Consider the following 70,929-nt stretch of genomic DNA (forward strand, 5'->3'; position numbering starts at 1 on the left):
CAGGTTACTTAACGCCTCTGAGTCTTAGTTTCTTCATCTGTAAAATCAGGGCAGTGGTAGCACCTACCTCTGAGGGCCCTCTGAGGATGAAATGAGCCATCTACAACTCCTGGCACACGGTAGGTTCTCAGCAAACACTCCTCCAGCTGAATGGGAACCTGGAGGCCGCATCCTGGGCTAACCTGAGGTTCTTGCCTCTCAAGTTGTAATCCCTTTCCACAGTTGGGGCTACAACTTTTGTAGGTAGTTAGCCCAAGCCCAGAGGCTCAGGAGTCCCAGGAGGGCTTCTCCCCAGGAATTGGGTTCAGATCTTGCCACAAATACTAGCTACGACCCTCCTGGCTAACACTCCGCCCCAGCCTCAGGCAGTGGTGGTCAGTGATAGAGCCTTCATCCCGGCTGCCTGCAGAGACAGAGGGAGGGCTTCCTTCCGGAACACTCTTAAGAGAAAGGAGCAAACTGGAGAAACTGAGGTTCAGAGAGGAAAGGGGCCTGTAGGGGCAATGTGCAATGCAGCAGGGGCTGCAGGTGAGAAGGTGGAGAGCACTGCAGGGAGGACCTGAGGCTACGTGGCCAGGCCTGCTCCCAGCTCTGCTCACCGGAAGCAAGAATATGTTATAAGGGAACTGGGAAGGACAAAAAGAAAGCAAACAGAGACAGAGGAGAGACTGGAGCTCTAAGAGCTGGTTGTTTGGTCTGGCCCAGCTGCCTCCTGGGCCACTCCCAGTAGCTCTGCAGACAGACTCCAGCAACGTTACCATGTGTGCACACTCACACACACTCACACACACACAGATACAGACAGAACAACACACAGACACACAGCCACACACAGCTGCACAAACACACAGCTACAGACACACAAATTCAGACACAGCTAACACAGAAATACACCCAGCACATATTCATACACAGACACACAGAGGCACTCACATATACACATGACTACGTAGCTACACACATACAGACACACGGATACGCTGTGTATGGATACACACAGACACACGGCTGCACACATATACACGCACGACACATGCGTATACATACGGACACACACATGGCATGGCACCTCCAAGTGGGAGGGCAGGTGCAGGGATGGAGGGATGGAGCTGGCTCTTCTAGCTCACTGCCCCCTCTCCTTAAACTCACCCACCCCAACAGCTTGTACTCACTCACCTCCTCTTTGTAGTAAGTTACTCCTATCTAGCACTGGGCACTCAACGTCAGACCCAAGGTCTCTGCATGTATTAACTTGTTTGATGCTCACAATAACCCATGAGATGGGTGCTGTCGTCAGCCCTGGTTTGCGGGTGGGAGTGGGAAAACAGGCTCAGAGAGGTGGGTAATTTGCCTAAGGTCACACAGCTGGTTCAATGGCCACTCCAAGACAGGCCCCCTGGACACAGCACCCATTGACTGGACACTGGCCCACACTTCCGGGGAGCAGGGCTCTATTTCTGTGTGGGCACCGCTGGGACCCACACTTTCACTCCACCCTCCACGCCATTCAAAACACAAATAAGACTTTGCCCCTTTCTCGGCCGCAGGGAAAGGATGTGGCTGCCACGGTCAGAGTGTGGGAGGAGCAGCTGGAAGGTTTGGGGTGTGCGGAGGGAGAGGACAGGCAGGGACAGGGCGGCAAAGTCATCTGCAGGCTTGGGCTCAGTGCCCTCTGCCCCTTTCAGCATCTCCGGCCATCCTGTCACCACCTGCTGCCCCCAAAGCTCTGCCCCTGGACCTTGCCTGCCCACTGTCTCACACCCTCCCATTTCTTCATCTAGCTGCCTCAACAAATATGTCCTGAGCTTCCTTGATAGCAGCTTTGGAGAGCTGTTGACAAAACAGCTTCCTTTTGACAAAACATTACTTCTGTCATCTTGTCCGTGTGTGTGGTTGTTATTTTCTTTTGTCTTGGCTCACTACTCACTGAGAATCCTCCCCAGCAGAGGGCCAGGCTGATGAAAGTTCTATGGGGGCCCTTCACTGGGCTCAAATGCTTGGGGCACGTCCATGATGTGGGAGATGTGGCGAAACGTCACAGCTGTGTGGTCGTGTCCAGTGAGCCACAAGGACCACACGACCCATCAGGGGAATGCTGCTAGAGGCAAAGTAAAAGAGGGTCTACACTATAAAGGTAGAACACCCAGAACAAGGGAGCTGTCTGGCCTTGTCCTGGGAAGCTGTGGTCAGCTCACTTCTGAGGGTCTGACACAAAGAACCATGAGGAGATGAGGGTGAACAGGATGGAGAGGAGCCAGAAAATTCTTTGCTGTGTGTGGAAGAGTTGAAGGGATTGAGGTTTAGCTTGGGGGGCGGGTAGGGTTGGGGATTGAAAAGAGGATGAGCTTGTTCTGTATGTACTCAAAGGACGGGATTCAGACCAGTGGGGCAGACTGGGGAGATTTCACTTCTGTAGAAAAGGGATGCTAAAGATGGAACAAATGGGCTGCCTCAGAAGAAAGGCCTTTGACTCCAGACATGTAGGAGCCAAGGTCGGGCCCTGAGTGAGAGGGGATTTAAGAGCATACAGGGAAAGGGCTTTCTTGACCTTCCAGTCCCAACATCTCATCCCTCTGACTCCACCTCTTCTCACAAGTGGTGCTGAAGATGAGGTCCCCTCCCCCAGTGCGGTTCTCTTCATATTTCAGCTCCCACCCTCACCACACTACTCACCAGGCCCAGAACACAGAATCTTGGGCAGGGTAGAGCCGCAGACTTACCAGAGCCGGAAGAACTCTTGGAGATCATTCTGTGCAGCCCCTCACTTTATAGAGGAGTAAGCCAAGGCAAGTGAGGGGAGAGGGCTCGCCTGGAGTCAGTGACTCAGAAGAGGTAGCACATCCTCCCCAGTGTGAAGCCCAGTCTTCAGCCCTGGGGCTTTCACCTCCCCTGCCTGCCAGGCCACCCATAGATAACCGCTCTGATTGCCCTCTTCAGGGGCTCCCCCACCCCACGGTGTCTCTCTCTCAAGGTCTGCTCAGCATAACTTTCCTGAAGTCCTAATTGGGTGCTGATAGGTCCCAGGAGGCCCAGAGTGGGGATGGCAGTCTCCTCTGCCTGGGTCACTTTTGGAGCACTCCTCCCGATCTCAGATGAGCTCACTTCCTTATTCACCTGCAGGCAACTGGTTGTCTTCTCTGTCCTGCTCGCAACATTTCCAGGCCCAGGAGAGTGTCTGTCCCTGGCTTCACTCCCAGCTCCAGGGCAGCACAGGCTCACACTGTGTGCTCAAACACTGATTTTCGAAAGAGTGAATGGTGTGTCAGGGGTGGGGGGTGAAACTGAGGCAGTGCCAGCCCTGGTGGAAGCAGAACAGTAATCAGCGGTCCCTGCGCCATCCGCCCACGTGTGTGCCAGGCATGGTGCCCTACGCTTCTCCTGTGTCATCTTCTTTAGTCCCCAGAGCAATGCCCAGGAGGGGACATTATGGATGACCCCTTTTATAGGTGGAGAAACAGAGGGCAGAGAGGTAAAGCAGCTCCTTGGAGCCCTGGAAACCCTGCCCCCCCCCCCATCTGCATGTTGGCTATTTAGTCCCTGTCTGGTGTCCTCAACCCAACACCAACCGCTTGAAGGCGAGATCTGCTCTCCCCACGGTGTCCAGCACCATACTGGCCCCCAGTGGCACCTATAAGTGGTTCTTACACTCAGAGGGGTGGGATGTAAACTTTGGAAAGGGATGGAGGACATCTGGGGACAAAGGGGCGAGTGGGAGCACCAAGCAAGGAACAGAGAGCAACAAAATGCTGTGTCAAGGCTGGGAGTGTCTTCAAAGATCATTCCATCCAGTGCCTCCCTTACCCACATTCAACTTTAAGATTTCCTCTAGAGCAGCCTGCCAAGGAGTTTCCCAAGTGCTTGTTTACCACCAGTGACAGGGAACTCAGCACTTACAGAGGCCCAAGACATTCCAAAGAAATCACTTAATATAGTGCCATATAGCCCCCAGCGTTACTCTGTGCTTTCTCTGTGCTGAACTTATTTAAATCCATCCATCATCATGGGAGGTAGGTACTGTTATTACAGTTTGACAGATGAGGAAACTGAGGCATGGAGAGTTATGTGACTTGCTCAAGGCCTCACAGCTGCTAAGTGGCAGAATACAGCATGCAGCTGGACACCCAGTAGTGAAGCTCATGAGAGTGTGCCTCCTAACCTTGGTGCTGGCTCCACCCACTGAAATACATGGGAGCACATAATGGAATTTAAAATTTTCTAGCAGCCACATTTAAAAAAGTAAAAAGAAACAAGTGGAAAGCAAGAGAGATGTGAGATTTATGTTAATAGTACATCTGTCTAAATTCAAAATAGCATCATTTTAACATATATTTAAAAAGTTACTATACATTCTTCTTTGGTTACTAAGTCTTCAAACTCTGATTCTTTAATTCCAGGACATCTCAGTTAGAAGTTGCCATTGGCTCACTAGCACGCATGCTAAGCGGTGAGGGTCAAGGTGCCTCTCAAGGTGCTCTCACTGTCGATCTCAGTGTATAGGAAGCATCCAGTGAATGTCAGTTACTGGTATGACTATTTTTACCCCTGGATGGTGGTGGTAGTCCTGGGAGAAGCTGGGCTGGGCCCCACACCCTTGACACAAACTCTGAAGTCTCTACTACTCGTTTGAGTCCTCCTCCTGGCGTCATCTTGATGTGTCCAGGCTGAGCCTGGTCGTTGGTCTGAGGGGTTAGAAGGCCCCGCCCAGCTCTCTAGGAGGAACGGCCTGGCAGAGGCCTCTCCATCTTCCTGGCTGGCCAGCTGAGCACCACATGGGGTGAGGCCTGCTCAGGGTTTCAGCCTTCAGCTCATCTGTCCTGGGGTGTAGGGGTGGCCAGCCACACATGTGGAGGGGAGAGGGCAGGGGCCCCTCCTCTTGGCCCTTGAAAGCAGTAGCTCCTGCCGGCTGAAGGCACATCAGGCCTTTAAGCAGAACAAACAAACAAATCCCCACCACTCCTTTAACACAAATTAGTTTTTTTTTTAAAAAAGTACAGATTGATTTTTATTTTTATTTTTTTTAAATAATAAATTTTATTTTTATATTCCCCCATACAATTGCAACCCCCCCATTCTGACCCCAATCCCTCCCCTCCCGCCCCCATCAACTCCCATGAGTAAGTGGTGCAGGGATGAAGGGTCTGCTCCACTCCCTCCCCTCTGTGATCCCGGGATAGCTGCTTGCAAAGAGGGAGGCGACAGGACCCAGGGCTCTCACACCCGCTGCTCTGTAGGATGACCTGGGAAATTTCAAAATATGCTGGAACCCCGTCCTACTGCCAGAGACTGTGATGGAATTGGCATGAGCGTGGCTGGGGCTCTGGAGCTGGCATGAGATACTTGGCTGATTGTAATAGTCAGGGGGCACACGCCCCCCTGTAAAGTGGTTGCCACTTTACAGACACAAGAGCAGAGCCCCACAGGTAAAACAACTGGCCTAAGTCCACGCAGCCAGAAAACGGAGCCGGCGAGCTCCATCAGCTTGCTCTCAACCAGGGGCACGCTCACAAGTGTTAAACAGTGATGGGATGGGGTAGGGGTTGCTTTGGCAGCATCTGCTCATTTTCATTTTCCATGGTGTAGAACCCCATCGTGGCCAACTTCAAGCTGCCTCAGAGAGGCCACTGGGTGCAGCGCTGGAAAGAGATTTGCATGCAAATCTAATCCACAAAAACTAATTGTTAGCATGGTGGGCTCCTGCAGAGTGGCAGGTAGAAGCAGCTACTAGCAACTTTTGAAATATTGAATCAAAGAAACTTTCTCAAAAAATTTGAGAGCTCCGATGTAGCCAAGAGATAAAAAGCAGTATGTTATCAGTAAAAGAGGATTTTATAATCTTAAAGCATATTATCACGCTCCTGTTCAGACCCCACTAGCCTCTGGGCAGGGCTGGGGCACTTGTGAGCGTGAACAATAGGTGGCGCCAAGAGCGGCCTCCATTCAGCCAGGGCCCTGGGGTGCTGGCCACCTCTGACCACTGTGGCCCCAGGTGGCTCAGGGCAAGTCCCTGCTCTCTGGTCTCCATTTTCTTGTATGTCCAGGAGGAAACTGGGCTGCATGCAACCCCGGCTTATGGTTTTCCACACTGGTCTTGGCCCCGCCACACACCTCCAGGGCCCCAGCCAGCCTAAGTTCTTTATTAATAGCCATGATTTCAGTTTCCTCAGGCCCTCCAAAGCTGGTTCCCTGGCCCACATATTTATAAACCCAGCGTGGCAGAAATAGATGTGACGCTCAGGGGACTTGGCTGATTCTGTGGGCCGGCTGGCTTTGACAACTCCATTTGGAATGGGCTCCAGTCCCCGGTGTTCTCATGCTGGGAATCAGGGGCAATCCAGAGCTGGAAGGGCACTTGGAAAGCCAAATTTTAGCCCTGAAAATGTGGGGTTGGGGGTAGCCAAGACCCAGGATTGGAGGGAGATGGCAAAGGTGACAGAGGGAGTGGTAGAGCCAGGGCCAGAATGAAGGTTCCATTGCATTGTCCAGCATCCCTCTCCCTGGACCCTCAGTGAACACCCAGTGATCACCCCAGGTCCCAGCTTGGTTGTTTTTCAGCTCTAAGACCATGAGCAGAGACTCATCCTTCCAGAACCTTGGTTTCCTCATCTGTTAAATGGGGAGACCAGGTGCCTGCCTCATAAGGGTATTGTGGGGAATAGACAAATGATAATTGATGTACCTGTACAGCGTCCAGTGCACAGGCATTGGTGACCAATAAGTGGTAACTCTTCAGTCACCTCTTAACAAAAAAATAATGATTATTATGACCACAGACACATCCTGTTAAGCACTGATAAGTCTTATCTTACTGAATCTTCACAATAAATATATAACATCACTACCATTAGCCTCAAGCCCATTGTATGACGTGGGTTTTACATTGAGGAGATGCCCTATCAATTTAATGAATTTGGAAAAGAACATTCTTGAAGAAGTAATGCTAATATATGGCATCATACTTTTATATGCCCGATGATAAAAAATACTCTTAAATGGTAGGCATGTTCAAAGCAAAACATGAAGGTTCTAGAACGATGAATAATCAAGCAATTGGAATACTAGCCCGAGAAATAGACCTCCCTGGGGTTTGCAAGCCTCATATCCTGTTTGCCACCTACTGTTGATTTTATAACTGCATATGAGAATTTGACATAATAGTGCACTGGAAAGACCTATACCGTGCACAAAAGAGTGGCATCTGTCAAGGTTTCCACATTAATACATATTCCTGACACATAGCGCTACTCTCCTGCCCCCTTTAGTTCTTGATTATTTTTCCATCTCACTCTCACCACCCAACATACTTTCTTATTTGTTTATTGTCCATCCACCCTGGCCAACATCTGAGCTGCTGTGGGCAGGATTTCTTTCTCTTTTGTTCATTGTATACTGTCAGCACTTAAAATAGAGGACAGCACACCGCAGGCCTCAGGGATATGTGTCAAATGGATGAATTGAATAGGTGAATAACTGACTCTCCATTCTACCCAGCAGGCAACTGAAATTCAGCAGGATGGAGTGGGTCAGTTGCCCAGTCATCACAGGGCTGAGCTGAGGCCAGGCTGACCCTCCTCTTTCTTAAGACCACCTGGCATACCCAGCTTGAGGACTTCTTCCCAGGCTCTTACCAAGGGATGGTATCTGGATGCTTCCAGGGCTCCCCCTAGCTTCCTATGATGGCCATCAGGCTCCTTCTGCCCCGGAAGTGGGTGAGTGGAGGGGAGGAGAGGTCAGAGCTGCTTGCTGGATGCTGAGATGAGAGGGCACGAGGCCAGGGTTGGTCATTCTGTATTGTTGGTCTGGGGAGAGGGGTTGAAAACACAGGGTCATGCTTGCATATCCCCCTGACATGGACTCTACCCCTGAAAAGTATAGGGACAGGGCAGGTCCAGGTGGGACTTAACTTCAAACTTGGCTGCCAGCCTTCTTCTCCACCTCTGCCCAAGGTCTTCTGCACTGGGGAAACTGAGGTCCAGTGAAAGGAAGCCACTCTTCCTGGAACACATAGCAAGGTGATGGTGAATGCCAGACTTCACGCTTCCCGGTCCAGAAAATTAGAGGGACTGAAGACTCCCCTTCAGACACTATGGGGAAGAAAGCCCCCACTCCACCTTGACTCCCATTCCCATCTTGGGAGAGAAAAGCAAGGTGGAAACACATTCCCAGCTCAGTTTCTTGAGGACCCCACCCCACTCCTGAAGCCAAGGTACTGCCAAGCAGGGTGGGGCAGAATGGGGTGGGGCAGAGCACACTGAGCCATCCAGGCCAGGTCTGAGCTACCTCTTCCCCCAGGGTGACTTCATTTTTACCCCTAGGTCATGCATTTACTTAATTCCTCTGTCACATTCATTATTCTACTAGATAAATACTTCCCGAGTGACTGCTATGTGTGAGGCCAAGTCCCAAGCACTGGGATCATCTTCTCCCTCTCCCTTCTCCCTTCCATCTTCCCATCCTCCCACCGTCCCTCCTATTGATTCATTAACTCATCCATCCATTCAGTAGCTGCTTACACTATTGAGATAGTACAGCATCATGGATAGGAGTGTTATCTGGAGCTAGACTGTCAGGATATGACCGTGACTCAGACACTCACTAGCTGTCTGAACTTGGCAGGTCACGCAAGCTCCATTTCCTTATCTGTAAAATGGGGTTAATAATAGCACCTTCCTTACAGGGTGGTGATGAGGCTCAAATGAGTTAGTGCGCACGGAGTGTCTGGAATAGCACCTGACACAGTAAACACTCCATAAACATCAGTGATTATCATTGTTATTGTTACTATGTGCCTGGCACTGAGCCAGGTGTGAGGAAACGGCTCTAAAACGCTCCACCCGTAGGATTCCTGCACGCCAGCCTTGTTTCAGCCTCTCACCTTTGGTTCTGGCCTTGCACCCCAGTGCTGGGCCTTCTGGTCACCCCATCCCACTCCGACAAGTCTGTCCCCGACATCGTCTCTCCAAGTGCCAGGCAAGTGAAACCCGTCACAATCGGGCCACCTTCCCTCCTTGCTTGCCTCTCCTCCTCTGCTCCTCCGACCCCTCAAACTGGGTCTCAGCCTATCCGGGCCCATACGGTTCTCAGGATCTATCCCCAAATCACCCTGCCTTCTTGCCTTCCCTGGGCCCTAATGAACAGAGTACGCTGTGTCCATCAGAATGTGAAGCTCTTCCTGTCAAAGTCCTTCAAAGCCAATGGAAGTGTCGTTGTCCCCAGAAGCCCTCCTTCCTACCCTCACTCACGATTCGGGCACCTGCGTTTCCCTTTGTTTGTTACTTTTCTTTGTTCTGTGAGCAATGAGGAGCCATGGAGGGTTCTTGAACAGGGAAGAAACATGGTCAGAGCTGCCCTTCAGGAAATGGACCAGACCTAGTGTAGGATGGAGCCAGGGAGAGACTGCAGGTCAGGAGGCCAGGCATATCTGGGACAGAGAGATATCTGGGACAGAAGGATCTCAGAGGATTGAGGGTTTAATCTACCTGGACCGCTTCCCTTCTCTCCACCTATAGCATCAAATCCTTGATTTTCCCCAGCAGGACTCAGTGACTAAGTGGGAGCCAACACTAGAATCTCAAGCCCTGACCCCTGCCATGTACCTACTTCAGCACTGGTTCTCAGCCTGCCCCCCTTCACATTTCTCTGCAGCCACATAACAGGCTAAGGACACTGCGGATCAGTGGGAATCAGGGAGAGGCCAGGCCATGCTTTATACTCACCTGGCTGCTCACACTGAGTGCTCAGGCCCGAACGCCAGGAGGGCAGGCAAGGCCAGAGTCATTGGGGTGAGCAGCACCCAGCAGGTGTCCCCCTTCGCTGCCCAGGGAAGGCAGGAGCCTGTATTTTGAATGACAACAGACCTGTGCATTTGGCCCTATTTTGAGCCATTTTACAGGTGGTGAACCCAAAATTTAGAAAGATGGGGAGATCTGCCCCAGGTCAGGCTACCACTGAAGGTAGAGTTAGAATTTGAACCCAGATCTGATTGCAAAGCAAGTGCACTTTCCCCATCACACAGGGAACAGCAGAAGGGACATGCAGCTCCCAAGGCTACATTACTCCAGGCGCCCCAACGTAGATGCCAACAACAAAGGAGTCCTCGGGATGTCCCGGGAGGTTCTCAGATGCACGGGCAGGAACTGTACACTGCCCTGGGCCCTGCTTAGACTCATGGGGGAGAGGGGAGGCTGACCGTCGGGGGATCCAGGCCTGCACCTGACTTGCAGCACGACCTGGGCGAACCCTCCCCTCTCTGGACTCAGAGCTCCTGTCTTTGGGATGAGGACTGTGGGTTTGCTGGACTCCGTAAGTCGAGCTTTCCCAGTTACATGTCCTACCGCCTGTGGCCACATGAGGGGTGTGAATTTGGGGGAGCCCCTCCCATCTCTGCTGAGACTGGAATAGGCCCACAGTGGAGGTGTGCCCACACACAAGTGTGCACTGTTCCTGAGCTCAGCCGACTTGGGGGTTCTGAGGGTCAGAGTCTGTAGCCACAGAGAGCGGAAGGTTACGGCCCAGGACCTAGGAGTTCCATTCACAACCTGCACGCCTCTGGATGTGGAATTTGCCTCTCTGTGCCTCAGTTTCCTCATTTGTAGACAGACCACACACCTGTCCCACAGAAGTGTTAGGTAAAGGGCCTGGTAATGCTCTGTAAGTGGGGGCTCTTATTATGGTCATGGTCCTGGCCCCCTCCTCCTCCCTGAGCTCCTAGCAGGGTGAGTCTTCCCAGCCAAGGGCCCCAGACTGGGTTGGGAGTCCTCCCTCCTCAGAAGGAGACGTGCTTTAAAGTGCTCCTGCCAAGCCCTCCTCCCTCTTGCCTTGGCAGTGTGAAGACAAGGCGCCGCCGGCCAAAAATATTTGTGTGGGTGGCGGAAAGTTAACTTTTCCGCCTCTCTCTTCTTTCCTGGAAACCGTGGCCACCGTCAAATACAGCAAAACAGAAGCCAGGAGAGAGGGAGGAGAGGCCCCTGCCGGGCTTCAGAGGGAGCCCTGCCCCCACACCCCCTCTTTCTGCCTCCTGCCATCTGGCCGTATGGGGGTGCATCGGATGGGACAGAGGGGGAAGGGGGCCCTCCAAGGGCTTTGAATCATGCATCCTGCAACACCAGGGCTGGCCAGACCCTCCTGCACTGTCTGACTCAACCCCACCCTTGCTCTTTGGGGTGTAAAAGTCTGCGGGCTCGGGCTCTGCACACATCTAGGTCTCTTGAATTCTGCTGGCCTTTGTGAGATTTTGAGATTCTTTGAAACTCTAATGGTAGAAATCTGGCAACAGCTGGTGAGTGAGAAAGAATTTGGACAGGAATAGGGCCCTGGAGCCATCTCTCAAGTGCCTTTGAGACTCCGATCCTGGCTACAGAGTCAGGACCGCCTGCCCGGCCTGTCTCCTACCAGGAGTGTGAGTTAGGCCCTAAGTCACTATGCCTAACTGAGCCTCGAGGTCCTTAACCTCTGAAATGCGTACCCTCCTTGTAGTGCTATGAGGATTTATTGCAATAACTCTAAGTGTGGAACACTGCCCGGGTGTGGGTGTTCTGTATCTGAGCGCCTGCTCTTCCCCAGGCAAAGGCTGCCTCCTCGGACTGATGTCCGTGCTTGTGGTACCAGCTGCTGTTATCTTCCAGATTTTGTCACGTTTGCCTTTCGCAGGTTGCTGCTGATTTCCCTCAGACCCGACGATGCGCTTACCTTTCCCTTTGCCAGCCAGTCTCTCCTGGCCCAGCTGCAACCAAAAGCCAAGGCCTTGACGAGCCTGGGGTGGGGGTGTCTGGGCCCTGCCAGAGGGGTCTGGTGTGCAGCCTTGAGGTCAGTGCAGGGTGCAGAGTCCACAGGCTTCTGTGGTTCTCAGATTCACGGCTGCCAGGTTTGTCAGTGTGTGTTCTTCTTTCTGCATTTTGCAATTGGGTAACAAGATTTAGAGAGTTCCACTTGCCCAAGTTCACACAACAGTAGTGGAATCAGAACTGTTCACCAAAATCTAGGAATTCCAAGCTTTCTTCCCATGGTCATCAGCCATCGCTTCGTCTTAGATTCTCCCTGCCCACCCTGAGGGTTCTTGTCCCCCACCCTATGCTTGCACCAACAATTCTCACACTTATGTCTCCAGCCTGGAACTCTCCAGGTCCTGCATGGAGCGGACCATGCTCCTTTCCCCCGGAAACCCCCAACCTAACTCCTCTCCTTGATCCCCGGAACACCTGCTCTTTTCCATTTATTACTGATCTCTATTAACAAAATCACGCTGTCACCAGAGTAACGAACCTGGGCTGCATCCTAGACTCCTCCCTCTTCCTCCACACCCACCCTCCATCTGCCTCCCAGCCCGGCCAACTCTTCCGCCCAAATTTCTCTCGCATCTATCCCCTCCTCCATCTCTCACAGGAAGCCTCAATCCCCTCACTCCTAGAGGAACATGCTCGTTAACATATATAAATAATCCTACTATTATTGCTATTGTTCTGATTCTCACTCACAGCTCCCCCACCAGATTTTAAGGCTTCGTGAGCCAAAGTACTGTATCTTTAGCCATGCCATTATCCCACTGTATCTCTAGCACCTTTAACAGTGTCTGAAACATAATAGGAGCTCAAGAAATTCTTGTGGACTGAAAGAATAGCCTGCATGCATTAAGTTTCATCCCAGAAACTGTGCTTAGTCACCTGCATGCACTTTCTCACTTAATCCCCAAGGTCACACTACCTGGGGGTACACTGGCCCCCCATTGAGGTTTCACTTCCTGCTGTTTCAAGTGCACTCTGAAAATATTACATCCAAAAGATATTTTAAGAGCTAGAGACCACATGGATATAACTTTTATTACAATAGATTCTTATAATTGTTCTATTTTCTTAGTCATTGTTGTTGTTAGTTTCTTACTGTGGCTGATTAATAACTTAAACCTTATCCTAGGTGGGTATGTACGCATAGGAAAAAACAATGCTATCCACCATTATAGGCATCCTCTGGGGCTCTTGGAATGCATCCCATGGGCAAAGAGGGAGGGGACTGCTATATTACAGCCCCATTTTACAGATGGGGAAGGCCAGGCTCAGAGAGGGCACGTGAACGCAAAGCCTGTCCCTAAAGCGCACAGTCTCCCTTGGCGCACAGCCTTCTCAGGGGGCCCCTGGCCCTGGTCTTGTGCCCGATACCCACTATTCCTGTGATTCTTGTGGCATATGTACCTTTGATGGCATGTGAAAGAATTCCTTTTAGGCGGTGCCCAGATAAGTATTTTTAAATAGCTAGATATTTATTTAATGTGTATTGGGGGGGAGGAAATGACTTAGCACAACATACTTGTGGTTTTCCTGCAAATTATTGCTTAATGTAAGTCTAAAGAAATAGAAGTAAGTTACTTAAAGTTGATTTAAGGGAACAAATTAAGCAAATAAAGTGTCAGGTGGCATAAGGATAAGACACAAATTTGGGGTGTTAAATGGCTGAAGCCTGGGACTTTCCTGGGGACATGTGGAACCTGTGCCCCAAATCCCTCTGTTCTCAGGGCCACCCTAACACCTTAGGGTATACAGGTCTCAGTAATCCAGCCTGGAGCATCCAATGAGCTGTCTCTTTTTCCCTGTGCAGATATAATCTTCACAGACCAGACACAAGCTGCAAAAGAGGGCTTGGAGGCCCACTACCCTGCCCAGCCCGGGAAGGCTCTGAAGCTGGAGCTCACCTCAGCCCTGTGACTCAGCCAAGGAAGGAGCGGAGACTAGAGTTCCCACGGTGGCCCAGGCCCCAGCATCTCTGCATCTTTGAGCAGAGGTGACACCATGTTGGGCCCCCACCTCCCACCTCCACCCCTCGGATCTAGTGAAGGCAGGCCTGCTCCCTGCGCCTTCGGGATCCCTGATGGGAGCTACAGGTGTCTGGCCCTGGAGGCTGAGGATAGTGGTGGTGAGGAGGGCCTGCTGAGTGAGGCAGGGCTCATGGACCGGGAGGAAGACAGGTTGGCCAGCAGGAGAGAGGATAACTTTGCCTGCCAAGCTACCCAAGGGGCACCACAGCTGCCCAGAGCCCTGGATGTCCAGCCACCCAGTTGCCCCAGAGAGACACAAGGGGCTCCCCAGCGTGAAGACAGGGCCATCCAGGACTGGGACCTGGTGAAGATCCGGCAAGTGATGGTAGCCAGCCCCAGATCTGGCCCCGGGTCCAAGGTTGCCCAGAAACCAGGTAAGTCATGTCCCTTTCCCCTGGACTGCCAGACTTACAGGAGACCCACAAGTCTTTAACTTGGGGCTCTTGGTCATGTTTTCCCACAGCATGTTATCGAGCCCAGTGCCATGGGCTCGCCCAGATTAGCAGCTGGAGAGGCTGATATGTATGTATGGGTCCAGCTATGCCCCATCTAAGCCCACGCTATTCCCTGCCAAAGAGGGCATGTGAGAAGGGCAGTGGGAGAGAGGCATTTTATCATGCTATGTTTTTTAAAAAGTCCATCTCTTACGCTTGTTTGTCCTTCAATCCCTTGTGGTAACAAATGACAGTGGAGGCCCCAGCACTGATGCGGCAGGATCCCCACTTGCTCCAGATACCAATGGTCCTGGGAGACAGCACCGGGCAAAACAGCCTTGGTCACCGCCTCCATGGAGCATTTGACGGAGAGACTAGAGCCTTTAACCAATTCAGACCTAATTTTACAAGTCAGGGAAGGGGAGAACTGAGTCCCAGAGCGAGGAAGATTCTTCTCCCCTAGGCTGTAGGTGGCTGAGCTCAACCTGTGTTCCCTCCCTTGGCCTTGATATCCAGTCAAGACAGGGTCCATATCGCCTGGGCTACAGTGGAGAACTGAGGACAGCAAGTGGGGGTGTGCAATGCATGGAAAGAAGGAAGAAACAATAATAGTTTTCTTCTACGTGGTTGGAGTCTCAGAGTAGGGTGGGAAACGCACACTGAATCACCTCCACCACGGGCCCATGGAAACACTGAAGTGGGTCCAGATGCGGAGGACATGAGCTGAGCCATGCTCAGCTGAGCGGGAGCTGCTGCCAGCAGATCCCGGGGGTACAGGGAGTGTGGGGGACACAGGCCTGGGAGGGCTTGTGCGTCAGGAAACTGAAGAAACATTTCATTTCTCTGCAGGCGTCGCTGACGCCTGGCTGGCATCTCACCAGCATCCGCCCACTCTCTTTTCTGAAATAATTCTCTCCAGGCTCTGGCCACCCCCCATGGTCACCATTCCTGCCGTGCTTGGGTCACGCAGGGAAATGGAAGGGGCCTTCAATGCATCCGCGGAGGAAGGAGGGCCTGGGAGGGCCCAGCCGCCTTGAACTTGGAGGTTGGCCCTCACACCAGAATCAGTCCAATGTAGGTCCCTGGGAGCCTGAAGCCCCAGGGCTGCTCCCACCTCCTCATAGACCATAGCTGGGGATCAGGAGACATGCCTGCTTGTTCTAGACCTGATGCTGACTAGCCAACCCCAGCAATTTCTTCATCTGAAAATAAAATGAAAATATGAGCCCTATCTCCCTAATAGAGCTGCTGTGAGGTTGCCATGTTCTTAGATGTGGCAGTGTTTTGGAAATTCTAGAATAATCTAGATAATTGTATGAGGGATATAGGTGATAATCTAAATGATTGTCATCAGTTTGACAATACAAGTTATTATTTGTTAAGCACTTGTGTGGTAGGTTCATTGTGCTGAGTGCTTTACCCATTTTATCTCATAACAGTTCCCGCGAGGAACAGTATCACTATGTCCATTATACAGATGAGAAGACCGAGGCTCAGAGAAGATAAGTGACTTACTTGTCCCAGACTCAGGGCTGGCAAGTTGCTAAGCCACGATCCAATCACAGCCTTTTGAGTTTGGGCCTCTACTCTTAGCTGTCATTTGATTCAGAGTTATAAGGGGAAGGTGTTTGCTGACACCCTGGCGTGCAAAGGCAATGGCGGAGGGGGAGAAAGGCCCCCTCCCCCTTTAATGAATATTGATTTCTTACATGGCGCTAGGTCATTTCATAGCATCTCATTCTCCTGGATCTCACTGTAGACTTTCAAGGCAGCTATTATTCTCCCTATTTTACAGGTGAAGTGACTGAGAGTTAGAGACTTACATTGTTTGCCTAAGGTCACATTGCTGGAGCTTAAATAAGATTCTTCTTGCCTCACAATGGGGTCCACTTCTCTCTCTAATGTCCAGGCATATGGTCATCCATTTCTGTCCTGAACATTTCTAGAAACAGAGGGGGCAGGAGTGACTTCAGGAGAATGGAGTGGGCAGGGAAGACTTTTTGGAGGTAGAAGCAGGGAAGAAGCTGGGTCTCGAAGGTTAGTACAAATCTAGGTGGTCTTGGGTCAGAGCCTACACTGGCATTTCTGCTCCTCTGGGAAAGAAGTGGCCTGAGTCCCTTGTCTCTGGAGGGAAGAGCCATGTGGAGCAGCCAGATTATTAATTAGGGCACCTTTTTAAACTTTCCCCCCATTACCAGCAGAGGATCAGAAGTGTCTTCAGATAATTCCACCTATGCTTCTTCAATTACCCCTCTCTCTCTGGGGTGTCACTGACAGTTTTAGGTATGGGTCAGCATCTTCTGCCTGGGGTTCCACTAGTTAGGGTGGGTAGTACTGGTGCCATCCCCCTAATGCCTGAATGTTAGCTGAGGAGGGCAGAACAGAGTCCCTGCCAGGTTGGAGTGTCAGGGGGTGCAGAGAGTTGAAGTGAACAGCCACCACGTCTTGCTTCTTGCCATCAGCTACTTCCAATTTGAGAGGAAACATTTGGAGAGGCAAGTGTCAGGTATGGCTCATGATCCGTTCTCAGCCAGCACTAGATGGGCCTCAGAGCCACCACTTCAGCTGTCCCACAGTCTCAGCTTGTCATAGTTAGTAGGGCTCACAAAAAGCGCTTTCAACAAGAGACTGAGAGAGATTCTGAAGAGATGGCAAGTGACCCATTGGAGGTCACACAGCATGTTGGTGGCAAAGTTAGGGCTGAAACACAGGCTTCTATCTCCCAGTTCAACTGCCAGGCACCGGGCTAAATGCTTTGTATGGGTTACTTCATTTCATTCTCTAAACAACCCTATGAATTCCATACTTATTTATTTTATATACAAGGAAACTAAGGCACAAAGAATTTAAATGAGCTGTCAAGTCTCAGGCCTGTGGGTGGAGGAGCCGGATTTGAACCTTGGGAGGTATGGACCCAGGCTTTCAATCCCCCTCTGAGCTGCCTCGTCTCCATGGAGACAAGACAGCAGGCTGTGTTCTTCCACCCACCTGGGGCTGGGAAAAGGTTGTTCAGGCTCTGGGGGATGGTGGGGGATCCTGCTGAGCCACATTCCCTCCTCCTGTATACACTGGGGACCTGGGGCCTGATCCAACCTATCATTGGCCTTTAGGATACTGGGAGTGCTACCTTCCTTCCACTTCATTTTTTGGGGCCTGGGGTATCTAGACGATTTGAAGGTCTTTTAAACTCTGTGGTCATTGTTTCAAGTCTCTGTGGTGTGGGTGGAGATGGGGCTATCTGATGAGCCATGCCACAGGCCCAAGATAAGAGCTGATAGTGCACACTGGGCTGAGGACAAGGCCCCCAGTGCTCAGGGCGGTGGAAGGGAGGGCAGAAAGAATGGGAGGCTGGGCAGGATGCCGTCCTGCCTCCTCCCCATGCCAGGTGACCGTAGTAGGAGGGTGATGGTGTCCAAGTGCTGGATGCAACAGTTCACATGTGCCTCATGTGCATACACACTCACACATCCCCAAACACTCTCTGTTCTTGTGCAGTGACTGGTGTGTGCACGTGCATATCTGCATGCAGGCACACACATGTCCTTAACACACCCACACATCTGTGCATGGGATATACACTGGCACACACTTCCCACAGAACCCCATCCATGTGTGACAAACTTTCACGTGTGGATGGATATCATATTTGCACACAGCTGCAGTCCACCTGAAAACATACAAGCTCACATGCAGGTTTAAAAGCAGTTCTTTTCTCCATGCTCTCTTGCTTGCACACATACACTGAAATATCCCTTGCATGCACATTCCCCCCGACAGGCATATCCACTCTTGCACACCCACCATCACACACCTACGTACAGTGCCAACCACTTTCTGTCCTCCTTCCTTTCCTTTTCCCGGCTCTTTCCCTTTCATACCCACCCACGCAGTCATCCAAGCCTCTCTCTCTCCCACACAGTTTATTTTCTGGTTTCCCACATGGGCTGTGGCCACATTCACAGCACATGTACTCTCAGGGCAGGCAACACCCTGCCTGATGCCACCTCCCCCCAGACCCCCACTGTGGCCCTCACATCTACCTGGGGCAGCGCTGCCATCAAAGGAATTCTCCTCCGCAGCCCATGAGGCCCAGCCAAGGGATGGGAGGGGCCGTCTGACCGCCTGCTGAGCCCACCCAAGGGGGAAAGGGCTGCTCCTCAACCCAGGCTACCTGCCCCTCACTTCTCTGAGCCTCATGGGGTGGGCTTACATCAGCACATTTCTAATTCCTTTAGCAGAAATCTAAACACAGAATCTTGCTATCAAGATGAAAGTGGAACCACCCTGGTGGAAGGGTGGGGCACTTGGAACCCAGGGAAATTTGGGTGAAAACACAGGCTGGTATTTTTTCCAAATGTGGTTTTGTTTCCACATTCTTGGGAAAATGAAGGTTGCTTGATAGAGTCCTGTTTCCAAGCCCACCACCTGCCCTGGCCCCCACCCCCCCAGCCCCAAAGGTGGGAGTCTCCACTTTGAAGAGCATCCTCATATGACTCTGGTGCTCGGTGTCTCTCCTGAGCTCAATCCAAACGGCACTGAGTTGCACGAGCCACTGAAGCCCAAGGGACCATCACTGCCCTGTTGCTGGCCCACGCCTTCAGTCGGGGGTAATGCCCGCCTGCCCTGGAGGTGGCCCCTCTCTTTAGCCGGGTTTGTCTAAGCGCTACCCAGGTTGACAGCTACTCCAGGCAAGGAGACTGAGAACAGGGAGAGCTGGGCTGAGAGGGTGTACTTGCTGCACGTGGGTCTGCAAGGAAACAGGTGGGGAGGTGGTGTCAGTTATGGGGGTGGCAGCACAAAGACGTGGGGGGTGCCGTGGGCGGGACAGCGGGGGGAGACCGCAGGCCGCGCCCGGGGGGAGGGCGCGCCCCTCCGAGGATAGGCGGGGCGGCGGGTGGGCGGCGCTAGGGCCCCGGGGAGCGGCTGCAGAAGCGCTGCCTGCCCGCCCGGCCCTCCCGGCTCGGCTCCCGGTCCCGGCGCGGCCCGCTAGGCGCTGAGGGTGGAGGTTGCGGCGCGCGGGGGACTCCGCGCGGGCCCGGGGGGCGGCCGTCTGGGGCGGGGCGCGCTGACGGAGGCGGCCAGGTGCGCTGAGGCGGTGGCGCCAGTGAACTCCGCGGCGGGGAGCGGCGGCTGGAGGTGAGTCGGGGGCTCTGGCTCCGAGGGGTGCGGGCGTTCCGCGAGCCTCGCCACTCCCCGCCGGTGCGGCTCCGACGTCGCCCAGGTGGAGTGGCACATCGGGCTTCCAGCCCCCGCACTCGGGGCGACCCGGTCGCTGCCACCCTCTGGGCCTCAGTTTCCCCATTTGCGCGGTGAGGGGGTGGGAGAAATCAGAAGCAACTCCGGGCGCCGAACGCCCCGACGCGGGGAAGCTGCTCTCTGGGGCTGTGTGTGGGGTCTCCACCTGTCCAGCCCCAACCCTCAGGCATATTTGGGGGCTGAGCAACCCCTGATTCTTGGGTGGACCCTCCACAGGGCTGCGTCCCCACACTCCTCTGGGAAAGCTCGTACAGGCTCGACCCGGGAACATCAGGTCTGGCTCGGCGGGGACTGACCACTCGCGCGCCTGCGGGCGCAGGAACGTAGTGTACTGGGTCCGGCCCTCACCCCTCGCCGCGGGCGGGGTGCCAGAGGCCGGCAGTGCGGGCGCCCAGAGGATACCCACTCTTAAGACCCAACACCTCCCACCCAAGTCTTACCTGGTGACACCGAGGCCTTTCCTGAGCGCTACCAGGGAGAAGGAACGGTGCTAAGGGCTCCACATCATATTCACGCAAGGCGCCTAAGATGGTCCCGTTTGCCAAGTTTAGGAAGGAGGCCCCAGAACCCCTGTGCTGTAGATTCAGGGACCTCCCCATCCAGTGTCTCACAGATCATTTTGAAGAATCTGGGGGAAAGGCTCTCTCTCCTCCCTGGCCCTACCCAGAGTATGGGCTTATTCCAGATTTGCACCGGGAGCTCCCCCTGTCCCATGTCTGGCTCGTCTGCAAGGGACAGGAGCTGAGTGGGGCAGCAGCATGTCGCACTACCTACCCTGTCCTGAGTGGCAGGTGGCACCAGTGACCCCAGAGAAAACACTGCTTTGAAGCAGCAGTGCTGGTGGTGTTAGGGGGAAAAGGATGTCGCTGCTCTATAACAGTGGGATCTGTGGGGGCAGTCAGAGGGTGCCCGAACCCCTGCCATGTTGCAAGTGTGGGGTAGGATAGGATGTGGATCAAGGGGCCCAGGGAATGGAAACCTTGCTGGGGCAGCTTGTCTGTCACCACCCCCAGGCATGGCCCCCTGGTGTGTTGTGGGGCTGAGCCACAAACTGAAACTGATGATCTCCTCAGCTACTTACCATATTATTTCAAGCTGTGGGAGGGGTCTCCTCAAGGCAGAAGAAAATGTACTTTGCTTGAGGGGTCCCCTCCCATTGTTGCCATAAGAAATAAGTTGTTTCCTTCTCCTCTTTGCTCCTCCATCCCCCTGTTGTGAGGGGATGGACAAGGGTCATTCTAGTTTGATACTCAGAGAACTTCCCTAAGGTAAATTGTTTGCTGCTGAGCTATCTTGGCCCCCCACTCTTCAGGCCAGAGGCCAGCTCTCCTCCACCCCAACCAGCACTGGAATTAAACTGGAATTAAATTCCAACTGGGGTTGGAAACAGCATTTACCTGATAAAATAATGCCTTTAACTTCTTCCCTAATGGTGACAAAAAGAGAAATAGGCCTGTGGCGTTCAGGTACCTGGCTCCCAGTGGATCCTTAGCCTCTTCAGTCAACATTTTACCTTATGTCCCCATTTTATAGTTGGGAAAACTGAGGCTGAGTAGGGAAAGAGATATTTGCCTGGGGCAGTTCTGTGAATAGAAGAAGCAGGGCCCTCTTTTTTTTTAGGAAGGGGAAGGTCCTGGATAAATGGGAGGGGCCCAAGTAGTGGAGAGAGAAGTAAGGAAGAGTCTCCTCTCCATCTCATCTCCACCCAGGGCCTTGCCCCCACTCCATGTCGACATTCATCTTCTGAGCCCACTGCCCAGCTCTGGAAAGTGGGCTGGGCTGGGGTCAGCACTCTCCACCTGCCCATCTGACCTCCCCCAAGGCCTCGGGGCCTGGGCCGGGAGGTACCTTTTCCTCCAGGCAGCTCCCAGGCTTCCAGACATGAGCTCATCCGAGCTGCTGGTGCCAGGAAGGGAGGGACTGGGGGAAGCAGGCAGGGCTGCCCAGATTGGGGCACGGCGGCCCCTGGGGAAGTGGAGGGGCACTGTTGTCAGGTCATGCAGGCTCTAGCCTTCATTGTGCTGTGGTGATAGGGCGGAGATAAGCCAGCAGAGGGTCAGTTGGGGTGGGTTAGGGGCAGGCCAAGTGCTCTGGGTTGCAGTGCAAAGATCTAGATGCCAGGCTGACAGTGCTGCTTGCTTGCTGTGTGACCTTGGGCAAATCCCTTATTCGGCATGGACTTCAGTGTCCCTGGCTAGTAAGGGGGTATGGAGGGCCCTGAGATGCTGAGGTTACAGTAATGAGGAAGATAGACAGATGAGTGCCTGCCCTCAAGGAGCTTGCATTGTATTTGGGGAGATAGACAAGAAAAAAGAGAAAGAAATATGTTAACAAGTGATATTTTAAAAAGATCATGCTCCTAAGGTGGGGAGTAATTGGAGAGGTGATATTGTGTCGGTGGTCAGGGAAGGCCTCTATTTGGAGTGATCACAGTCAAATTCATAGTGAAAAGTCGTGTGTCCGGAGCAAGGGTCTGGAAGAATCTGAGAGGTCTGGGAGGGATTTGGGTCAGAGGATGGTAAATGGTCTAAACTAGGAGCTGGGGATGGAGGATGGGGAAGCCGTGGCTGTAGGTCATCAAAATGTCTTCACCCCTCAGGGCTTCAGGCTGTAGACCCAAAGGAATCCAGGCCCTGAGTTGGGCCTGTGTGAGTGTGGGCGTGAGCTCAGAGTCCTTTGTGAACTGTCCCTGGACTCTGGGGCCCAGTCACTACCAGAGTGGCCGGAGGAGGAGTCAGCGCAGGGACAACCTCGCGCCCTGTAATTCCAGAGGCTTACAAAAGTCCTCTCTCTCGGGAGTGAAATCTTTACCAACTGGCCACTGCCTGAAATTCCACCATCCTAGCTTCATCTTTTCCACTTGGTGAGCCTGATAGTACAGTGCTGTGTTGACCCTACCCCACCCACCCAGCCATGCAGGGCTGCTGTAGGAGCAAAATCAGTCTTTGCCTGGGCTAATCTGCTTTCTAGGCAGCCAATACATAGATTCTGAGGTCGGACCCCAGGCTCTCCTCCTGCTAGCTGGGAGATCTTGAGGTGTTATGATACCTCTGGAGGCTTTTGTTTCCCCATCTGTAAAACAGAAACAATAACAGACTCTATCTTGTATTGTTGTTCTGAAAATGAAATGAGATGAGGTTAAATGCTAAAAGAAATAACTATTACTTATTAATAGCACTGTCATGTTTTGATCAGATGGACACTCACTCAAGACTCATCATATTTTGGTATAAACTACTTGCTGATGTTTGGCCAGGAACAGGTTTCGATGGTGGGAGGATGGGCACGAGCACTGTAGAAAGATCTAGACTGGTCTAGGGCAAATCCTTTGCTTCCGTGGGCTCAGGCTTTAGTTCTGGGCTTCTGTGAAATGGGCTAGGAAGGACAGGAGGGGGTCATGGTTGTGAAAGATCTCAGAAGACATCAAAAATGTGGGGTCAGCAGAAGGGGCTGGATCAGGAAGGAGCAGGCCTGTTATGAACCCTACAGACAGGCCAGTTATGAGACCCCGACATTTAATCCTCTGGACTAAAATCTCTTGGAAACTACGAGGGTTCAATAGATAAAAGCCAGAGTTCTTAAAAAGCAGATAATGTTTATGTTTACTTACTATGTGCCAGTGGTGTTCCAAGTTCTTTACTTGTAAACAATTCTAGGAGGTCAGTATTGTTATTTTCAACCTTTTCCAGATAGGAAACCAGCACAGAGAGGTAGGGTGAGTTTTCCATGGTTGCACAGCTGGTAAGTAGCCAGATGCAAACCCAGGCAGTCTGACCCCAAAGCCTGTGTGTGTAACTACTGCACAAGTCTCTTTCGCTCTCCTGGAGGGGTGGAGCTGCGGAGGAGCCAAGATTGTGCCATATTCCTCTTTGAGCCTTGTCATCTCTGTCCCTTAGGCCCTGGAAGGAGGATCCTCACTGAGTCTGGGGCCGGGGACTCGGAGGTCAGCCCTCGAGCAGCTCAGTCTCTTCTCTTCCCCTCCCCCCATCCCTGGGAGCAGGTCAGGGAGGATCAAGTGTGCCCTGGGAGAGCTGTGGGCACAGGGGCTCTTGCCAGGGCCTGATGAATGGGCATCATCAGGTCATGGAGCTTGTTGCGCCGATCCCAAGGCCTGAGTTGTAATGGACTCCCACAGAGGTTGGCGTGCCTCCCATCGCGGTACAGATGGGGGAAACCGAGGTCAAAGAGTTCAGGGACCTGCTCAAGGTCACACAGGTAGGAGGTTCCTTCCTTCCTGGACCTCTGGTCCTGCCTCCCGCTTTGTACTTAAGGGCTCCATCTCAGTTGGGAAGCCTCCCACTGATCCCCATGGTGACCCACATTCCCGATATGGGACCCTTTGGGAGGGCACATGGAGTTGGGGGATGGGAAGGGTGCTGATTAAAAAATAGACTGTCACATGCATGAGACAAGCATGCCACCACCCAGCCTATGCCAGTTGGCTCCCTGTGCCTGGCTGCCAGGCCCTGATCAGGGCTTCTGCTGGGGCCCCCACCCATCCTCCCCTGGCTCTGGGCCTGAGGCCGAATCCTACCCAGCCACTCTCTCTTCTCCCCACTCCACACCCACCTCGTCCAGAGGGATGGTGCCCCCATGGAGCCTGAAGCTCAGTTGTTGGCTTCAAGCTGTGCCTGGGTCCTGGCATCACCAGACTGACTTGTGCCCTTGCATGCGGCTCCTTCCATCCCTGGGCCTCGAACGTGGACAGAGTAATGCTCCTTTCAGAGAGCCTTTGCCAAGTTCCATCTGGTTTTAACCCAACAGACAGAGCTGGAGATGCCATTTCAGAGAGCATGTGCCCACAAAGGACAGAGAGTTGCACCCCGCAGGCCCCAGCTTCCTAGGTGAGTGAGGTCACAGCACCAAGGAGGAAGCAGGCATTGCAGTAGTGATGTGAGCAGTGATTCCTTCATTCAGTCAGTAACTGTGTTTTGAGCCTCAGGCCTGGCCTTGGCCAGGGGGAAGTGACATAGCAGAGATGACAGCCAAGGTCCCTGCCCGATGGGGGCTGCATACCACAGGGCAGTGCAGACTGACGTCAAGGCAAATAATGATGAATTATAACTCTGAGAGTCTGAAGGAGAGGCAGAAGGTGCTATGGCAAAGGAATGTGACCTCCCAGGGCAGGCGGGCCCTCCCTGAGACCTGTAAACAGATGTAGAGGATGAGAAGTTTGGTCAGAAAGGGGCAACTGAGGGGGTGAGGGGAGAAAGTGTTCTAAGTAAAAGCATTAGCCTGTGCAAAGGCCCTGGGGTAAGACATGCTTGGCCGGTCTGAGCAATTGGAGGAGGTTTGGAGTGTAGGGAGGGCGAGGCACCACGAGGGGCTGCAGTGAGGGGTTGTAGGCAATGGAATCCAGCCTGCCTGGTCTAGAGCCTATGAAGGAATCTGAGGTTGATCCTAGGAGGGAGGTGCAGGTCCTAGTGCTGGTCTGATAGGCACATCTGGCCTCCTCTTTTCTTCTGCTCTGACCCAAGGGCCCTCTGCCCTCCTTTGGCCACCTCATGATTGATTGAGGTCTTTTCTGTTCCCTGGATCTTGTTTATACTTTATTTTTATTGCTTTGCTTTTATTTTTTTTTAAATATTTTTTAACTGAATTAATTGACATAACATTCTACAAGTTTCAGGTGTACATTGTGATTTATTAACATACGTTTATACTATGTCACAAAGCTCATCGATGGAAGACCCATTCCACCCTTCACTGTTCAATTGACCCCTTTCACCCGATTTTTCCATCCTTTCCCACCTCCCCTTCTTGGTTACCACCGATTTGCTCTTATAGTCTTAAAGTTTATTTTTGCTATATTTAGTTCATTTGTTCATTTTGTTTTTCTACCACATATAAGTGAAATCATTCTGTGTTTATCTTTTTCTATCTGACTTATTTCACCAAGCATAATGCCTTCTAGGTCCATCCATGTTGTAAATGGCAGGGTTTCATCTTTGTTATGGCTGAGTAGTATTGCCTTGTGTATATCTATCACAGCTTCCTTATCCAGTCATCCACCAATGAGCACACAGGTGGTTTCCAACTCTTGGTTATCATGAATGATGCTGCATTGAACCTGGGGGTGCAGATAATCTCTTCTAATTTGTGTTTTTATTATTTTTTAGATAAATACCCAGAAGTGAGATCACTTTGCATTTTAATGGAAACCTGGTGTATCCTGCCTTCTGGGAGGTTCTGGTGGTCTATCAGCAAATGTGACCTGGTGAGGGGATGCTCAGGAGGTAGCAGTCACCTGAGCTGAAATGCCCCTGTTCTGGTGAATCCGTATTTCTTTTTATTCCTTGTGGGAGCCTGTGGGTTCAGCTTTTGGCGGAATGAAAGCCTGCCCCTGGGCTTTTGAGCCCAGAACCCCCCAGGGTTGAGCCCCACAAGGAGTCACAAGGCCTGTGCACTAAGTCCCTCTCTGCTCTATGCCCTGGGGCATCTCTCTCCCCTCTCTGGGCTTCTGTGCCTGTCTGTGTTAAAGGGAAATTCTCAAGATTTGCTCTACTCTCAACATATAGCCCACGGGCGCAATCTCAGTATCACCCTGCAGCTTCTGGGAAATGCAGAGTCTCAGGCTCCACCCTAGACCTCATGACTCTGATCTGTATTTTAACATCCTTGAGCAATTACATTAAATGTGTGAGAAGACTATTCTAGGTCAGTAATTTTTAAACTTAAAACAATTTTTTTTTAATTAAAAGCTGAAGAATCATCCTCTCTTTAGTTTTACATACGAAACACACAAAAGGGCAAGTGCCCGCTCTGTAATTATTCATCACATGAATAGGGGAGGGGTGAGGGGGTGGGTTTGAGGCACAGGCTTTGTTAGGATGGCATCAGAAGGGAGGAGGAAAAGACAAACTTGTCCTTTATTCCTTGAGAGCTCCTGCTTAGGTGCTTCTTGCAGTGCAGACTCCCAGGGTCGTCTGTCTTATGGGTTGGAAAGGTGGGCTTGGAGGGAGGGCACAGCCCAGTGATGTCTTTTCTTGCTTGTCCCACCTTGGTGACCTGCTATCTGCCCTGCAGATCCCTGACAGGATGGCGGTGCTATTCTTAGCATGGTAGGGTGATGAGGAGAGAACACACTGGCACATTACTTATGTCTGAGAGCCTAGGATTACACTCAGGGCTGCTGGGTGGCCAGCCTCCCCGTGAGGCAGACGGGAGGGCACTTCCTGGGACCAACCGCCCATCCCTTCCAGCCTTGACCATCCCTGCTCTGTGCCTCCAGCCCACAAGCTGGGATGTGAGTGACAAAAGACAAGAGTTAGCTAGGAAGAGGAGGGCTTTGCTTTGGTGATTCATTTCTTCATTCTCACGTATTTGTTAGAACTTATTACTTGTGCTAGACATAGGTGCCTGCCACAGGGGACGGGATTCCTGCCTTGAGGGAGCTCATGCTTTAGCTGGCAAGTTCATGGTGCTATCATCTCAAGGTGCGGGGCTGGCAGGTACTTTGCATCAGGAATTAGGAGATCCCTTAGTAGAAAGGGAAACTGAGGCTCAGCATCTACAGGGCTTGCTGAAGCTAGTGATCAGCTCACCTGGGATCTGAACTGAGGATGCTGAGAGCAGAACTACGACTTCAGATCAAATGTGGCACATGGCCGTAGGGCTTTGCACTCATTGCCCTGCCCAGTGAGGGGGGCCCTAGGGCTGGAAGGAAATAGACCAGTTGAGGTTGTTCCACTCTTGGTCAACCCAGCTTATTGAAGTCTTGTGCTCAGAGTTTTTGTGACCTCGGGTGGAAGGACAGGTACAGTGTGGGCTGGGTCAGAACCACATGGGATGAGATCAGGCCCCTCGGGACACATCTCATGAGGCTGAGCTTAGTCGCTGGCTGGAAGCCAGATACCTTGGCCCATCCTCACTTCCTTTTTCTGTAAGATAGTGTGACAATCTCTGCTCTGCTCATCTCTCATGGATACAAAGGAAAACTGAAAAGGTCATGCATATTCAAGTCGTGGTATATATTCCTATACTTAATTGTGATGTATATTAGTGTATATATGTATCTATTTTCTTTTTTTTAAGATTTTATTCATTTATACAAAAGCTGGGGTACAGGTGTACCCCAGAGGTGCGGGAGGGTAGAGGATTCACCAGAGAAAGCGTGGAGCAAAACAGGCAGACAGACGGACTGACCGAATGCACTGCTAGGGGAGAAGCGGGCTAGACAGGAGAGGTCTGCCACGCCATGTGGGTATCACCCTGGCCGACCGGGAATTGAACCCCCGTGCAGCAGAGGCTGCAGACAGCTTCACAGCTCTGCGCTCAACCTGCTGCGCCACTAGGGAGGCCCTATATCTATTTTCTTAAGTGGATTTTTGTTAACATTATGGGGGCTTCCACAAGCCAGACCACATTCTGAGCATTTTAAACGCATTTATAAAATCATGGGCCCTAAAGCCCAATGGGTCCCAGCCGGGTCACTCAGAATCCCCAGGGAGGGAGACTGTTAATGTACATTTCTGTGGTCCCACTCAGGGGCAAGGCCCAGGAGACTGGGTATTGGACACCCTTCCTCTTGATGGTTTGCATTTTGGGTCAAAGAGGAGACAGGACTTGCTGGAGGCCTCTTGGCAATTGGAGAAGAGATGGAGACTAAACCCAGGCCTTCAACTTCCGGCCTGGCCCTTTCTCCCTGCTCTTCAGTTGCCCCCACCCTGAGCACCATAAAAGGATGAAAAGTCCAGAGTACAGATGACCGTGATGAGCCAGGTGCTGGTGGTGGCTGGTGACTCCCACAGTGCAGGGCCAATAATACACGCCTGTCCTGTATGTTTATTGCAGTAGAGGTAGAAAAGGGGACACTCTCCACAGCAACATGATCCCCTGGGACATCTGAGTATTGGGTGGCAGCCTTTAATGTGCCCCTGGAAATGGAAACCACAACAGAAGTGCAGAGAGGCTGGAGCAGTGACCTTGAAACCACCCCATCGGTTCACTTACCACTCTCAAGTGGCCCCCCCTTCCAGCAGGGGTTGTCTGGTAACTGCTTGCCTGCGGACTAGGTAGGTTGGTAGAAGGGAGACTGATGCATATGCCTTCCCGAGGGGCATGTAGCTGCTGCCTCTGCATCTATGCCGTCTGCCACCCAAGGACTTGTGCGTCTGCACGTGCGGATGCTCCGTGTGGGCACGCTGGTGTGGGGGCTCTGCTGACTGTGGGCGCTTGAGCAGTCCTGCTCACACTCTCCTTCGTGAGGTGCAGGCGTGAAGCGAGCAGCGCCTCTGTGTGTGGGCATGTGTGGGGGAGGACCTGCTGCTGCCATCCTAGGGACCCCCAGCATCAGGAAACTGTTGAGATACACGCACCTTGTGGTGCGTGTGTGCTTGTGCATGTGCACACACATACACAAATCATTGCAATGTAGTGGGATCCTTGAGATCCCAAGGAGCAGAGGTAGAAGGGCCATTAAGAACTTTATTTGTGTCCAGCCTCTAAATTATGGGCCCCATCTTCAAATCTACCTGGTGCAAGCTAGCCTCAGGACCATAGCACTGGCTGTTCCCTAAACACGTACATGCCTTTCATTGGGTTGCCTTCTTCAGTTCTTTACCACTCTTCACCGTGTACGTCTCTTGTGCTTCTCTTGTCTCTACTTAATTTGACTTAACCCGTGTATTTCCTCACATGCTAACCTTGCTCTCTTAAGAGAATGCAAGTGGGATTTTTGCCTGTTTCTTTTTGCGCCCGTGAACGGCGCCTCGCCCTCAATTGGCGTGCAATAACACGGTTGAATGTGTGGGTCCACGCACCATCTATACTTACTTATTTTCTATAAATTTGTTATGAAAATAACAATTTTATTTATTTATTTATTTTTTATTTTTTTGAAATACCCACTTTTAACCTCTCCCTTTCACAGGTGTGGTGTGCTTATTACACTCCTTTTCAAATACACATTTGAAATTTACAGAACTATTAAGAGTTTAACCCTCAGGGTATCACATGCTGGGAATCACAGTCCAGTGTAGGCCCTTCTGTGGACACATGGATAGAAAAATTGAAGCCCAGAGAAGGTCGGAAGCTAGTCCAGTGCCTCACCCATGTACACCCTGGAACCAACTCTCCTGACTTCTAGTCTTCTTCTTCTTTTTTTTTTTTTTTTTTTGGAGGTGGGCAGTTTGAGGGATAAGGGGAGGGCAGGGCTGGATGATTCAGCCTCTTGTCCAGCCGGAGGAGAGCCAGACGTGCCTGGTAACTGGTGAATGGCATGGGGGCGTGGCAGGGTCAGCAGCCACCTACGTATCCAGAGTCACGGTGCCCGCCTGGCTGCAGGGCTGTGTGCCCAGCTCTGGAAGCCAGCATGAGCTACACCTTTCTTCCCAAGCGCCTTGGACCCGGGGCTGCTCCAGCCTGGCTCTCACATCTGATCAGAGGTAGATCTGGGATTCAGACCCAGTTCTCCGCTACAGCACATTGGCTAGGGGCTGCCTGTCAGTGGCTGCTGACATGAGGCACAGGGGCATGGGGGTAAAGCGGAAGCTGGGCTGTTCCGATTATGAGTGGACTGGAGAGCAAGAAGCGACCCAACGCTGGGGAAGGGAGGCAGGGAGAGCCTGGCCTGGAAGAGTGATGCAGAGGCGGCTTTGTGTAAAAGGCGGAAGTTCAGCCCCCTCAGGCATCCTGCACACGTTGTAGAAATGGTTTCTGCATCTCATTTCCGGCAGCAGTGACTCTACAAAGCAGGTATTATCATCCTTGCTTTCCTGATGAGGAAGTTGAGACTCAGAGAGGTGAAGTGATTTTACTACAGGAAACCCAGCAAGCTGCACAGGCACCATGTTGAGTAGGTTCTGGGAGGGAGCATGCCCCCTGCTTGCATCTGGTGGAGGAGGGCTGGCTAGGGGAGGACAGGGGCCTGTGGATGTGGGAGCAGGCTGGGGTGGAGAGGGTAGGCTGCTCACTGGCCAAATGACTTGGCAAATCACAAAACTTTTCTGAGCTTCAGTTTCCTCATCTATAAAATGGGAATAACAGTACTCTCAGTTCGCAGCTTAGGGAGGTAAGATAAAATCACAGTAACACATTGACGATACGTACACCAAAGGCCTGGAACGTAAGCAGCAGTCAACAGCTCAGTAAATAGCGGTGTGAGTCATGCAAGGCAAGCTTGCCCGGTGGCCACCTGCCCTGACCCGGGACTCCGGTGCCCTGCTCACACATGTGAGCCAGCCAGGACCCTAAGATGGTCAGCGCTGCCTAGGCAAATGCTGGTGAGGTGGGGGCTGCTGAGGGTGCCCCCTGGGGGCAAGCAGGAGGCCGCAGTCTCAGCCCAGGGTGGCACCGGGCATGCGGCCTCCCCAGCCATTTCCCTTGCACAGTGACACCAGCGTGCTTGGCTGTGGTTATCATTCCTACTGCGTTTTTTCTCCTGGGTTATTTATTTTTCTGAAAGGAAGGAATGTGGGGAATTTACCACAGGGTGCTGGGCTTCACGTTCGGAGGCACTATGGCCTCTTCTATAAGAGGGAAGTGGCCAAGACAGATGACTGAGGGGAAAAAGGGGTGAAGAAAAGAGCCAGACTGAATCTGGGGCCCAGGGCAGTGGAGCACTTATATAACCCACCCAAAACCCGGAGGCATATGTCACTGCTCTTCTGGTCTGAGGGTGTGGGCCTTGTTATATGCATAGCTCCAGGGAAACTCCACCTGAATCACCCTGAGTCTCTGGGCAAGCCCCAGGGGAGTGTTCCTCTTCAAAGCTGCCTTCCTCTTCAGGTCTTGATTTGGAGTGTGCATGGGGTGGGAGTAGAGTGGGGATTGCCTTGACCCTTCCAGACTCTGCTGAACCATTCTGTGCTGGAATGCATCTCCATCTTTCAAGATCTGTGTCATATGACACCCCCACCAGGAAGTCTTCCTGAATTGCTTCATCCTAATTCAGCTCTCTCTTGGGTTCTGTATTGTCCCAGCACTTAAGTCTAATGATTGGGGTGTTCACCTCCCTCACCATCTGTAAGCTCGCTGTTCTTGCCTCTTCTTTCCCCCTTACCCTAGTAGCCACCCTCTAGATCTCCGATCTAGGCTCTAGGTGAATCTAGAATTCAGATCCAGGGATGAATGGTGGAGCAGAAAGTGAAGGTGGATTTGGATTGTGGGTGTGCTCATTCTTCATCTGTCTTTAGTTAACATTTACTGAATCCCTCGCAGGTGATGACCACTGCTGAGAGAGGATGGAGACCAACTCTGTAGGTTGGTACAGGGCCATGTGAAGTGCCCAGAGTGCCAGGCCCTGGGTTGGGTACTGGGACCCAAGGATGACCCAGGCCTGGCCCTGCCTCCAGCACAGGCACAGTTTAGGAGAAGCCATCTCTCCCCTGCCCTGACTCGCCAGCTCTTTGTCTCCTGGATTACATGCTTTTATTTTCTGGAAATCCAGGGTGTGACTGTCTTTCTGTACTCCCCAGGCTTCCAAGGCTAGTGGGGGATGGAGGCTGATACAGCAGAGGGCTTGGTGGCAGGCCTGGTTCACAAGGGCTGGGCTGAAAGTAGAGTGCCTGGAACTGAGCTTGGCTCTCTGAACTGGCCCCTTCCAGATTGCTGTGAACCTGGGGCTGAGCCTGTCTCTCTTTGGTTACCACTTCCAAGTCACTGAAGATCTTCTGACCCTATCTTAGTGATTAGGCCAATAGAGCAGGCAGGAGGGAGGTGGTGCTCCTGGTTCCCGGCAGAGAAGACCCCGCATCAGGGCCCTGCTCAACCAGCAGTGAGCAGTACTTGTGATCTGTGGGCTACTGCCAGCCTGCTGACTTGGGAGCCCCCCTCTTAGTTTCCCCCCACCCATCCACCTTGCCCTCCCCGGTCTCAGTCTACTGCCAGCAGGGAGATACCAGGAGTGAGGCCTGGCCAGCCTCTTTCACAGAGGCCTTAGTTTCTTCATTCTCTACTTGCTCTGTGGTCCCTTAGCAAAGCTGATCAGGGGAGGAGCATTGGTCTAAGAGTCTGGATTGATTGAAGAGGGCTTCCTGGAGGAAGCAACAGTTGGGCTGGACCTGGAAGAATGGGCAGAGTATTTCAGAAGGAGGTGCTTAGGCTTGATTGGGGCCCATCCTGCTCCATCCCCACACTGCCCCTGGCCCCCTTGCAGGCTGAGACCTGGGGAGTTGCTAATTTTCTGGGTGTCATTTTCCTCAACAGTAACATGGAGTTAAGGGGGCCTCCCTGATGAGATGTGTAAGGATTTTATGAGAAAATGCACATCAGAACCTTAGCTCGGTAGCATCCGATGCACCCCACGTCACTGCTGTCAGCTTCCACGACTTCATTGTTGTTCTGTAGGCCTCAGTGGAGGCCTCTGTTCTGTAGGCCTCTGTAGGCCTCTGTGGGGGACAGAGGGGGCAGAAATGAAGCATTCCTTCGCAACCTGGAGGGGGAGGGGGATAAGACTGAGACCGTGGTTGCTGTGAGGCAAGGAGGTGGAAGGAGGCAGCATGGCAGGAGGCCCATGTGACCAGCCCTGGACTGGGCACTGGCCACCCTGGGCCTGAACCCTGACTCTTCCTCTAACTAGTGTTGCTGCCCTGAGCAAGTCACTGCAGCCCTCCGGGCTCATCTCTTTTCCAACATGGAGACAAGGGTGCTGCTGGCCTCGTGGGTTACTGGGGAGCAGGGGCTGGGTATGGTGAGCACACCCTGCAGGTGTGTTCTAGGGTGAATAATAAGTGAGGTGGTACAGGCTGCGCACAGGTGGACCTGGGGAGGCTTTTGGGGGCTGTTATTGAAGTAGCATGTAATACACGGGCTCTGGGGGGTGGGTCTGTGCACACCCCACAGGGAGGGGAGAACTCAAAAGACAGGTGAGATAACCACAAGCTACCGGGCTCCCTCTGTCCATGCTGAGGGCACAGAGAGCAGGCTCTCAGGATCTCAGGCGGCCCCGGTGCCAGGGGCACCAGAGGGTGGGTGAGGACTCACTGCTTGATCCTGTATGTCCTGGGGAGGCAGGAGAGAGACTCCAGTGGAGCCAGGCGGGAGGAAGATGAATCTGGCAGTTCAGGGCGGGTAGATTGGCGGGGGAGACGCTGGGGGTGGAAAGGCCATTTAAAAGGCTGTTGCAAAATCGGTTTTCCTGATAAAGAGCTGGGCTGAGTCATCCGTGGAGAAGAGAAGTCACATCTAGCTCTCTGCGTTGCCATCGATGTTGGATTTTCCTCTTTGTCAGAGAGGCAATTGGCTGCCTTTTCTGGAGGCTTTGAGAACTGAGGCCGGCTCAGCATCCACGGGGAGCTGGGTTGCAGAGAGGACCCAGCCAGAGTGAGTAAGATGAGCAGTTGGAGGTGACTTTGCGGTTTCAGAGTGTGTGTCTTAGGGCTTGTGGTATCCCTTTCTGGTCTCAGTTTCCCCTGTGGGCATCAAAGGATTAATGGTTACTTCTGCTATGTTAGTGGCAAGGCTGGGGTGGCAAGGTTGGAGCGGCAAGGTTGGAGCTGGGTGTTGGGCTCCCCACTCCCATTGCTATGCATCTCCCTGTCCTGGCAGTCCTTTCCACCATAGTCTGAATTATTCTCCTCCTGAGAGGAGCTCAGTCTGCTGGGGCTCAGTCAGGTTGCACTCACCAGGACTCTGGTGTGGATGGAGAACACCCCAGGGAATGGAGGCTGTGTCATTTCCTCCTTTCGGGTGGGGAGGATGCAGAGCAGGGGCAGGCAAGGTAGCCAGGTCATTCCTCAGGCTCGATTCATCTTCCTGCTCCCAGTGTAGTCAGAGGTTGTGCAGAGGCCAGCCGTTGGTTCCTTCCTGACCCCACCAGGGGAGCCGATTACCCTGCCTGTTTACCTGTATCTTTGCCAAGACCCCCAGAGGCTACAATCAGGCTGCCCTCAGCCATTCCCTATTCCTTCTTCTGGCTCCCTGACCTACTCCACCCTCCCTGGACCTGGCCTCCCATGGATGGCAGTCTTGTGAAGAAGTATTTCCTTGCATTCTTTCCCTGCCCTGACCTGCTTTGGCCTCCCTTCCCTGGCCCACCTCCCTCCTTCGGATCCTCTGTCCCCTCTGGCAGGCCTGGTGGTCTGCAGAATAGGCAACTGCCTGCAGAGGTGATGGGGGGAGGAGAAAGGGCTTAGCCCTGCCTGAACTGAAACTTGGGTCTCCTGACTCCCAATACTGTGCTCTTTCCACTCCACTAGTCTTTCCTGTCCTATCTGTCATTTCTATCTTAGTAAGGATGAGTGAATCTGTTCTTCTGAGAAGAGAAAGCATGAATTGTTCTAGGCAGCTCAATATTTAGGGGAGAGGACAATTTGGGGGGCCTTGTTCATGAGATGAAGAAACAGAGGGCTCTGCAGACCATTGTCCAGGCACCCTGGAGACTCTGTTGGCACATCCCCCCATCCAGAGTCAGGATCAGAAAGGCAGGGTGGTGAAGAGATGAAACTAAGCAATCAGACTTTGAGTCTTGAATCCCAGCTACAAATTGTATGACCCTAGACAGGTGTCTCTGAGTTCCAGTTTTATCTGCAAACTAGGCTACTCCCAGAACTTCTGTCTCAGGGTTGTTGGGGCAATTGAAGGAGATGTTGTGTTTGACGCAGAGCAGTGAAGTTTCAATAATTACAGCAACCCCCACAACCCCCATCCTCGGCCATATTCAGGACCTTGTCCCCTCCCCCAATTAGGGACCTAGGTCCCCTGACCTCAGGCAGCTCTTCTGTGTGTCTGCTCTCTCTCGTCTTCCTCTCTGGAAGGTCTGTCTTCAGGGCTCCTGTTCCATTGTCCAGGGTGGGTTTTTAAAGGGCTAGCCCACTCCTGACCCTACAGAGGCAAGGAGAAGAGGGGTGTTCTGACTTGCATAGGTACAGGCTGTGACCAAGAAGTTTGGGGGCCCAGTGAGGTGGTTATCCGCAGGGCCTTTGGCCACCACCTTCCTCCTTAATACCAGTGAGCACTGCTGTGGGAGCTGACTGGCTCAGACATCTCTGGGTGGCAGTTTCCTAGTTTGCAGATGACATTGCTTCTCCTGATGCTTGTAATGGGGGGCTCTGGGGTGCCCAGCGTTGGCCCAGCCCCCTTCTTTCATCTTTGTTTGTGCAGGTTGGCAAAAGCTGTCTGGATCGCTGACTGGGTCTGGTCCAAGCCTCCTGCCGAATTCCTTTTCCATGGAGTCATTGCGGGCTGGGCTGGGGGCACGGGAGCTCTCCTTGGAGGCAGGGCTCATGGCCCCTTTCCTGCCTCCTCCTCTTGTCCCAGAACAGAGTTCCCTTGGGGGAAGTTGAGTGTCTGGCTGGGGCTGGGCCCCAGGGCTTCTCTGTGCCCCTTCTCTCTCTCTTAGGTCAGTTTATCTCTGAAGGCCCTTCATGCTCCCACATTTGAGGATTTTTTTTTAATCCATGGCTTTAGACCCAGCCCGAGGCAGAATAGTAAGGAGAAAAGCAGGAAAAGGCGGGGATGTTGGGAGGTCTGGATTACTCAGACACCAAAGCACTCTGCTTGGGACCCCATCAGCGGCTTGGTGCTCCCTAGGGTCCCACAGCCCAGCCAGGCAGGAGCCTTCTGCTTCTGTGCCTGGGGCAGCTCTCTGGATCCCTCAGAGGCCCATTGGTGAAAGTGGATCATAGAGTTTGTGCTTCATACTGCTGTTGTGAGGATTAAAGAAGAGACTGTGGCAAGCCCGTTCTGGGCACATGGTCGCTGCTGAGCATGTGGTTGCTGCCACTGTGGTGTCAGAAACACAGTGATCCTGCTGTTTATCTGGCTGCGCCCCAGGGGGACGCGATTTCTGTCTGAATCTCTGCAGGGCTGTCAGGTTGGCAAAGAAAGCTTTTTATCTGGGTGGCAGGAGGGGGCAGAACCATGTCAGAAGGCAGATAGTTGTGTGAGGGGCATCTTCACAGCTGCTGAATGGCAGTTAACAGTGGCTCCCTGTTAGCTGAGTGTGTCAGCAGGCTGGTACACTCAGGGGGTGTGGTTTTAGGGATACAGGAACGATGTGGGGAACCGGATCCTGTGACAGGCATCTCTGAAAATCTGAGGTTGTGATTTGGGGCAGTAATCACTGTCTCCCCCCATCTCTGGAATCCCCTGCTGTGTGGACTTAAGAGTCAGATCCTCTCTCTGGGCCCAGATCTGTGGGTGAATGTCCTTTGCTAGAAGCAGCTCTGACCTCTTCCAGGGAGTAATGAGGTGAAATGTCCGCCTATTCTAGGGGAGCACCCTGGCCCCAACATTCATGACTTCACTGTAGCCTCCCAAACCCACTGTCACCCTTCTCAGTCAAGGAAACTGGCTCTGAGAGCGGCTGTGACTTGCCAAGGTCATACAGCTAGCAAATGCCAAGCCCAGAGGGGGCCAAGAGGTCTGGTTCTAAGCAGAGCAGAGGGAGTGACAGTGCATGAGCTGAGGCGCTAGCTCTCGCCTACTTCAGCTGGCCCCAGGGAAAGAGGCTGGCCAGCCCCTCAGATCCTTTATCTGAGGTGATCCAGGCAAGAAAGGAGCCCCAGAAAGAGGAAGGAGATATCCTGGTTCGTGGACAGGCCTGTGCTCTTACTATTTCAGACAGGTGGGCAGAGCTGTGTGTGTGCGCATGACGAGCCCTGTCCAAATGCAAGGAGCTTGGGGCCAGAGAGTCCATGGTTGCTGGGCCTGATCCCAGCCCATTGTAGGTCCGACCTGGCACCTCAGTTTCCCCATCTGTTCAGTGGGTGTGGTGCTGACTTAGCTTCTCTATCAAGGCCCTTTCACCTCTGACAGTCCATGAATTCTGAGCCTCACTGGCAGGATGCCTAGAAAAACGGTCCCTGGAGACCCATTCGGCATGCCATGCATGGCCAGTGCTAATGAGGGCAAGGTGAAAGGAAGGCAGGGTCAGGTTCCTCAAGAACTAATTAGCTTCCCACATGAGGGGGAGATGGAAGAGGAATTTTCCCAGCCACTGACAGAGCTGCTAATCCCGGGCACAGGCTGTCCCATTCATATGTCCATTTGTTCATTCATTGCTCAATAAGCATAAATTAAGCGCCAGATATGTGCCAGTTAGGGACTGTGGCAATAAAGAGAAATGGTTGCCCACAGTGAACTCACAGATTAATAGGGGCCTGACTCTAGCCTGATCCCTGACCTCAGACCCCAGATTCCAGGCCCAGATTGAACCCCAATCTCCCTTTGACTGTCCCTTGTATATCCTAAAGAGATCTTTTGAGACAAGCTGACATCATGAGCTTGGGCTTGTTCTGACTCCCGGTTTGTCATTCCCCCCACCCCTGCCCCTTTGCTGTATGACTTGGGTTTTGTAAGTCTCTGGCCCTCTTCTTCCACTTCTGTAAAACAGGCAAGTAATGCTTGTCTTCTGCTGTTCCTGGAGGATAAAGTGAAGTAATACAATGTTCTAGTACAGTTGCTGTTGAAACTACCCTGATTTATGACCTTTCTAGTGTTAAAATATGAGAATTTTTAAATGACTGTTTAAAATATAGATGGGAAGACACTCTGTAAGGACGTAGAAGAAACTAATACAGCTCTTACCTGTCCGTGGTGTGGGCATTCAGGCCTGGAGGCACACTTTCACTGTATACCTTTTTTGATTTTTGTTTAGACCATGTGAAGGTATTACTTATTCTCCAAAGGGGAAATGTTAGTGTCCAAATAAATGACTACACTATGAGTTTGAAAATCCAAAGGGTTCCCAAGGAAAGTAATGTAAAAAATGCCCTGCTGGTTCACTCACACATTCAATAATATTTACTGAGAGCCCACTTGATGCCAGGCATGATTCTAGAGCCAGAGTTAGAGTGATAAAAAAAATTGAACAAGGCTGTTGTTCCCTTGGAGCTGATGGCCTAGGTGGGCAAATAGAAAATAAATAGGGAAATATGTGAAGAAGCTAATTCTGAATTGTGGCGAATGCCATGAAGAAAATAAAACAAAGAAAGGGGATAGGAGAGGAGAGGGATCATTGTAAAGGGAGGCCAATCCAGAAGTGACATTCAAAGAAGCCCTGAATGACAAGAAGGAACCAACAGGAAATGCCACCTGGGAAAGATCATTCAGAAGGAATAGCAAATGCAAAGGCCCTGGGGAAGGAACAAACTTGGAATTTTCATGGAACAGACAGTAAGTCAGCAAAACAGAGCCCAGTGAGAGAGAAGAAGGGTAGGAGATGAGTTGGGGGTATAGTGAAACCTTACCTGCTAGAGAGAATTTGCTCTAGTGCAGAATCAGCAACCCTCAGGGGGAGGCCAGAAGAAGGGCTGGTGAGACCTGAAAGGATAGTTGGGCCATGATAGTTGGGTCAGAGATCTTCATAAGAAGAGGGGTCTAGGAAACAATGTGTAAAAATCAAATTCCAGAAGGAAAGATCATCTGTAGGATCATCTGTAGGATCATCTGTAGGATGATCGGGGTGGCCATCTGTCCGTCTGTCTGTATATCACAGTGGCTGTGCTAACCAGGCCTCTGTCCTTTCCTGTAGCCCTGGGCCGGAGCACCAGCTTCACTGAGAAGGATCTGAAGGAGGCCAAAGCCCGGAGTCAGCAGATAGCCGCGCAGCTCACCACCCCTCCCAGCTCCAACTCCCGTGGTGTCCAGCTCTTCAACAGGCGCCGGCAGAGGGTAAACGAGTTCACTTTGGAGAGCCACGGCCGCAGGGGACAGAAGCTCGGCCAGGAGTCCTTCAGAGTGCCCCCTGCTCACCCGGCCAGCCATGCCCCAGGGCTCAGCCTGAAACCCACCTCACTCCCTGAGCCAGGCCGTCCACAGAGCCCCGACTGCCAGAGCCCTGACGTAGGGGTCCTTGGCTCCAGCATGGAGGGGTGTTCAGAGGAGGCCAGCTTGCTGCGGCACCTGGAGAAGGTAGCCAGCGAAGAAGAAGAGGTGCCCCTGGTGGTTTACTTAAAGGAAAATGCAGCCCTGCTGACAGCCAACGGGCTCCACCTGTCCCAGAACCGGGAGGCCCAGCAGGCCCCAGCAACCCCACCTCCGGCCGAGGTCCCCAGCCCAGTTGCAGATGTCAACCAGAACCTTTCCTCACACCATGACACGATCATCACACTAGCTTCTAACAGCAGCCATGGGCTGCCAGCCACAGATGTCAACCAGAACCCACCAGCGGCTGTCACCCCACTTTCCAGCACCCCACAGAATTCTTCAGGGGCACAACTCCCTCCAAATGGCATGATTTCAGACTCCAAGTCCAGCACCCTGTGTGCTAGCGGGCAGCCCCAGGAGCTGGCTGCAGAGGTGAGATCGAACACACACCTTGTGGATAAGGTCTCTGCTCCATCTAATGCCACCAGCACCTTCTCCAAAGAAGTCACACCCATCTCCAGCTTCCGGTCCCCAGCTCCAGATTTCATGTCCAGTTCTCTGCTCATTGATGTGCAGCCCAGTGCCCCAGTGGTGTCTGCAGAACAAGAGATATCCGGGCGGACAGCTGCCACCACACCCAGCAAGCTGTACAGTGAGGTCCACCTCACTCTGGCCAAGCCCCAGTCAGTGGTCAACAGGACAGCCCGCCCTTTTGGGATCCAGGCACCAGGGGGCCCCAGCCAGATGGAGCGAAGCCCCATGGTAGAGAGACGACATGTGGGGACCCCAGTTCCCCAACCCTCCACTGTGGCAGATCAGAGCCCTCGGCCACAGAGACACGTGATGTCATCCCACAGCCCCATGGTGGAAAGGAGGTCGGTGGCTCAGCGAAGCCCTGCCTTGGAGAGACGCCCCTTGGGGAACTTCACCCCACCCCCGACCTATGCTGAGACCTTGTCCACAGCACCCCCAGCTTCCCGAGTTAGATCTCCTCCCTCTTATTCTGCCCTGTACCCCAGCTCCGACCCCAAGCTTTCTCATCCAAAAGGCCAGGCAGTTCCCAGCAAGACGGGCATCTTGGAGGAGTCGATGGCCCGCAGGGGCAGCCGGAAGTCAATGTTCACCTTTGTGGAGAAACCCAAGGTGACCCCAAATCCAGACCTGCTGGATCTGGTGCAGACAGCTGATGAGAAACGGAGGCAGAGGGACCAGGGGGAGGCAGCTGGGGAGGAGGAGCCCTTCGCGCTGGGGGCTGAGGCCTCTAACTTCCAGCAGGAGCCTGCGCCGAGGGACAGGGCCAGCCCCGCAGCAGCCGAGGAAGTTGTCCCGGAGTGGGCCTCATGCCTCAAGTCACCACGCATCCAGGCCAAGCCAAAACCCAAACCCAACCAGAACCTCTCTGAGGCCTCCGGGAAGGGGGCTGAGCTCTATGCCCGCCGCCAGTCCCGGATGGAGAAGTATGTCATTGAGTCTTCTGGCCACGCTGAACTGGCCCGCTGCCCTTCACCCACTATGTCCTTGCCTTCATCCTGGAAATACTCTACCAGTGCCCAAGGGGGCTTCCGAGTGGCATCCCTAAGTCCAGCTCGGACCCCGCCTGCTTCCCTCTACCATGGCTACCTGCCTGAGAATGGGGTCTTGCGCCCAGAGCCCACCAAGCAGCCACCCTACCAGCTGCGGTCCTCGCTCTTTGTCCTGTCCCCACTCAAGGAGCCTGCCAAGGCCTCACCAAGAATGACCTCGTCCAGAGCCACCTCCCCAGCCAAGCCGAGCTCCCTGGACCTGGCGCCCAGTCTGCCCAAGTCAGCCCTCCCTCCATCTCCAGCCCTGCCTCGGCCTTCCCGCTCCTCGCCCAGTCTCTACACCCTGCCCAGCCAGGACAGCCTGCAGCCAACCACCGTGAGCCCCACCTATAGCAGCGATATCTCCCCAGTGTCTCCCTCCAGGGCGTGGTCTCCCCGAGCCAAGCAGGCCCCCAGGCCTTCCTTCTCCACCCGGAATGCGGGGATCGAGGCTCAGGTGTGGAAGCCTTCCTTCTGCTTCAAGTAACGAACCCCATAGGGGTCCTACTGCCCATCAGTGCCCCCCTCCAAGGGCCGATGTAGAGCAGATGTGGCAGGAAGTGGCACAGGGCTGAGAGGCAGGAGAATGGGGACTCGGGGACATCAAATCTAATGGGACACCAACTAGCTTTGTGATGTTGGGCGAGTTACCTCCCTCTCTGAGCTGCAGCTGCCCCTTCCCTACTGTGAGGGTGGTTGGACTCCATATTTGGGATCTGAAGTCTTATACCAGGTGGGGAGGGAGGTCATGGGAGAGAACATCCTTGGCAGGCCTGAATGGGGCTGAGAGGCTTCCTCTGGCCTTTGTGAGCTGTGAGGATGCCAGCATTTTGCTGGGGAATGGCCTAGAAGGGGACCCTAACCAGTTTCTGGAGCCCACAGAGCCTGCCTGTGACCCAGTCAGCCAAGGAAGGGGTCTGCCCCTCAGCTGCCCCAGGGCAGCCTCCACATCGTGGCCCCAGCTCCTGGCATTTTTCTGCCTGTCGTTGGATTCTCACCACTACGGGTCTGTCTCTTTCGCCTCTGCCTGTGGATGTTCCTCTCAGCTGCTTCAGAGAACTTTGCCTCAGCCTCCATGTTTTCTCCTTCCCTGTTTTCTTCCGCTGGATGAGGACTCAGCCCATCATTGCTGTCTGACGCTTCTCCTCCTGCCCCTTCCGCTCAGCTGCCTCTGTGCCCTCTCCAAACACCTGGCTCCAGTCCACCTGACTCCACCTGGCTGGCTGTCCCGGTTCCAGAGTGTGTGGGAGGTCCCGGGGGATCGCCGAGAGGCCATCACTATAGAAGGATGTGCAGGTGTGAGGGTGCGGCTAGCGAGGGCTTCCCAGCAGTGTACCTGTTGCCTGTTGGCAGCCTCTCTGTACAGTGAAAGGGCCGCACGGAGAGGGTGAGGGGATTCTGGTCCTATCTTGACCTTCCATTTGCTGGGTGACCTTGGCCAAATCCCCTTCCCTTCTTGGACCTCAGTTTTCTCATTTATATAATGAGGGCCCTTCCATGCTGGGACAATGTGTGAGGATTGAGAAGACAGGCTGGGGCTTTGGGAGAAAGGCCTTGTAAGTGATAAGCCAGTCCCTGGGTAAGACAGGGAAGGAAATGGGCTGTTGCCCTAGGAGAGATGGAGATTAGATGTCTGAGGGCATGTTTATTCCTGGGGAGGGTGTGGCTGGGATGAGCTGTGGCAGGAGGCCAAGGAGCAAGAAGCCTAGGCTCAGATGGCTCTGGCTTGGGGTTGTCTGCAGAGAGTGGAAACAGGTGAGGTCCAGGGCAGGAGCTCAGCAGCTCTGTGGGAAGGGATGAGGAGATCTTCAGATGTTGAGGAAAAGACTGAGACTTAAGAAATCTGGATTCTAACAGACCCGATGTGTATCTTTGGGACTCAGTTGCTCCATTTCTACAGTGAGGGTATTGAGTTAGGTTGTCTGAGATCCTCCCCACCTCTGACAATTTTGAAGTGATACAGCCCCCCCAAACCAGGCTTTGTGGGGGCTGGGGGTGAGAGAATTACAGACTCTTGAGGCAGGATTCAGATGGAAGCTTCCCAAAGTGGGGGGGCTGAGCGCCACCCACTTCCTCTTTCCCAGGCCTATTTCTGGGCTCCCTAGTGGGGCAAGGGGTGGTGGAGGCGGTCCCCATGCTGGGCTGAGCCTGCAGTTTTCGTGAGCTCTGGGCGCGTCTCCATGGGAACAGGGGTGCCTTCCCAGTGAGCTCATTCTGCCCAGAACTCGGGGGCGTGCGTGGGGGAGCTGGGACTGAGCTTTGAGTGAGCTCAGTTCCTCCATGCCAGCCCCTCCCAGTGTGAGTGAGGCCCCTGTCCTGAACCCTGGATTGCCGGGGTCCCCGAGGGCCAGCCCTGGAAGAGCCCACCTCCGTCCTGCAGTTCCTGGCCAAGCCGGCAGAAAGCTTCTCCGACTTTGTTTTCTCTCCTGTCCTCAATACACTCTGCCTCAAATCTGTCTTGCTTCTTTCTTCCGCGCTCGCTGGCTGGTGGTCTGCATACTGAATGGGCCCTTTCCTTGGGTTCTGGCCTGGGGCGTGGGGTGGCTGTGTGGAGGCGTGCTGTGTCTCCCTCTGCTGCACCTGCTGCGTGTCTGGTGCTGCTATGGCGCGGGGGGACTGCTGGCTGGGAGGTGGGGGCTGCACCTCTGCCCCAGGTGAGCACTTAGGGAACCAGAGTCCTTGGAAATCATGGCTCCTTCTTTGGAGTTTGGCCCAAAAGGCTGCAGAACACAGGGAAAACCCACCACCCTTTATGGCCCGGGTTTAAGTGTTTTGTTTTGTTTTGTTTTTAATGGATTTTAAATGCCTTGAGCCAGAGCATATACCGTCTGGTCCCCCCCCCCCTCTCCGTGTTATCTAAATCTGGCTATATCACACATTCGTCATGTCGCTGTCTGGCTCCCAAAAGCACTGGGTTTCTGCCCCAGGGAAGGAACAGAACTGCCACTAGTCGTCAAAAAAGCTGCGTTCTACTCCCAGATCTGCAGCCAACTCCTGTGGAGCTAGACAGCCTCCCCTCCCCATCACTAGGCCTCAGTTTCCCCTTCTGAGGAAACTGAGCTCCCTAACTACTAGTTCCTGTCTGACCCTGTCATACTCTCACCTTTACCCTGCACAAGGCCTGGCACTGGTGATGGTACTGGGTGAAGTGGGGGCTGCTTTCTGAATTCTCACCCATGTGCAGTCCCAAGGGGTTCTTTCTGGTCACCAAGAACTTTGTCAGAAAGTGAACAGCTCTGATTCCCACAGGCTTTCTATATTGTGTAGTCCACCTCTTCCCTGCACACAGAGTTGGGATCCAGACCTGGCAGCTCTGATAAGGTCAGGCCCTGGCCCACCTCCAAGCAGTAAGGAGCTGCTCACCACTGTCCTCAACTTCCAACCTTGGCTTGAGGAGGAAATCACACCCCTTCCACTTGCTCACTCTAGTCTTTCCTTGTGGCCATCAAAGGTGGAGACCACCCTTTAGAAATTTTTCATATAGCTCTGCTAATCTCTCCACTCAGCCTACTCTTCAGGCTGAGGAGCCCTGGTTCCTTGGCCTCTATGCTTGTACAGGATTGGGTCATAGCCTCTTGGCTGCACCCCTGCATCCAAAGCTTCCAGGGATGTCAGCAGATCCAAGGTCTGGGGCTCACGTGTACACAAGTTAATCCTGGGAGTAAAGCAGTGGATTCCACACTGAGCTTTAACTCTCCTACTTGACAACTGGGGTCTTGGGTGTCCCGGGATGTCTATAGGGCTCAGGCCAGTATTACCATCCCATCGAGAAGCTCCTGTTCACACTGCTATACAGCAGTCCTCTTTAGGTCAAAGGACTCCACTTCAGAATCAGTAATGGATTCACCTAGTAGACATATACTTTATGTCTCTTGCTTCCTTTTGATTAGGATATTTAGATTCTGATTAGAGACCAGCTGGCTTTGCTATGGCATTCTGATTGGATGAGAGAATGGATCTTGTGGATGGTACTACATTTTACTTGGGTAGGAGACACTGAATGGGCTGGGTAGCTCTGGCTACTGTGAATCTGGATGGAATTGCAGGCTGACTGAACTGGTGGTTGCTGGGATCTGACTGGATGAACACTTGGATGATTTAGCATATACATACTGGATATGGATTCCTAAGCCCTGCACTTCCCAGCCAATCCAGTTAGGTGTGGTGTGGCCTTTAAGCAGCAAATAGTCTCTCTCTCTCCTCTCTGTCTCTGTCTCTCTCTCTGTCTCGGTCTCTTTCTCTCTCTCTCTCTCTCTCACACACACACACACACACACAATTCCTAATCAGGTAGAACACAGAACAGTTATTTATACCTATGAATGGCATTTTCATCATCTAGTAAAATGGAGTGATAATGTCAGCTACCTCATTAGTTGATTGTGAGGCTCTATTGAGAGATAAAAGGTGAGACTGGTGAGTCCCTAAAAAGGTAGGAAGCAGGTATGGCGGTGTATAACAGAGGTATGCTTTATAATCTCAAAAATGCTCACTAACCTGACCACATTCCCCACCCCACACTGGCAAGAAGTCCGTGAGGGGAATGTGCTGCCTAGGGAGAAAGAACACAGCTTCCCCTTATGTTTCCATCTGCCAATGATACAAGGGAAAATTAGGATGATCATGGTAACATATCAAGAGGGCCAGGGATGACAGGTCTTATCCTCAATCTAACCTTAACAATAATGGTTGATATTTTTAAGCTTTAAATTTTTGAATAGAGAGTACATTCAAATGGTTCAAAGAACATGTAACAAGTAGTACAAAGCCTGATTCTCACCCCCAGTGGCTGTAGATCCGGCCTAGGTTCGCCCCAGTTCTTAACAGGTAACCACTTTGGTAGTTTAATTCAACATTTTTAAAGGTAAGTAAGTAACTGAGCACTTACTCGCTTCCAAGAAATCTCCTACTACATGTAATGTCCTTTTACACAAGTTGTCTCCCTTAACCCTCACAACCACCCAATAGGGCCTGTGCTGATATTGTTACACAGCATCCCCGACAGGAAGGACATCCTTTCCCCCTAACACTATCACACCCCACTTTACCTAGGAGGAACCTGAAGCCCAAAGGCTCCAAGTTGCTTCCGTTGCTGGAGCAACTTCTCAGGTCCAGTCAGTAAGCACAGGGGTCTGTCCCCAGAGTGACCGGCCTTCCACCCCCTAGTCATCTGCTCCCTGTTACTGCGCAGGGGTCTGGGCTTCGGAGAGCCTCTGGCAGAGAGCAGGGCCTGCACGGTCCCCTGCCCTCGGCCGCCGGCTTCCCGCCTCTGTCCGAAGGTCCGGCCGACTCGGCCCCTCCCGAGCCCCGGTGTGGAGGACCCCAGCACTAACGCCTGCCCCACCCTCTCTGCTCTCTCCCCAGGACCGCCGGGAGAGCCTCCCCACCTCCCCGCCCTGGACGCCGGGCGCCTCGCGGCCCCCCAGCAGCCTGGACGGCTGGGTGAGCCCGGGGCCCTGGGAGACGGGCCGCGGGAGCAGCCTGAGCAGCCCCCCGCCGCTGCCGCCGCGGCCCCGGTCCCCCTCGTGGAGCGAGCGCTCGGTCTCCCCGCTGCGCCCCGAGCCCGAGGCGCGCCCCACCAGCCGCCAGCTGCAGGCGCTGCTGGCGCGGAACATCATCAACGCGGCCCGGCGCAAGAGCGCCTCCCCGCGGCCGGCGGGCGCCGAGAGCCGGCGGCCCTTCTCCCCGCCGCGGGGGCCCCCGCCCGCGCCCCCGCCCGCGCCCGCCCGGCCCAGCCCGCCTGCCGCCCCGCGCGCCACGTTCGCCCCGATCCCGCCCCGGCCCTTCCCCTGCCGCCGCTCGCCCACGGACTCCGACGTGTCCCTCGACTCCGAGGACTCCGGGGCCAAGTCGCCCGGCATCCTGGGCTACAACATCTGCCCGCGCGGCTGGAACGGCAGCCTGAGGCTCAAGCGCGGCAGCCTCCCCGCCGAGGCCTCCTGCACCTCCTAAATCCGGCGCCGCCCCACTCCCACCTACCCTCGCCGACCCGGCCGGAGGAGGGTCCCTGGGCTTGGGAGATGGTAGCATCCGGTCCCAAGAGGGCTGGCCTCTTTGGACAGCCCCAGGCACCAGGGGAGAGCGCTGTGGGCAGTGGTCCGAGCTTGGGGTCTTGCCCTGCTCTGTCATCCAGCTGTTCTGACTCTGGGAAAAACCCTTCCTCTGTCTGACCTTCAGCTTTTCCATCTGTTTAATGGGACTTTGGCCAAGACAATCTCCAAACATCTAAATTCCTCCTCCCGTGACCATGAGTGTGCGCGCGCGCGAGCACATGCACACAGACACACACACACGTGCGCGCACCTTGGAAGAGGCAGGCATTATGTATCTGCACCCCTAGACTTGCTGCATTCCAGGGTTCCACCCTCCCTTCTCCCCTCCAGGCTCTGCTCTCTGGAGTCTGGCAAAGGATGGGTGTATTCAGAAATCCCAGGCCTAAGTCCCCTGTCCAGGTCCTGGCTTGACCATCCGCCTCCCTGGCACTAAGTCCTGGGCAGGAGCAGTTGTTTTCCATCCCTTCCCAAACAAGATCTATTTTTACCACAGTGACCTTTAGAGAGGTCTCCCAGTCCAGCCCAAGGTGCCCCGCTGGCCCCTCCAGAGAAAAGAAGCCGAAGAATCCTTCCAGAGCCCTCTTGTGCTTTTGTCCACCCCATCTCAGACCATCCAAGACATCTCATCTACAGCCAGAGAAGAGAGCTGCGAGGCAAGAGCTTCCCCCAGGCCCAGCACTTGGGCCTCCAGGGAAGCTCTAGGTGCATTCAACCCAATCTGCTCCTCTGGGCCCTTTCCTGCCTCTAGCGTCCTGTAGAATTCATCTCTGGCCCTTTCAAAGCTGAGCTGAGGAGAAAAGAGTTGATGTGGAGCTATCCTGTGGCTTTACCTGATGACCCTGAGTTTGATGTCGTCCATTTGAAAGGAGGAAGGCAAAGTGTTCCTTGTTATGGGTAGTGTGCAGATAGTGGCCAGGATGCCTAGAGAAGATTCTGGTAGGGAGGCATTGGCTTAGATGACATCTGAGGGCTCTTCCAGTCCTGAGGTGGATTTCATGGCATTCGGAAAGGAGGGAGGTCACAGTGAAGGGTTGGCTGGGCAAATGAGCTTGAGCAGGTGACAGAAGGGTCTGCCTTTGATTCTGGTTCCTTTGGAGCTACCCCATTCTTTAGTTTCAGATCCCAGCCGACGTCCATGTCAGCCCAGATGAGAGGACTGTGTCCTGTCCTATCTCTCTACCCACACACTCTGGCCTAGCTAGTGCCTGGTGCCCAGTGATCTTGGGAGTCTAACTGCAACCCTGACCTGCCCCTTAAAACTTGGGGACTCTGATTCCAACTCTAGGACAGACATGGGGAGGAATGTAGCTGAGTTCTATAGTGTCCAAAGGTGACTGGTGTTACCTTCTAGAGGTTCAGAGTATCAGCTTTAGGATACTGGCTGGAGGGGCCTGAAATTGCCCGAGGATCAAAGATTTGTAGGAAAAAGCATAGCAGGATGTTGCTAAAGGTGAGGGACAGAGTGTGATTTGGAGTTAGAGATAGATTTCCCCATACGTAGGGTGATGTTAGACCTGGAACACCACATGAGGCTGGGGAAAGCTGAGACCAGGATGGGGGAGAGTCAAGGGGTGCTTTGGAACAAAATATACCTAAGGACTGGGGGCACAGGCTCTTTAGTGGCAAGATAAGAGGGCGCTGCTCCTCAGTGACTGTATTCACCCAAGGTCCCACCTGCTTCTGTCCCTTCTAGCTGAGGAGACTAGAGCTAAGGGGCTTCTGCCTGATGCTGTGGCCTTAGAAAATCCACTTCTACCTGCATGTCCCCTCTAGAGCTAGCAGGAGGCAGCCTTGGGCAGCTGCAGTTCCAGCTGGCTAGTCTTTCCCTGTCACACTGCCTTCTCCCTCCCCACAGCCCCATCCCCTTCCCTAGCTCATGAAGCTTGCTTGTGTCCTGTCTCTAGCCTCCTGTAGAATTCAGCTCTGGCCCTCAATAAATGCTTCTTGCGTCCTTCTGCCTCCCTGTGTGATTTTCAGCTGTATGTAAATCCCTCCTCTTTTCCCAATCATGGGACAGTCCGTGGAATTGAAGTGAATATGCGTGTTTTGAGATACGGGAGATGGGGGCCTGGGAAGCACCAACCTGTGAGGGGAGATGGGGAGCCCCAGAAAACTCAGGACTGAAGAAGTTCCTGAGTTGGAGTTCCAGTCTTGTCATCCCCTGACTGGGTGACCTGGGAAAGCCACTCCTCCAGGCCTCAGCTCTCCTACCAGGGTCACCAGTGGGCTGGGCCAGGTGCTCTCACAGGGCATCGTCACCTGGGTGGGCAAGCCAAGCTGGGGCAGACCCCGTGCCCTGACGCAGCTCCCCATGGCAGGTCAGGGCTCCAGGCTGGAAGAAGAAGTGACCTCCTAAGAGAAGTCAGTTCTGAGTCCAGGCATCAGGACTGCCCAGGAGGTTGGCATCCTATTCCCAGGTGAGGCCCTGCTGTCAGAACACACCCTTGGGCAGTCTTTCCTGGTACAGATGCCCCCACCCTGCACCTGCGAATATCTCCCTGGATGTGGTCCTTGCGCCTCTGACCTAATATGTATTTTCAACTGGAACTTCTTAGAACAGTACCTCTGCCTACTGGGGACCCCAGGTGCTCCAAGCTGAGTTCATTCCAAACTGAACGCCGTTTTCTGCCCTCTACCCCAATCTGTTACCTTCCTCCGTCATCATAGTCAGGATCGGGAGTGGTCTCTCCTCACATCCCACATCCAGGGATCACCAGGATCTGGTGGTCCCTCAGTATCCTTCGAGTCCCTCTCCTTCCCACCCCCGGCACTGCTCTGTTCAGCCATCCCCTGGGCCTCTCACCTGGTTACAGTGAAATCCTTCTGCTTCCAGTCTGGACTCCACTTACCCACTTTCCACACCAGGAACACCTTTGAAAAATGCCAGTCTGACCAATCTGTGCATCTCTTTACATCGTTCTGAAACACATTAGCTCTGAAAAGCCTCTGGGGCCTGGCCCTCCCTGTCTGGCCTCATCTGTCTGCACCACCCTGTCCCCCTCAGTTCTGGAAATACTCACCCCAACATCTTCATATGCCATGCGGCTTCTGCCTATGATCGCATGGCTCTGCCCAATGAATTCCACTCACCACCCAGGCCAGGCTCAGAGGTGGCCTCCTCTGGGAAGCCAACCCCAGCCTTTCCCATGATGGATCACAAAGCTCTGGATAGTTCTGACTCCCTGGCTGAGTTCCTTCAGAACAGAGCTCTGCCTTATTTACTTTCAGTTCATAGAGACAGGCTCAGAGGGTGTGAGACAGTGGAGGGAGCGAGAGGAAGAGGAAAGGCCAGAGTAAACCAAGCAAAGCTACTGCGGAGCAACATGTACACACATCTATCCATTCGTTCTTTCGGCAAATACCGACTGAGTTCCCATAACGCACTAAGAATACAACTACCCACCTCAAGTGACAGGCACTGACTCAGCATTCCCAGGTGACTTTGGGGTGTGCATGTGTGTGCTGCTCACATGTGTGTGAGCCCCTCTCTCTGCAAGAGCCTGCTGCCGGGCACCTGTCCTCCCTGGGGCCTGGTGCTTTTAGCCTCTGGCCCTGGATCCTGTTGCAGCCCGAAATAAGCCACGAGAGGCAAGAAGGATTCTCGTCAGCTGAGGCCAGCCGGCTTCGGGCACGCCGGGCGCGGGCGTGCTGACTGCTGAGCACCAACAGGGACGCACCACTCAACTCCCAGCTCCCCAACAGAGGTGTAAATCTTGAGGGCCTGGCACGCTCTTCTCCCCACTGGGGTCCCATCTCTCAGGTACCAGGATCCCAGGGGTGCTCGGGGACCTGTGGGGAGTGGGCAGAGGAGATGAGCTGATCCCCAGAGCATTGCCCCCACCCCCACCAGGCAGAGGCAGGGCCCTGTGGAGGGTCTGGGGGTGTGGGACCTCGCAGAAGCCTGACTCCTGAGCAGAAAGAGAGGGTTCTGAGCTCTGGGTGACCCGAGTTTAGTGGAGGGGGAGGTGACGGCTAGAATTCAAAGTGCAAGGGAGGCAATGGCTCTCAGGACTCCGGGCTCTCTAGGCAGTAGGGGAAGCAAATTTCCTAGGTGAGGCCCTTCTCAATGTCTGTGCATCTCTGTAAGGGGGTGTTTATCAAGAAACAGACCTGTGGACTCTGGAACAGAAGTCAGAGCTGTAGCGTGCACAGTTATCACACACCTCCTGCCCCAGATGCATGAAGATGTGCTTGTCTTTGCCATGTGTTTTAGAGGGTTTAGGGATGCCCTGAAGAGAGCCCATGGATGCCCATGATCAAGCCCGGAGAGGAGCACTGAGGCATAGAATTGGAGAGCTACTTGCTCACAGTGACACAGGGCCTTAGGATCAGACTCCCGGTTGCTGTGGTGGTTGTGGGGAACATGGATAGAGGCAAGCTACTTCTCTAAAAGCAGGAGCAGAGGAAAACCTGAAAGCAAAGGAGAGGGGCGCTGGGATGGGTAACCTGCCCGGGGTTCAAGGGCTCAGCCTTCTTTCCTGGGGGAGAGTTAGGGTATCTGGATTTGGGGACTGTGGGTGTTCTCTGAGGATTATAGAGCTCGTTTTATTTGTAAATCACCAAGATTCCTGGAAAATGCAATGAGATGCCTATGGGGGGAGGGAGGGAGGGCAAGGGAGTACATTGCCTGAGGGATGGAGAACTGGGAGAGGGAGGATGGTTCTCTGTTTCCTTGGACCAGCCTATGACCTTGAGCCCCAGGGCCAAGTACTAGGGACAGAAAGAAAGGCCCAACCTTGCAGACCTCATTGCAGCCCCAGCCTAACCACCCACACCCCCCTCCTCATGACTTAAACCTCCAACCTCTTCCAGCCTCTGGTTAGAGCTCTCCTGAGTTGGCAGGAGGCAACAGGCTGAGCTCCCTACCTCTTCCACCCCAAAGTCCCAGGCCCCTGCTTTCCCTCCCATGAAGATTTGGGCCCAGGTTCCTCAGACCACCTGCAATGAGAGAGCGGTTCCCTAGCAATATGGGAGCAGATTTGTGTGAATTCAAGCATTTCAACCGGCCTCCCTGGGCCACCATGTCCTCCTCTGTACAGAGAGAGTGTCGAGACCCTTCCTGCTTGGACAAATTTTGGGACAGTCCGAGACTGTCCGGGGCTGGGCTTGGGTGGACCAGGAACTTGGAGGAGATGTGGTGGAGAATGAGGGCAGCCTGACTCATCTGCAGGAGTCTTTCCTCCACAGGATGATCCCCAAGGAACAGAAGGGGCCAGATATGGCTGCTGTGGGGGACTTTGCTGGACAAGGTGAGGGGACCCAGCCCTGTGTGTTGCATGTGCTGCATCCTCTTATCAATCCCAGACCGCAGCCACTTGGGCCTACTGACCCCAAGTGTGGGCAAACAGATACGCATTCCAGGCCCTGAGGGGTGGGGCCCGTGGAATCTGCCTCCTCGCCTGGGAAGCTTCCAGATGCATCGTTGGGGGAGAGCATCTTGCTCTTATGTCCACACACCCAGGAGCTGAGGTTGAAGGCCCTAGACTGGCCTGGGCACCAGCTGAGTCCTTAGCTCAGGCCCAAATTGAGCTGAGGGCTCTGTTCCCAGCTCCAGTCCTCACTATGGCCCCAAGCTCCTCCAGGACTAGCCCTTGCTCTTTGTCAACATGGCTCCTGGCTTGAGACAAAGGGTGTGGGGACAGTGGGATGGGGGCAAAAGCAGGCTACCCAATCTGACTCCAGCCACTTCACTTAAAAACTGACTCATTCAATGACTAAGTCATCAAAAATACATGCTTATCAACTTTTTAAGGCCTCTCCCGGAACTCTTGGCCTTATATTGGAGTCTATTTGACCTACTTTAGAGCAGTATAAGTATTTTTAAAGTGACTTCGACTTAGTCAGGGCTCTCAAACTTCAGTGTGAACCACAGCGAAGTGGCCTTGTTAGTCCAAAATACAAGTTCCCAGCATCTCCCCCAGGGGTTCCGACCCAGCAGGCAGGGTGGAGGGCACACACTAGATTTAGACAACTACCCAGGATGACCTGATGCGGGTGGACAGCGTCCCAGACCCATGGCCAAGGCCACTGCTACGCTTCATCTCCTCCAGATTCTGAGAAGTGTTCAATCCTGCCGTGTGACTGTGTGTGGGGGTTGTCCTGTAGCCTATTTTGTGTGTTCTTGACTACTGTCGATGACAAGCATCTTTGTTTTATTCCATGATTTTATGGGTTGAGATATACAAACTTGGGGAGGTATTGATGCTTTAACTAGAAGAATCATTGCATTCACCATCTAGCCCAGACTGGAGATGTGGAACTTGTGGGTCATTGTTAGAATGTTGATTAACCGCTTCAAAACTAAGCTCCCCACTGGAAGATAGCCTTTGTAAAGTCCCAATAAAACGCTGCTACTGTGTACTGTGCGTCAGATGCTGGGCCAGCACTTTTCTGCTTTGTGTTACACAACCCTCACAACATCTCTGTAAATTAGTTGTTATTATCTCATTTTGCAGATGAAAAAACCGAGGCTCAGAGAAGCTAGATGGTCACACATCTGGCAGGTGGTGCAACTGTGGTTTGACTCCAGAGCTCTTTGTTTCCAGAGCAGTTTCTTTGCTATAGTAGTTCCACAGATAATATATCCACTTGCTAAAATATTCAGACAAGATAGACATGAGTGACTTTGAAAGTGAGAGTTCCTTATAATGGAACCATCTGGAGATAATCACCGTTAACATATTTGTGTAAACCTTCTGTTCGTGTGATACATAATTATATAAACACATACACACGTGGGCTAGATGCCCTTTGGCTGAGAGTTTTTTTCATTTAGCAGTATTATATATGACATCTTTTTAAAATTTATTTATTCATGCGTACTACAACTGGGGTACAGACCAGAGGTGTGGGGGTGGGGGAGTGAGGGGATTCACCAGAGACAGAGTGGGGAGCAGAATAGGCAGATTGACTGAAATACATTGCTGAGGGGAGAAGCGGGCAAGTCAGGAGAGGCCTGCTGCACCATGACATCTTTCTATCCTGGTATGATTTATCCCACCTCCTCTCCTTCCTCACAGCCTTTGCTCCCCCAACATAAAGTATATAATATCTATTTATATGCACTCCCTCTCGGTGGTCATGAAGGCTGGGTCACGTTGGCATCCTTAGGAGTAGAGCAAGTGACTTATAGGTTGTGGGTGCTGCAGTAGCCCAGACTGCCTCTGACACCATGACAGGGCAAGAGGGGGAGTGCAGGGAGGGCCTGGTGAATAGCTGCAAGGGGTTCATCCTTCCCAGGACAAGAGGCACTTCTACTCCTTTGGCTGCTCCCTGCAGAAGGGGGTGGTGATGAATACTTAACCCCCAAGAGGTGTCTTGGCAGCCCCACCACAAGGCTGGCCCCTTGGGTTTCACAGAGATCCCACTGCAGTAAACATCTTGCATATACCATTGGGCATATTTATGTAAACCCCCCACCCCGACCCCAAAGATGAATGTCTAGAAATAGAATAGCTTAGTAAAATAGACTTAAACTGTAACATTTTTAAAAAAGATTTATTTTTTATTTATACAAGAGCCGGGGTACAGGCCAGATGCCTGGGAGGGTGAGAGGATTCATCAGAGACAGAGTGGGGAGCAGAACAAGCAGACTGATGAAATACACTGCTGAGGGGAGAAGCAGGCGAGACAGGAGAGGTCTGCTCGCCATGTGGGTTGCTCTGAGGCAGGCCAGGATCGAACCAGAGCTGCAGAGGCTGCGGACAGCTGCACAGCGCTGTGCTCAACCACCTGCACCACCAGGGAGGTCCTAACTGTAACATTTTTTAAAACGGTATTGAACATAGCTCATCTGGGTAGTATTTGAAGATATGATGCCATGGGACTTTTTATTATATATTTAGGTAAAAATAATCTTTGATATTTTTAAGTATTCAGTACAAGTTCTTATTAAAAAAAAACCCTGCAATTTCTAGTCTCCTCCTTCCCCATTCCATAAATAGTCCATGCTAATATTTGCCACTGTATCTCCTTGCAGATTTTTTAATGAAGATATAAATATATACTGTTATTTTCATGATAAATTTTTTTTAAGATTTATTTATTTACTTATACAAGAACCAGGGTACAGGCCAGACATGCAGGAGGGTGAGAAGATTCACCAGAGACAGAGTGGGGAGCAGAACAGGCAGACTGACGAAATACACTGCTGAGGGGAACAGTGGGCGCGACAGGAGAGGTCTGCAGCACCACATGGGACCCTCGCTTGCTAGCCGGGACGGAACCTGTGCTGCAGAGGCTGCAGACAGCTTCACAGTGTGGTGGTGCTCAACCACCTGCACCACCAGAGGAGGCCCATCTTTTCATGATACATCTTAATGTTATTTTTTAAATCCTCATTATTCCCAAAGTTATGTACTCTCTTTTTTACATATTTATTTATTTGTTTTTAACTTAGGTAATATTGGGGTACCCCTATTCATGTATTACCACCACAATGCACCCGCCACCCATTCACACATATCCACCACCACAGGCCCTCATGTTTCTTTTCCTCTTTGTTCTTACTCCCTCATTCCCTTATTCCCAAAGTTAAAGAGCATAAATACAGCATAACATCAGTTGCAGATGCATGATATAATGATTCCATATTTGTACATGTTGCAAAATGATCACCCCAGTAAGTCTAGTTGACATCCATCTCCACTTAAAAAGATTTTTTTTCCTGTGATGAGAAATCTTAAAATCTACTCTCCTAGCACTTTCAAATATGCAGTACAGACAGTGTTATTAACTGTGGGACCATGTTGTGCATTGCACCCCCAAGACTTACTTATTTTATAACAGGAAGTTTGCACCTTTTGACTCCCTTCCCTGGCAACCACCAAGTTGATAAGCATATGCTTATTTTTAAAATATATTAGTGGGATGTTAGAATACATAATCTTCTGAAACTTGCTTTCCACCCTCCTTTTAAACTTCAGTGGATTTCTTTCTGTTCCTAAAATGTAGAAGGTGTTCTCTATATTTTCTAAAAACCAAACCTTTTTTAAAAAATCCCTGTTGAGGACTCCACTGAATAGAATGAATAGCAGCAGCTGAATGGCCCTTCCTGGTCCACCCACTGCCCCTACTAGTCTCTTAGAGACTTTGACAACCTCTCTCCACTCTCCTCCAGCCTCCAGCAAACCTCCCCCATCTTCACTCTTAGCTAATGACCTTGCTTGTTATTTCACCGAGAAAAGTGAAGTAACTAAGAGATCACTGCTGCAAAGTCCTCCTCCACACTGTCCGATCACTTGATCTGTGGCCATAATCTGAGTTTTCCTGCCAAATGTGGTCCATGAGCTCTCCTTGTACCTGGTCTGAGCCAACCCAGATACCTTCCCCTCGCGCCTGCTTCAGAACACTCCTACAGCAAGTCTCCCCTCTCTCTATTGCATTATCAGATTTTCTCAGCCACTAAAAAACAAGCTCTTGTTTCACCTTCTCTAAAAATTAAGACAAACAACCCCCTCTTGATCCCACGTCTGCCTCTAGTTATAGTTCTCTCTTTTTCTTTCTTTCTTTTTGACATGTTATTATGCCAATTTCCAAACACACATGTATGAAAGTAAGGAGTACAAGTGTCTCCAAGACCCCCTTTTTATGCCTGGAGTCCAAAGTAATTCCAAAGAGCATGTCATTCCCCCCCCCCCAAGTACTTCACAAGGGAGCAAAAGTAATATAAAGAACGTTTCTTCACATACCACAAAGACAAAATTAGTAATAATGGTTCAAAGTCATCAAATAATCCAGTCCCATGGTCAACTTTCTCCAGTTTTCTAGGTTATTTATTTATTTATTTATACAAGAACCGGGGCACAGGCCAGATGTGTGGGAGGGTGAGAGGATTCACCAGAGACAGAGCAGGGAAGAGAACAGGTGGAATGACTAAAATACACTGCTGAGGGGAGCAGCGGGTGCGACAGGAGAGGTCTGCCACACCATGTGGGTCTCTCCCCGGCTGGCTGGGATCAAACCTGTGCTGCAGAGGCTGCAGACAACTTCACAGTGTGGCACTCAGCTGCCCGCGTCACCAGGGAGGCCCCTTTTCTAGTTTGTTTTAATGAGAATCCAAATATGAGTTATTGTTTTTATTTGGTGGCTATGTTTCTTAATCTCCTTTAGTATAAAACACTCCTCCTTTTTCCATGTCACTCACTCATTAAAAAAAAAAGAAAATCCAGGCCGGCTGCCCTACGTCCTAAATTTGGTTCATCGCTTCCTTGTTGTCTGGTTAAACTTGCTCCTCTGTCCATTTTCTCTTGAACCCTTTCCAGTAGGGCTTTCACACCCAAATGCTCCATAGAAACTACCTTTGTAGGTTTACCAATAAACCCCTAGTTACTAAATATAAGGCACTTTCCAGTCCCCATCTGACTTGATGGATCAGCAGCACTGGGCATCTTCTCAGAAACACCTTCATCTTTCAAGTTTCAGGACACCACACCCTTTAGATTTTTTTCCCCTACCTTTCTGAATGCTCCTTGTTAATGCTCTCTGTGTTTTCTTTTTCCACCTATGCTATTTTTATAACTAATAAAAAGTCACTTAAAAAAAGTAAAAGAACCGTACAGTAAAAAGAAAATTAAAAAGCAAAAGAACTCAGGACTAAGACCTTCTGAAATGTCTTGGAGCAGCTGCCGTGTCCTGCCAGTGACAGTGGCTCACCTTCTCTCTCTCTCTCTCTCTCTCTCTCTCTCTCTCTCTCTCTCGATAGATAGACAGGCAGACGGATACATCTCTATATGTCTTATCTCATACCCATGCTTACCTTTAAAAGATATCTAGAATTTGATCCACTATCTAGAATCTCCACCACGATAGCCAAACAGCTACATGGGGAAATTGATGGAATAAATACAAATGGACAAAGACTCTCTAAAATGGTGCTCAGTTTCACTGTTAAATGCATGCAAATTAAACTTGGAGCTATCACTTCTGCCCATGAGACGGGCAAAGATTTCACAAAATGATGACACCGCACGTCAGCAAACGGGGAGATCCCAGCATTTTCATACATGCTGGGCCTAGCTGGGGGTGTGTCCTCACAATGGCCCAAGGGCCCTGAGGGCTTGGCAGTAACCGCCTGCTCTGGCCCCTCCATGCCAGTCCCCCTGTTGAACCTGGGCAAGAAGCTGAGTGTGCCGCAGGACTTGATGTTGGAAGAGCTCTCTCTGCGCAACAGCAACAACCCTGGATCCCTCCTCTTCCAGAAGAGGCAGCGGCGTGTGCAGAAATTCACCTTCGAGTTTGCATCCAGCCAACAGGCGGTAAGCCCTTCGTTGTGCTCAGGGGGGAAACTGAGGGCAAGAGGGCCAGTGTTGAGATGAAAGACAAAAAGTGATCCAGGTGAGGTCCTCTGGCCCCTAGGGCATCCCTCAAACTGAAGCTGGGAAAGTCTGTGACACTTCATGAGGTTGAGCCCCTGCCTTACTGTGTGATCCTAGAAAGTTGTTTGCTCTTTCAACTTCTCTCTCCAGGTACAAAAGCTAAGAGGATAGGATGAGCTGTAGACTGAAGGGCCTCCTCGAGAGAGAAAGTGCTGGAGGGTTGTCACGTGCTCTGGGCTGACTTTGCAGCAAGCAGGATTTAGATTAGACTTGAGCTTGATGGAGCGAAAGGAGAAAACGAAGAATGCTTTTTTCTCTTCTTCCCACTGGAAGAAGTCAAGGGCATGGAACAGCAGGCTGGCAGAGAAAGAAGGCAAGAAGTGTTTATCCTGGGGCTTCAAAAGGGCAGCAGGCAGTTTCAGGTTCTTCTAAATGAACTCAGAGGCATTTTCTTCCATACTTCACTCAATTTCTGGACTAGACGGAAGCAATTGAAAGGGAGCCCTGTAGCAAAATAATAAAAATGACAGAGCACCAACCTTTGCTATATAGCTAAGACAATGTTAGCCAAGCCCTTTTTGTGTATGTCATTTAATATTATAGAGTCCTGTGAGTTTGACCATCATTATCATTCTGATTTTATAGAGAGGAAACTGAGGCTCAGGGAGGGTAAGTATCTGCCCTGGGTCAATATCACAATAGCAACTAATGTTCAGAGAATTTCTCTGTCCAGGTCACCAGGTTTAGTGCTCTACACTATTAACTCATTCCTGCCTTTCCCCCAACATCACCCATATAGAATTTTGTCTTCCACCCTTTTTTTTTGGTGGTTGGAGATCCCAGGTCCCAAGCCCCACTGAGCCTCAGCTATTGATTTGCCTCCTCCTCCCCACCAGATCGTGTCCGGGAGTGGTAACGGGAGCGCCCTGGGGATGGTGGTGACCGGCAGCGAGCAGGTGGGGACGGTGAGTGTGGAGGTAGCCCCGACCTGGGAAGCTCTTGGGGTGGAGCTGGGCAACTAGGACACGGTTTCTGAGCGTGCCCCCTCTACCCAGGCTGCAAATGGGCCTGAGGGGCTGAACTGCAGCTCAGAGCTCCAAGTCCACCCGGCCTCCCCTGGAGGCCCTGAGCTTGACCCGTCTGCAGCAGGGCATGTGGAGTGTGGCCCCAGTGCCAGCGCTCTGGCGCCAGGTAAGCGGGATCCCCTGGACTCGGGACCAGGCCTAGGAGACTGGAGGGTGGGCTCAGTTCTAGCGACAGTCTCTCTCTCTCTTTCGCTTTCTTACACACACATACACATACACACAAACACAGGCGCAGGGCGGTGCCCCTAGGAGCCCATCATCTCACAAGTGGCCAGAAACCAACCAAGACAACTCGAATCTGTGCCCTAAGCAGCAAGTCCTCCTTGTTTCTCGGGATGAGCATAGTCCTCTTTGCTGGAGCAACTTTGGCATCCTCTACCCCACCCCCACACTCCCCTTTCCCAGCTTGGGTCTTGGCTACCCAAGGACATCTGCCAGCTGGGCCCCAAGAGCACCTCGACCACTTCCATGCACCCCGCTCTGTGCTTAGGCTATGCAGAACCCCTGAAGAGCGTCCCGCCGGAGAAGTTCAACCACACGGCCATCCCCAAGGGCTACCGCTGCCCGTGGCAGGAATCTGGCAGCACCTGGGTCCACCAGAGCCTTGGCCGAAGTCACACACCCCGCCTGGCGGAGTATCGAAATTTCAACAAGTAAGGTGGCAGGCTTGGGAGAGATGGGAAGGGCCAGGGAGCCAGGCTTGCAGGTCAGTGCCTGGGTTCCTTGAGCTGTGCCCCGGGGCATGTAAGGAGCCCAGGACTCTGGGCTCCTTGTCAAGGGCCCAACTGCTTGAAATGGACTCTGCATAGTAAGCACTCAGTAAATGCACAGGGAAGAAGTGGGGGGAAGTACTGCACATCTTGCTGCATCTTCCCCACAATAAGGTGGGGCAGGCGCTACAATTTTTCCCTTTCTGCAGCTGAAGAGCAAGGTTCATGCATACCAACACCTGCCCAGAGTCACAAAGCAAACGCACCACAGCACAAGTCCTTGCTTGTCTGACCAAGACCCAGTTCCTTATTCTCCATCACTGCTGTGTGCCTCTTTCATGGATGGAAAGGTACACATCCTTCCTTGCCCCCTACCCCCACCTCTCACCAGCCCTAGGACAGCTGGGTCTTCTCATTATTTTCAACAATGGAAGGAGCCTCTGAACTGGCTTTGAGGTTCTTCCAAAGTGGGGTGTGAGTGAGAAATGGTGGACACCAGGAGCGAGAGCCACAGAGGAGTAACTTACACTGTTCAGAGCATGAGGTCTCAATGTGGGCTGAGATGCAGACTTCACGCCTGGCTGTGTGACCTTGGCAAGTTACTTAACCTTTCTGAACCTCTATTTCCCCATCTGTAAAATGAGTCTATTATAGTGCCTACTTCCTCAGATGGCTATGAGAATGGCATGAGAAGCCATTGGCAAAGTTTCTAGCAAGGAATAAGCTCCCAATAAAAATGACTGAGTGTTATTGTGATTATTTACAGACCGAGATGATGATTAGAAAAGCTAACAGGAGAGAACTTGAGAGGGATAAATTTAACACTGTCCCCCGTGGACTTGAAACAAATCATAGAAGTCAAGACAGGAGTTTGGCATGAGAGGAAGGCCCCAGACTAGGGAGGCATTTCAACTGCAATTGGCTTCCTTGTCTGATGCTATTTATGAAAAATGCTCCTCTGGCTTGGGTTGCAGTCAGTGAGAAAGCGGAGGGTCCACAGAAAGGAGGCCACAGTCCAGCTCTTTTGGCATCTGCTCAGACCACACGAGATGCTGGTGTCTGACAGAGAGACAGATGGGTGCCAAGGCCTGGTTGTGCCTGGAGACCAGACCCTCTGAGGGAGGGCTGAGGGAATTGAAGATGATTGGCCTTGACAAGAGACTCTCAGAAGGGATAGAGAGTTGTGATTTTCTGAGGAAGGCCTTGGTGAGAGGAACTGGGCCTAACAGGCCCCATGTGAGCCACGAGCCATTGGCAGGCATCTGGGGTTCTCACTAGGTAAGTTCTCTCTCTTCCTGAGACCCTTAGACCCTGCCTGCCGAGCTATTAAACTCTCAGCAGACATTCAGTCATGACAGCCAGCTTCCAGGCTGACCAGCTCGGGTATCAGCCGCCACCCATCTCCTCCCTCAGGTATCACAGGTTAAGGGCCATCCCTCCAGGAGGAGAGAATTAGGGACCCTGAACCCAGATCCCTTCTGGGACAGGAGGGGCAACTGAGGCATAGAGAGGAGGAGCAACAGTGTTGGTGGCCAAGTTGCGCTGAGAATCCAAGACTCTGGGCTCCTTGTCAAGGGCCCAACTGTGAGGCCGACTTGGCTTGGAAACTGCCCAGCAGGTTCTCATGGGGCCTGGCTGTGGCTGCCACCGCTGGGGTGGTCCAGGCAGAAATGTTTTCCGGTCTGGGATGCAGGCCCTGGCCCGAGGTTCGCCTTCCCACCCCTGGAGCAGGCACTCCCCTCTTCCCACTGGTCATCGACTGCGGAGAAGAAAGTGTATGAACAATGCTTACTATTCTTCTTAAAATTAAAAAATAGTTTTAAGGTTTATATTTTGAAAAATCAAACAACGAGATAACTACAGATAAAGGTAGGGACGCTTTGCTTACCATCCTCCAGTCCCAGTTCCATACCCAAAGCCATCACTGTTCTCAGGTGTGTGTACATTTTCAGAACAATTTCTGTGGGTGGTTACATACCTCTAAGGGCAGGGCATTATTTGTGTGTATATTTTAATACTTTGCATCTCTTTCGATACTTTGCTTGCTTCATTCACTCAATATTATGCATTTGAAATCTACCCTACTTAATACATACAGAGCTTTTATCCCTTTTTTGTTCCTGTATAATATTCCACCATGTGACTACACATCTATCTTCTCCATTCCTCTGTCGATGGCCATTGGGTTGTCTCTAGTTTGACACTAATGCACTGCTCATGTCTGCTTCCTCGTACACAAATGTGTGTGCTTCCCTAGACTGAGTACTTACAGGCAGGGCTGCTGGTTGACAGTTTACACATTTTCAGGTTAAAAGATCCTGCCAAATTGTCCTGCAAGGTAGCAGCACCAATTACCCTCCAATATGAGTGAAATTTTGCCCTAACCACCTCACCGAGTCTACCCCATTTTCAGGTTATTTCTTCTTGCCAGTCCTATGGGTAAGAAATTGCATGTCTCTGTTGTAATCTGCATTTCCTGATTCTCAGTGTTCTTTCTAATCTTCCCTTCTGTCTCAAGTTTGTGGGTATACTGTCCTCTTGATGACAAAAGGAAGGAAAAACCATTTTCCAAGTCTCCTCTTTTCTGGAGCTGAGTTAAGAGGAAGCTCGAGTTTTGCCTAGGACAGCCAGTTCTAACTTGGGAAACATCACTCCTGTTCCTAAGCAACATGTTATCTGGACTGGAGGCAGGCTGGGAGAAACCTCTTCAAGATAGTACAGAATCTTATTGTGTAAAGGGGGAAACGGAGGCCCAAAGAGAGGCACTCCACATGGTGACCTGCATGCCAGTGTTGGGTATCCCTTTCCCATAGCCCACCTCTCCACTGCCCTTCTCTCCCTAGGACACCAGTGCCCTTTGGAGGATCTCTGGTGGGAGAGACCATCCCCAGGACAGGGACCCTCTTCTTGCCGGAGTTCACCAGTGGCTTGGAACTCCTCCGCCTCAGACCCAACTTCAACAGAGTGGCCCAGGGTTGGGTCCGCAACCTTCCAGAGTCTGAGGAGCTGTAGCTCCTGCCTGCATCTTTGATTCCCTGATCGTGGAGTCTGGGTAACACCAGAAGCCAAAACTTGTGGATATCACTTCACAGTTTATGAAGGGCTTTCAGGCACAAAATCATATTGCAAATGACCTCAAAGGTCACAACGTTCAGTAGTCCCCAAGTGTGGGTATGCTGCAGAATTACCTGGGACACTGCTCCTAGCACAGATTTCTAGCTTGTCCCCGACTTGTAGTGTCAGAATCTCTGGGGCTGAGGGCTCTCTATGCCTAGTCCATAGGCCCAGGTGATCCCACTGTAACTTGTCGCTGGTTTGTATCTTTAGGAATTCAAACCACATCCTCCCTGCTCCTCTACTCCAGCTTACACTCCCCGATGATGGCAAGCAGCCCATCTAGCTATGAATAATACTGATAATTAGAAAGGTTTTCCTTTTACTGAGATGAAGTCAGACCTTGTCTCTTCTTGCTGTAAACATTTGCTTGTACTTACTTTATACTAGTTGCTGTGTCAGCCCCAGAGAGTGTGTGGTGAGTAGGCCCAGGCCCTGATCTGGATGAGGAAGACAGTAGGGAAGACAGACTTGTAAAGCAGTAGATCATCGCATTTTCCCTGTATGCTAACTGACAACTGAGGAACAAAGCACCAGGAGGCAGTGGGCTAGCCCAGGGCATGGGGTGGAGTTCTTGGAAGCCTCACAGAGGATTTGAGCAGGAAGAGGGGGTGATGAAGAGGGTGGGCCAGCATGTGCCAAGGCACAGAGTTGTCGTAGGTGTGGGGTGTTCTGAGAAGGAGGGTTTTGTTAGAGGACCTGGTGAGGGCTAGAGTAGGTTGGGCTTTGCTAAGGAAATGGGTAGTGAGTTTAACCCAGGGAGTGTTGGTCTCTCTGCTTGTTTTGTGGGGCACAGATTGGAGAGAATTAAGGCTGGAAGGCAGGAAACCTACACAAATAAGACCTGAACTAGGGAGGTGACCATGGGGCTGGAAAGAAAGGCACCTCTTTGAGCACCTTACAGGACAGGTGCAAAGGGAGGACTTACAAGGAGTCCTTTCTTCCTACCCCTACTCTCCATCTCATGTGGGTATTGGGGTAGATCCATCCTAGTCCCTACCAAGAGTAGTTTGAGGCTGTACTCTGGTTCATTAGGTAAAGGAGAAATAAGAATGCCCCTTAGTTCAAGTGGTGATGATGTTGATGATGATGGTAGTGATGACGGTGATAATGATGGTGATGACAATGGTGATGGCTGCTTTTTATTAGGAGCCTCAGTGCTTGGGCTGGTCATAGTTCTTCTACATATCCTAGTTCTAATTTCCAGTACAACACCTAGAGAAAGGTGGATTTCCATAAGCACTGGATACACAGGCTCAGAAAGGGATATGACTTGTCCAGAACAGAACCAAAATGGGAATCTGTCTACTTCCAGTGGGCATCTTTTTTCACTGTGCTGGTGGCCAAGCCAGAGCCCATACACTACAGAATCACCGAGTTTTAGTATCCTGCTTAGAGTTTAGCTGTTAAGAAATCAGGCAGGGGATCAAGCTGGATGGATGATTTCTAACTGCCACTGCTAAACATGGAAGCTGAGCAAGTCACTTCTCACCTGTGGGCCTCTGTTTCCCCACCTGTAAGATGAAGACAAAGAAGGGCCTCCCTGGTGGTGCAAGAGGTTAAGATGCAAAGTATGAAGCTGTTCGCAGCCTCTGCAGCATGAGTTCAATCCCCGGCCAGCCAGGGAGAAACCCACATGGCACAGCAGACCTCTCCTGTCTTGCCCGCTGCTCCCCTCAGCAGTGTACTTCAGTGGATCTGCCTGTCCTGTTCCCCACTCTGTCTCTGGTGAATCCTCTCACCCCCCGCACCTCTGGCCTGTACCCCGGCTCTTATATGCATAAATAAATAAATCTTAAAAAAAAAAAAGATGAAGACAAACAAATGTCCCTCAGTAGGATTGTGAGCACAGTGATGACTCATACATAGTAAGTGCTCGATCATGATTAAACGCAACAACTGCCCTTGACTGGAAAAGATTTCCCAGTGGATGTGGCTTGATAAGCAAACTGTCGGATGTCACTGGAATAGTGAAAGAGAAGTCTTAAGGAAAGTCCTTGGTCTCTGTAGGGTTCCTTTCAGCCATGAGTCACCCTTGTCCCCCATGCCCTCTCTGTCTCCTCCTTGCCTCCCTCTCCAGGGGTGACGAGAAGGTCAGGAATCCCAGGGTACAGGGGATTGAAGTTGCCTTTTCCTTTTGGTTCCACTGTGCCCCACACAGTCTTAAGGGGTCATCAGCCTGACTCTTAAAATTGCTTGCAGTTGATGTGTAGTCTTTCATTTGGAGACTGCCTTTCAAAGTCACGTTTCCCTGGTCTGCAAACTCCCCGTTAAAGTGTCTGAAACAGAAGAGAGAACTTGGACTGTCTTGGGTTGGCCTTGCTTTGCTCTGGAGGATAATGGTGGCCACCAGGTACAGAAGAAGAAACCTGGGAGGGAGCCTGCTGTGCCCTAAAGCAGGGCCTCCAGCCTTTCTTCTTCTGATAATGTGACTTTGGCTGATGTTGTTAAAAAATGCTTATTGAAAAATTTAAAAAAAATAATAAATGAACTAAAATCGGAAAGTGTCCACATAGCTCCTTCCATACACATGCATAACCTTCCCACCTTTCTGTGCTCTGCCCATCCCCACATGCCAGAGTCACCACTAACAACATCTTGGTCCTTCTAGACTGATAAGGTCTCCTGTTAATAGTATTGTACCAATGCTAATTTCTTAGTTTTGACAAATACACTATGGCCATGTAAGACGTTAACACTAATGCAGGGGTGGTTGGGGCAGGAGGATGGGGTACCAGGGTAGCTTGGAATGGCCACCCACCTCCCGGGCTCTAAGACAAGAGAGCCATCAAAAAGCCCCAAAAGGCCAAAAGGCCAAAAAATAAAACAAGGGCTGTAGTAATACAACACCCACACAGTAAGGGCCTATGGGCTATAGCTGAACAAAGGGGACAGTGCCCGATAAGAGGGCAGATCGCTGTTTGTGCGTTCTCACCCACGCGCACAATTTCATGAGACCTCAAGCTCCGTGAACAGCTATGGAATTTATTTTACAAACGGGATAAAGTGCTTACTGTAGCCACTGGTGGCCAGCTGTCTCCCCCAGATAGTGTCCACAAGTGCAAGCAGAGTACCAGTCACCAGGAGTGCTGGACAGCACTGGCCAGTAGCGATGGTCACTACTGGTCCCGCTGAGGTGGCATCAGAGACACCAAGCGTTAACAGCTCTTTGTGACACAAGGCACGGGGCCTTTGGTGTTCATTTCAGGTGATGTCAGAGCCAGGACTGGAGGCCCAATCTCTGACAAAACTCTTTGGCTTTTCTTTCTCAGAGGTGAGCTGTTGGATGCTTCATTTTCCCCCCTTCTTTCAGCTTCTGGTCCTTCTTCTTTTTCTGAGGCCCGAATGGAGTTTTCCCCTTCTTTCTTCAGAGGCTGGAACAGTCTGTTCTTTTTCAGTTCCTCTGACCCTGGGCTATATTCTCTTTCAAGGTGCCACACCCATAGGTCTGATTGGAACATTTTTTAATCCTGTGGCTGATTGGACCATTTAACACCAATCGGCTTATAGCTCACACCTGATTGGTCTACTCCACAATCCAGGAATAAAAGGGCCATTGCTGGGCTCTGAGGAGCAACTGCCCCAACTGACTTGTGGTGGAGCAGCAGGGTGAGAGAACACCACTGCTGCTGCCGGCTCCCACCGCTGAGTGGCTCCTGTTGCTGAGGTGGCTGGATTCTGGTAATAGAAACATTACAATGAAATGTCATGTGGTAGCCTGGATTGGATTCTGGGACAGAAAAAGAATATTGGGGGTGGGGGAAGAAGGAAGGGAATGGTGAAATCAATGTAAAGTTGAGTTAATAGTATTGTACCAATGTTAATTTCTTAGTTTTGACACATACACTATAGCCACGTAAGATGTTAACACTAGGAGAAGCTGGATGAAGAGTATACAAAAATTCCCTGCATTAACTTTGCAACTTTTCTGTAAATACAAATTATTCAAAAAAATTTTTTTAAATTAGCATTTTGGCTGGAACTGCCATCTTCCAATAAGTTGCCAAAATGATCAACACAAAGGGAAAGAGGAGAGACAACCTCTATATGTTCTCTAGGCCTTTTAGACAACATGGAGCTGCTCCTCTGGCCACATACATGGGAATCTACAAGAAAGGTAGACATCAAGGGGATGGGCACTGTTCAAACAGGAATGCCCCAAATATGTTACCATGGCAACACTGGAAGAGTCTATAATGTTACCCAGCATGCAGTTGGCATTGTTGTAAACAAACAAGAGCAAGATTCTTGCCAAATGTTTGTATTGAGCACATTAGGCACTCTGAGGGCAGAGATGGCTTCCTGAAATGTGTGAAAGAAAATTATCATAAAAAAGAAGCCAATGAGGGGCCTCCCTGGTGGCGCAGCGGTTGAGCGCTGGGTTGAGAAGCTGCCCGCAGCCTCTGCAGCGCCGGTTCGATCCCCGGCTGCTCCCCGGCCACCGGAGGAGGGTCCCACATGGCGCACAGACCTCTCCTGCCGCCCGCTGCTCCCCTCAGCAGTGTACTTCGGTCCTTCTGCCTGCTCTGCTCCCCGCTCTGGCTCTGGTGAATTCTCTCACCCTCCTGCGCTTCTGACTGTACCCAGTGCTTGGATAAATAAATAAATAAATCTTAAAAAAAAAAAAAAGAAGCCATGAGCAAGGTATTTGGGTTCAACTGAAATGCCAGCCTGTTACACCCAGAGGATTGAACTTCCTGAGAACCTGTGGAGAGGAGCCTGAGCTGCTGGAACCCGTTCCCTATGAATTCGTGGCATGATGGGTGAGAAGAAAAAGATCTCTGGACTATAAATGCTTTTAAATTAAAGAAAGAAGAAAAAATCCCTCAGAGATCCAGATGGCTTCACCGGTGAATTATATCAGATAGTTAAGGGGAAAATAATAGCAATGTCACCCAAACATTTCTAAACTACAGAGGAAGAGGTAATGGAGGAATTTAGCATATCGATCCCAAACATATAAGGCCAGAAGAAAGCTGACAAAGATGTTACAGAAAATTCAAAACTAATATGTCTTATGTACATAGATACAAACAATAAATTTATATATATGAACAAATATACATGCATTAATATATGATTCATATATATATATATATGGCACATTGTGATTGTATTGGATTATATGATGTCAAGAGGGTGAAGAGAATTGAAAGGTACAGTCTTTTAATGTGCAGCATGGTGCCAGCCTGTGAATGTCCTCTCTCTCTCTCTCTCTCTCTCTCTCTCCCTCTCTCTCTCTCTCTCCTCTTTCTCTTTCTCCCTCCTTGTCTTTTTTCTCATAATAAATCCTGTTATTATTGTTTCACATCATGTCAGCTTTTGGGTCACATCCTATTTATACAAGTGAGGACCCAACCATCAGGTCACCCCCCGTGTTTGCTCAGTTTTAGTTTCACGCATTTGTGGAGTATAGAGAAACAAAACAGAGAAACAGGCAACCAAACCAAAACTAGCTCTAGACTGTGGAGTTGAGGATACCAATGGGGAAAAGTAGCAGGGAAGCAAAGGGGGAGGGGGCCCAATGGACTATGGTGGAAGACTATGGGTGCCTTGGAGGTGGGTGTGGTGTGATAACACACATCTGAAGAGGCGTGAACTTGTACCTCTGAATCATATATAGTTGTAAGCCAATACTTCCTTAAAAAAAGCTCTCATTAAAAGAAAAAAATATTGTAAACATGTGAGGTGATAGTTGTTAGCTAAACATTATGATAATCATTTTGCAATATATATATATATGACATTAAATTATTTACTTTAATGAAAAGTTATATTGCAATAAAACTGGAAAACCAAAATAAAAATTGAAACTAAAATATATTGTGACTAAATTAGTATTATTCCAGGAATGAAAACTTGTTCCAAAACTTAAAAATCAATCAGTAAAATTATCACATTGATGCAGTAAAAAAGAGAACAACAAAACAATGCAGAAAAAGCACTGACAAACTTCTACACCAACTTACAGTAGAAATTCTCAGAAAATTAAGAAGTCAACTTCTTCCGTTTGAGAAAAGGCAGCTACAAAAAAATATCTACAGTTATATCATGCTTAATGGTAAAATACTGAATGCTTTTGCCCAAGATTGGGAATGAGAGAAATATGTTTACTCTCAGAAGTTCTATTTAATAGATTACTCAAGGTTCTAGCCAGTTCAGAAGGGCAAGCAAAAGATATAAAAGTCATAAAGATTGGAAGTGAATAAGCAAAATGATCTTTATTCACAGATAATGCCATTTTTTTTATTTTTTAAATTTTATCTATCTATTTATTTATTTATTTATTAAATAATAAATTTTATTTTTATATTCCCCCATACAACTGCACATGCCCCATTCTGATAATGCCATTTTTTATGTAGAGCATCACAGGAATCTACAACTACTAGAAATACTGAATGAAGTTAGCAAGACCATAGGATAGAAGGTTGGTACACAAATCAATAGCATTTTTGTATATTAGATGCAACAATTAGAAAACAATTTTTTCTTCTCCTTTTTCTCTTCTCTGCCTCCCTCCTCTCTTTCATGAAATAATTGTTAAGTACCTAGTCTGAATCAGATCAGCGGTTGTACTTCTTGCACAAAGGAGACTCAGTGGTTGTGGGCAGAATTAATATTGTTGGAGAAAAAATAGTGCCTAAATAAATCTAGTCATTGAGGAATCCAGGAAGAGAATTGACACTTGCACATTGGTGTTTTCTAAAGATCTCATAACTTGATTCATTATTTGTTAGTCAAATTCTTAAAGATAGCTTATTTTACTTTTTAAATTTGGTTTGTCATATGGCCTTTATTAAACTGAGCTATGTTCTTTTTTCATCCTATTTAGAGTTTTTACCACAAATGGGTGCTGAATATTATCAGTTGCTTTCTCTGCACCTATTACATGATTTGTATCGTTACTTTTGTTGATGTTATGTATTGTATCGATTGATGTATGTATTTTATTTTATTTTATTTATTTATACAAGCACTGGGTACAGTCAGAAGCGCGGGAGGGTGAGAGAATTCACCAGAGCCAGAGCGGGGAGCAGAGCAGGCAGAAGGACCGAAGTACACTGCTGAGGGGAGCAGCGGGCGGCAGGAGAGGTCTGCACACCATGTGGGAAACGCGCCCGGTGGCCGGGGATCGAATGGGGGCTGCAGAGGCTGGGGCAGCTTCTCAACCCAGCGCTCAACCGCTGCGCCACTGGGGAGGCCCGATGTATTTTAAACTATCCTTCGTCCTGGGATAAATCCCATTTTGATGCAGGGCAGCAAGGGGCACTAAAACCAGCCAAGGACACTACTCAAATAGTTTACCAGTCACTGCTTGAGTTTTTTACCTACGTGCACAATTGCAAGACTATTCAGGCTCGGAGAACAACAACAAAAGGATTTCTTTAACAAACCAGGGAAAAACAAAGAGTTACTGAAGCCAAAAACGGCCATTTATTTTACCCGAAGCAGTGTCCAGTGCTCCTCCTCTCTCCCCCTTCCTCCCTTCTCTCTCCTTCTCCGTCTGCTCCATCTCAGACTCCGTTTCCTTCTCCTCCTCCTTCTTTTTTTGTTAGCCTAATTGGAGGTTTATCTGTTTTGCTTATCTTCTCAAGTACATAGCTCTTAGCTTCATTGGTTATTTTTGTATTGGCTTTTTCAGTCTCTGTTTCATTAGGTATAATATTAAATTGTTTATATGGGATTTCTCTTGCTTTTGAATGTAGGCCTAACTCAATTATATCCCGCCCCTTAAGACTGCATCCAATGGATTCTGGTAACTTGCATCATCATTTTCATTTGTCTCAAGGTATTTTTTAATTTTTGCTTTGATTTCCTCTTTTACCAAGTAGCTATTAAACAATATG

At 51.4% G+C, this 70,929-nt stretch overlaps 2 protein-coding genes across 2 annotated transcripts; both read left to right on the plus strand.

The window, feature by feature from the left end:
- Positions 1-13,775: 13,775 nt before the first annotated feature.
- Positions 13,776-46,871, plus strand: SYNPO (synaptopodin; the record flags this gene model as incomplete). The annotated part of the gene is made up of 3 exons (XM_084252301.1): positions 13,776-14,175; positions 38,906-41,259; positions 46,167-46,871. The coding sequence occupies 3 exons, from the start codon at positions 13,776-13,778 to the stop codon at positions 46,752-46,754; spliced, it is 3,342 nt and encodes a 1,113-aa protein (XP_084108427.1). The 3' UTR covers positions 46,755-46,871.
- Positions 46,872-52,043: 5,172 nt separating this feature from the next.
- MYOZ3 (myozenin 3) lies at positions 52,044-62,977 on the plus strand (the record flags this gene model as incomplete). The annotated part of the gene is made up of 6 exons (XM_084252642.1): positions 52,044-52,104; positions 57,950-58,158; positions 59,067-59,135; positions 59,226-59,361; positions 59,746-59,908; positions 62,809-62,977. The coding sequence occupies 6 exons, from the start codon at positions 52,044-52,046 to the stop codon at positions 62,975-62,977; spliced, it is 807 nt and encodes a 268-aa protein (XP_084108768.1).
- Positions 62,978-70,929: the final 7,952 nt, after the last annotated feature.

Source organism: Talpa europaea (assembly GCF_964194135.1).
Source record: "Talpa europaea genome assembly, chromosome: 13".
NCBI classification, from domain to species: Eukaryota; Metazoa; Chordata; class Mammalia; order Eulipotyphla; family Talpidae; genus Talpa; species Talpa europaea.